This window comes from Spermophilus citellus, assembly GCF_964194105.1.
Source record: "Spermophilus citellus genome assembly, chromosome: 7".
Classification (NCBI taxonomy): Eukaryota; Metazoa; Chordata; class Mammalia; order Rodentia; family Sciuridae; genus Spermophilus; species Spermophilus citellus.
Window position 1 is genome coordinate 151,190,026 of NC_138188.1, and position 72,089 is coordinate 151,262,114.

Here is a 72,089-nt window from a genome sequence, read left to right on the forward strand (position 1 = left end):
ATCTTGCACCACCATCCAATTTCACTCATGTCATCTTCTCATGTATTTTGGACATAAGTCAAATGTCCCTGAGTCCCACAACTTCTGCACTGCACAGATGCAGTCTCACTAGTGATAATATCTGAATTTATTATCTTGGAAGCCTTTTTTTTTTTTTTTTTTCCTTTGGCCCAGGGAGTTCCAGGGCTGTCTTCTTGTGTACAAGGAGAACACACTCTCTGGGGCTGCTGGTGTTCAGCCAATTTTTTTCTCCATCTCTCTCTCTACTTAAACTCAATAGCCAACAACAAAATACCTTCATACAAATCTTTCCATGGCTGCAGGCTTCAAAGGCAGTGCCACTTTCCCCAGAAGGTTGGCTAGCATAGTCGGCCCTCAAGATTGCCACACGTGCACCTTACTTGGCAAACAGTCAATGCTTTGAACTCCAGAGCTGTTAAATGGCTTGCGAACGTAATTTAAAAACTGACGAATTGGATAAACATCCAGAGGATGAAAATGTAACCAGGGCTTGAGATGAGCCAGGTGACACCACTAGACACTGAACCTGGTTCCAAGTTTCCTGGCAGCCACAGCATTAGGGGAACATCTGTTACAGGATGCCTTTGTTTTCATTGTCAGCAAAAGTAGGGCTGCCAGAAGATGCTTTCTAATGTATCACCCAACACAATGGGCCCGACTCTTAGTAAGTGTAAAGCCAATAAGCACAACCGGAGAGAAGAGTGAAGAAAGAATACTTGTGCAAGCATGGAGAGCCCCGTGTATAGCTCCCAAAGCAGAGTCTTCTGAACACTGAAGCAAAGGGATTTTATCAGGAAAACATATAATAATGAGACTATAATGAGAAAAGTTACACTCTTGGTGTTTTTTTTCCCCCCTCTGGAAGGTCTTATATGAAACAAACAACTTGAAGGAATGTTAGACAAGCTTTATTTTGGGTGGTGAGGTGGGTATGGGGATTGAACTCAGCGGCACTCGACCACTGAGCCACATCCCCAGCCCTATTTTGTATTTTTTTAAGAGACGGGGTCTCACTGAGTTGCTTTGCACCTCCTCGTTGCTGAGGCTGGCTTTGAACTTCTGATCCTCCTGTCTCAGCCTCCCCAGCTGCGTGAGCCATCGCGCCCGGCTAGACAAGCTTTTGAGGGTGGAGGCTCTTGTCCCTAAAAGTTCCTGTCTGGCAGCCAACAAATGCACTTGATGCCTCCCTTTTCTCTTGGGTCCGCTCAAACTTTGAAACCTGGGTTCTTGGCTACCCCAAAATGAGCAGCCTGGAAACTCTGCGGAGGAGTTTTCCAGAAGCGACCCCATGGGGCTCTGCCGAGGGACTGGGTCCGGTGCCTCTTCTCTCTCTTGCCGTCGGTGGGCACCCTGGGCAGGCGGGCTGGCTTGATGTTATTCCAGTGTCCTGTCAAACTAGGGGCGCCAGCATCAGCAGGGTGAAAGGAGGTGGTCCTTGGGTGGCCTGCCAGTTCCACCGCGCGCAGAAGTAGGGGGCACAGGCAGCCTCCCTGGACCCTGGCGGCCAGAGCCCGGCTGCAGCCCCCGCCTCGCGGTTGGCGGGGCGGGGCCTCTGGGGGCGGGCCCTCGAGTGGGCGGGGTGTCGGCGCCGCGGGGTGCTGGCGGCCGCAGCGGCGGAGCGGAGGGTGCGCAGGGGAGGGAAGGGCCGGCGGCCGCGCCGAGGGAGTGAGTCACCTGACCGCTGCCCGCGCCGCCTGCCGCGCGCTCGCCGCCGTCAGTCGGGCCGCGCCGCGCTTCGGCTCTGGTGAGTGGCTGGGCCGCCCCGCCTGCCCGTCCTCCCCGGGGTGGGTCAGCGCGCGGGGTCGGGGCTGCAGGCCGAGGGGCGACCCGGGGGCGAGTCCGGGAGGCGTCGGGGGTCCACCGGAGGCGCTTCGTGGGCGAGGGTGGTGCGCAGCGTGGCTCGCAATCGGCCCCCATTCCTGGAGCGTCCGCGCCCGCGTCCGCGGAAGGGGCGACCCGAGGCTGCTGCTCGGCCAGCGCTGCTGTGTGACCGCCCAGCGGACTTTACCCGGGCCGGCGGGGCGGGGCGCGCCGGGCAGCCGAGTGTCGTCCCCGGCCCGACCCGCGCCCCGCCTGCCGGCGACACCTCCGCGCCGCCCTCGCGGCCCCTGCCCGGTATTGTCCTCCGCCCCTACCTCGGCGTCCAGCGAGCTGCTGCTCCCGTAGCCTGCGTGTGTGTCGCGCGTGCAACCACGTAAGGAAGGCCGAGTTCGTGGCCGAGCCAAGACACAACCTTGCTGTGCTAGGTTTAGCCAAGATTGATTTGGGGGACCCGAGATCCCGGAGCTCCCCTTGTAGGACTTTTGCCCACTCGTTGTAAATTAAGCCTCTTACAATATGGTGAGAGTGGGTGTAAATTCTGGAGACGCCAGCTTTGTGCTCGCGTAGTGTAACGCGAGTGCCATTGCCTCTTCATTCTTACCGGCAGCTCCTTGCCATTGAGTAGAAAGGTGCGGAATGCTTTTATGTAGAGCCTTCTGCATTCCACTTGGGCTGATTCAAGGTAGAGCGTAGTAGTAATTGTGAAAGAACGTGTGGGGGGAAAACAAGCTACAGCGTCATGCTTGGAAGAACAAAGACTGTTTCGTAGGGTGCTGATCTTTTTGGAGAATTATATCGGTGTCGGAACTGTTACCTGGAGGAGGCCACTCTTAGGTCTTTGTTCACTTGTTGGGACACTCGTTTCATCCCAGAGGGCTTGCATTTAAGGCATTTCGGAAAGATAAAGGGTGGAAATCTCAGAGATGTTAGCGGCAGAGCCCTTGAGCGCTTCACATGGTCAAGAAGAGAAATGGGAAGAGGTGTGGGCCTGCTTCTTCCTGGTGTTGGGGTAGTGGTGCAAGGGCTGGGCTGGGCTGGGCTTGAAAGCACTTGCCACTTCTGTCTTTGGACATCATAAAGAAACCTAGGGAAGAAAAAGGCCCCTGGTGAGTCGGTTGGGAGTAGAGTAGCCTTGGTGTGGTGATTGCTCATGTATTACTGTTGTTTAGTCTATGAATCTGTCAAGTGGCTTACCATTGTTCAGTACGTTGATTGGCTAACAAGGTAGGGTGACTCTTTAAAAAAAGTTGGGTTGCTGAGTCATTCGCCCCAGCCCAAGAGGTAATTAGGAACAGCTGGTGCGATACTCTCATCACATGCCTCCACTATAAAAGGCCAGGGAGCATGCTTGCCTCAGAAGGTCGAAGGGGACCAGGCCACAGTTGTCTGTGTTGATACAGGTAATGAGTGAGTGAAGTATAAGAGCATTCTTAGGAAGTGGCTAAGTAGCATTGAGTTGGTGTTTAAACAGAGTAGCCTTGTGACCTATTGCAGGAGAATGTGAGGCCGTAAAACTTGAAGGTAGTACTACCCAATCAACAGTGTTGTAACAAAAATTTTACCATTTGTACTTTACTTATTGTACTTTTTTGTAGTTTTGTTATTGAGTATTCTGTATGTTTCAGAAAGTGAACTTAATTTGTTCCTTATAAAAATTTATTTATTTATGGAATCATATAAGGGGTTTCCATATCATTTTTCATGGCCCCTGGATTTTCATGCATACATGAGTAGTGTGATACCATCAGGGAGTAGGTAAGAACAATAAGGGTGGATTGGCAGGTCTTATGGGACAAATCTAGAAAGAGCTGTTAAGAAGCAACAAATGTATCTGTCTCATGCTCTTGGTATATGTGTCTATATCTTGTGTCATTGCATTTTGCTTAAAAAATGAGTGGGTGAGCACATGGGAGGAGTCCTCAATGCAAGGTTTAGGAATGGAAAGTTTAGTTGGGGGGTTGGGGTGAGCAATCTGGCCCTTACCTTTGACTTGAAGAGTGATTAATCTTTTTTGGTGGTAGTTCATTTAAAACATTTTGTAATAGGAAACATGATCCTTTCATTGCTGTAAGTTTGGAACCAAAGATTAGCAATCATGACTTTTTTAGGTATTAGGGTTTCTAAGGTGGGGTACCAGATGGTTCATCTGAGAAGAAAATATTAAAACTTTGCCCCCCGACACACCTTTTTAAATTTTTTTTTGGCAGTGCTGGGGATTGAACCCAGGCCTTGCTTGCAAAGTAAACACTCTACCAACTGAGCTATATCCCTAGCCCTAAAACTTTGGTTTTTAAGAGTTTTACATAAAATAAGAAAGACATTAAGATGAAAGATACAGATTAACAGTAGTGCATGCATATTGTATAAGATATGTTGTTCATTCTTTTTCTGTTGGGGAATATAAAGAATTTAATTCTTTTAACACCTGGAATTTTTTTTTAAACTTGTGATTTCTTTTTAAGAGCTATAGTTATTTAAATTTATTCTTAGTGGTCTAATTAATTCTTATTTCATGTATAATTCTATTGTTTTTATATTACTTTGAAGGTTAGATGCTTGCATGTAAATTTCTTATTACATTGGAATTAGGTATGGGAATTTAAAAAAAATTCATAATTCTATTCATTACCATCCTATTTTAAATTTAGTTCAGAATAGTGGTTGGTTTGCTTAATGTGTGTATAATCTGAAGTGTATGATAGGTAAGAAGTTACAATGGGAACACTCGAAGATAACATATACATTGGAGTACAATATTTATATAAAAATTATTTTAAAAATTGCTTTGTTCTGTTGATGTTTGAAAGCCTGTTTATTGTTTGTTTTTTGCCAAGCTCTTTTTTGTTTGTTTGTTTGGACAAGCTCACATCCCTTTGATGAGGATTGCTGACTAGTGTTTAGCAAAATCTCTTGGAAAATGGCATTTATTTAGAAAAGTCAACCTTCTAGGAGTGCTGGGAGCCATTAGTATTTATCACTGAGTTAAATCTCATATACCATTCACCTCCTATATCCCTGTACTGTGAGATGTGATGCCCAGAAAAACAGTTGCAAAACCCGTTAAAATTACTAGGATTACTTATTACTAGATTATTTATTCTCTTCACTAATTTCTTTGAAGACTTACATTTTAGGAATTACCTCCTCCCTTCAGTTTTCTGACTGATGCTCTTAATGGGAAAATTGTTTAAACCCTAAAACCCACATCTCCTGACGGTCCTACAAAATGTTGTGGTCTAGATGATTTATGAGATTTTTTGACTTTAAAAAAATAAGGTAAAATACTGATGTCCAAGGTATGGGGAATTTGAGTGCTATTTGCAAAAATCCAGGCCCCTTGGAGAGAGTAAGGCAGGAAGGCAGATAAAATATTAACTTACATCACCATGAAGCCTGACCTTCTGGCTTACTTAATGCATAGCATGAATAGAACTGAAGTTGTGGTTGGTTCATTGTACAGGTGACAGAGAAACCATATACCAAGTGGTTGAAAGTAGGAGTTAGGGAACCACAGACTGCTGAGGAAGGTTGAGTTTCTGGCTGTGTTATCCCTTTTGAAGCCAGTTCTACCTGGTGACTAGTGCCTTGTCTCCTCAATGCAGTTGACAGTGACAGTAGAATCTAGATTGTTGTGAGGATTAAATGTGTTAATAGGGATTAAGTGGTTGGAACAGTGCTAGTTTATTTTAAACATCAATAAATGTTAGTTGTTACTTTCTATTGTCCAGAGTCAGGGAAGTGCTTGGTTACACAGCCACATTTTGTAGCTTCCGCAGCCACTGACCACAAGTGGGTCTGAGGAGCACAGCAGGTCATTGCTACTGGAAAAACAATTCAGTGTCCTCTGATGATGAGTTAGTAGCACCACTTCTCTCACACCCAGTTTCTGAGGGTAGGGAACCCAGGACACAGCTTTTTACTTAAAGAAATCTGACAATCTCAGCAGAGTACGCTAAAGCACATTGCTCAGTCAGTACCTGTTAATTGAAATTGGTGGGTTTTTTTTTTTTTTTTTTTTTGGTGTGTGTGTGTGTGGGGGGGTGGGTACTAGGGACTTAACTCAGGGGCACTCAACCACTGAGCCACATCCCCAAGCCCTTCTTTCTATTTTATTTAGAAACAGGGTCTCACTGAGTTGCTTAGCACCTCCTTTTGCTAAGGCTGGCTTTGAACTCTTGATCCTCCTGCCTCAGCCTCCTGAGCTGCTGGGATTACAGGTGTGCACCACTGTGCTTAACTTCTGAAATTGGCTTTTGAAGAAATAAAAACACTTGCCACTCTCTGCCTAGTTTTTTCTCTACCTTATAGTTGAGGACAATCTGGTTTGTCAGTATTAAGTCACCTGGTCACTGTCTCCCTGCTTATTAATTATAGGGCTAAACTCATTTCTCAGGTCTTATTTCTGAGCTCTATCAGGTTTATTTGGAACATTTATCTGCCAGTTACTTCTTTTGAGTACTGTTTTTTTTTTTAAGATGACATTACCATGTTAACTTGGAGAAATTATCCGTAATATTAATATGAGTAATACAGTGAATATGTTTGTCATGTAGCTTGTTATACCTGTTAATAATTCAGAAAGTGAGACCCCCTGTCTCTAAATAAAATAGAAAGAAGGGCTTGGGCATGTGGCTCAGTGGTTGAGTGCCCCTGAGTTCAATCCCCAGTACCAAAACAACAACAACAACAACAAAGCCAATTTCAAAAGCCAATTTTTTAAAAAAATTACACTCTATTGAAACAAAAATAGAGTGTCAGTTTTCTGCTAGTGAGGATCTATTTTCTCTCCTGTGTCATACTGAATGTCTTTTCTGTGTTTGTTTACAAGCTGTCCATTGGTTGCTGCACTGGATGGTCTAACTGGATTAATAATAATTCCATGAGTTTTGAATCTTGGAAGTTCTTAGAAGATTGAAGGAGAGAACATTATGTGTCACAACTCTTAAGTGTATACTGAGTTGAAAACTGTTGGATTTCTACTTTGTTGTCATCAATTGTGTGATGACTGAGGAAGCAGCTGGTTCGTCTCCTGAGATAGACAGAAAACTTACTTTGTGACTTGCTTTTACCTGTAATTGACTTAGAATGAATGAGCAATTCAAATTTGAGTTGTTTAGATGTTAAACATTTTATACATTAAAACTTTTCTTTTAGTGTCATTACTCCTCCAAAACATATCCTTAGTTTAGAATCGGAATGAGTTTGGAAAATATTAATATGGTAATAAAAGTCATGCTAATACAAACATAGGGAACAAAGAAGCAGTGGTTGTCAGGACCCTGGATGCTAATGACTGCTGCATGAGCACAAAGGGCATGCCATGGAGCTGGCTGGCTGCAGATTCCTTTCTGGGCATTGGTACAATGTAGAAAATATTACCATAATACAGCTGAAGCTGTGTGCAAATCATATTCTTTTAAAAATAAATCTTTTTTTTTCTTAATGCCATAGGAAACTTGTTCAAAAGAATATGTTTGTAATGATTATTCCCAGTATTTATTTGTTGAAGTGATTTTTACTCTTGTCACCTTTTAGATTGGATAAGTCCTAGTGGACAGCCACATTCCTCTTCTCATCCCTAGTTAAACTGGAGTTATACTAAAAGATGCTTCATGGAGTGGGGCCATGTTTTTCAATTTCTTTGAAATCTGAACTTAAGCAATAGCTTACTTCCTAGACTGTAGTTTAAGTAGTAGATTAAAGGCATCTGCCTGCTCTCCCCACTACCTTTTTTCCATTAGTCTCTTCTTTTTTATTGACTTATCTGTCCCTAGGAATCTGTGGGGAGGTGCTTTTGGCCTAAGGAGATGAAGTCTACAGGGTTCTGTTGAAGAAACGGGAGAGAGACACCCACCCAACTCCCTGATTACTGATACCTTCATGTACTTAATAATCAATTTATTAGGTTGTAATTTCAGAGTCAGTGGTTTTGGTAAGATCAGTAATTTTATTATCATATATCTTATATTCAAATATTATTTTAAAAATGTAAAGCTGTTATCAAATTTTGGCCCAGGCTTCTTCATTTCCAAAGTACCTGATATCTTTTTCTTTACTGTGTTTTTCTGAGGAGTGGTCTCAGCCTGGTTCAGGGTTCTTTCCTAGGTAGGAATTGTCACTTAAAATTAGAAGAAGTAAGAAAAAAAAGCTGTTGGCTCTTTTAATAATTTTTTTTTTTTTCACATTAGCAGAAGACTTTTGAAGTAGAAAAGCATTTTGCCCACTTAGTAGGGTCCTTTGCTGACATGCTTGGAGTTCCAGCTGTCATTTAGCAGAGGAAATGACAGTTGAGGTTGAGTGTTTGGCTCTGTCACCTTTCGCTACTTATTGTCTCTTTGCGGTAAAGGACTGTTACAAGCTCAGATCAAGCTCTAGGTATACTTTTGGACTTTTGAACATGTTTTGCCTCAAGGGCATGGCTCTGGCCCTTGGCCCAGTTGGTCTGTTCCAGACCCCAGCTCTCTAATACTGAGGAGTGAGGAATGATTCTTTCTCCTTCCTTTCTATGTTTGCTGTTCCTAAAACTCTCACAAACTCGCATTCGACTTTTGGCATGTGTAGATAGCAAAGTGGATTATTAATTCATTTCAACATTGTGGCATTCCTGTTTATTATGTATTAAGTTTACACTTACATACTAGAAACTTTTCTAGATATTAGCAGTATGGAACTTTTCAGAAGTGAGGATAATGGACAAGCAAGTCATTGTTACAGCTTGTGTTATTTGCTGTAAAGCAACATGTAAAATGTGTTGTGGAACCATCAACTTTGAGAAGCCTAAGTTTTGGGAAATCAGGAATACCTTAGGAATATAAAGATGAATGCATAGTTCAATGGAGGAAATGGCTTGCATTGATAACTCTTGAGAAGCTTAGCTGTGAAGAAGAGTACAGAGAAATAGATCTTAGTAGGAGGAGATTGGGGTCAGGAAAGGTGTGTGATTAAAAATTCAGTCAGTAGCTAGGCACAGTGGCACATGTCTGTAATCCTAGTGACTCAGGGGTGGAGGCAGGAGGCTTGCAAGACGAGTCTCAACAAATTGGACCATCTCTCAACATTAAAAAGGGTTGAGAACGTAGTTCTGTGGTAAAGTGCCGCTAGGTTCAATCCCCTGTAATCCCCCCCCCCAAAAAAAAAATTCAGAGGAAAAAGATTGAAGTTGAAGGCAGTGTCCTTGTTTTGTCCTTGGCTAGTTCCTTTTAGAATTGCAGGATGGCTGCCACAAATTCACGACTCAAGGAAATATATCTAAGTTTTCTGGGAGGAGAGAGACTATTTTTTGTTTTTGTTTTTTCTTCTTCTTCTTCTTTCCCCCAGAATGTCTGTTCACTGTATAGTGAAAGAACATATTTCTTTCAGTACTCTAAACAGTTCTGAAGTTCTCTGCTATTCCTAATACGCTGAGGGAAAGGAGAACTGGTAATGAAACCTGGTAGCTCCAGAGTGTGTCTGTGCCCAGAGGACTGCTGTCTCTTAATCTGTGGGGCGCAGGGTGGGCTTGGGTGGTCCTTATACCCGGGACATCTGCAGCTGTCACTGAGGTAGCCTAGCTCAAGCAGAAGTTCCCTTGGCCAGACAGTCCAGGACTCTTAGAACCCAGATCTTTGAATCAAAGATACAAACAGGTGTATCTCCCTCCTTTATTCCTCTCCTGGAAGGAAAGTTATCCTCGGCTGAACTCACTCCACATTCTTTTCAGGTATCAAAAATAATGCCACCTCAAGTTTATGTAGTGTTCTTGTAACACTCCTGTACTTGCATTCGAAACTCAAAGAGTTTTAAATTTGTGATTCATGTGACTCACTTATTACTCTGGTCTGACTGCTGCTTTGTTTAATTAAAATTTGTTACTTAAAATTCTTTTTATTCTTAATCTTTCCTATTTTTGGAGTCAAGTTCATTATGAGTTGGTGTGTAAGAAATGAGTGGAAATTTGAAGAGTGCTTTTTTTTTTTTTTTTTTTTTTCCCAAGTACCATTTGTACTGTGTGTATCCACTCTTAGACCTGCAGAGGTCATTCTGACCTTGAGCTAGTTTTAGGGCTCTCACCTCTTCTAGGCAGTTGAAAGTATTTTGGATCATAGCTGTAATTCTTACAGATTGGAAATGACATGACGTACGAAGAGTCTTTAATTAAATTTTGAATGTAGAACACAGACACTTAATACTCTGTATTGAGAGCAGTTTTTGGTAAATAACTCCTAACATCCTTTCCTTCTTGAGTTTTCCATGTGTAGTATAGTTATAGATGTTGAATGAAGTTCAGCATAGTTTAGTTTCAGAGTTCCTTAAATGATAGGAGGTTGGCTATGTAATCCAACAAGTGTTAATTACAAGTCAATTTGACTATTGAGTAATAATGGAAAAGTTGCTGTTCTGTAAAAACCAATTTAAGGCATTTGCCTACTCCTTGTTCTTCTGTCCCTCCTCAGTTTTATCTGCCCCTCCCCCACTGGCTGCTTGAGTCTTGTAACTGGAGTTGAAGTGTAATATTTGGATCTCCTCAGTCTTTAAGTTACTGACCCTCTCAGGGCCTCTTATCCTTATCTGTTCCTTATCTGTAACAGAAACAGGCCATCCTAGATGAATGTGCTCTTTTAGTTAGAAATTGTTTAGCTCTGTGAAATTAGTGATTATCTTAGGCAAGCTTGTATCATACTTTTTTTTTTTTTTTAACCTTGTTGAACTCCTTATTAGGTGTTCTAAATTTTTATTGTTAAAGGACCGGGAAACCTCATTTGGGTTTGTTTTTTTTTTTTTTTTTTTTTTTTGCATTTGGAATAATTCTTGGGTTAGTAGAATTATGTGTAGTTTTCTCCATCATGTGCATAATAATAGCAGCAATAATGATGGAATATTAGTGGTGTTGTACCATGCACCTTACTGTTAAATGCACTAATCAATCAGTCTGTAAAGTGTGGGGGGTGTTTTCCTGCTGGGGGAACCTGAGGCCATGACGTTGGGTAACTGATAGAAGACCCTATACTTGGTAGAATATGAATAGAACCCTAATTTTATCCCAGTACTGGTGGTGTTAACCTAAAACTTGATGTTTCCCTTTTTCTTTCATAATTCTATGTGTTTGTTTGACTCTTTACACTTTCCAAGGGCTTTGGGAGATAAGGAGAGCAGGAACTGCCTGCTTAAGCCACCTTTTCCTTTCACAGATGCACATGTGCCCTTGTTCACACGGCTGCACCTGACTTCAGGAGTCCTTTCCCCAGTCTTCCAGGAGCGGGATTTTTCTTCAGATAAAGCCATGTTTGTATTTTAGGTTCTTATAGAGTTTAATTCAGTCTTTGGTAATTACTGTGAAGATATCAGTGGAGACTGCTGAGTTTTAGAGTTGCCTCTGAGTTTTACACATGGTTTCAAACCAGTGTTCTCTCATGACTGACTGGAGAACATATCCATTATAAAGGCGGAAAAATAATTGGCATTCTTTGGGAGGCTTCAAGAGACAATTGTAATAAATGCAAAATGCATTTTTAACCAAGGCACATAAATTTTTTTAATTTTTAATTTTTTTATTAGTTGTTCAAAACATTACAAAGTTCTTGACATATCATATTTCATACATTTGATTCAAGCGGATTATGAAAAAGGAAGTCTTAAATACATGAATTCTACTGGTAGTTGGGAGTCTGAGATTCTAATATGTTGTTAAATTATATTTTTAGAAATGTGTGATTTCAAGGTAGAGCATAAGAGATGAACAATCGTAGTTATAGAACTTCAAATTTTCTGTGATTTATTTATTGCAAAACAGTACTCTCAACTATTTTCTCATATCCATTTTTGTTCATTTTGTAGTTAAGTTAGGTGGTGTGTGCCTTGGCCTGGGTGACCAGAGTCAGCCTTTTATGGTTCCAGTGAAGGCACATAATTTGTGTGTTTGTAGTTATTGTTTATTGTAACATTTGTAAAGTAATATGAAATTATGGTGAGAATTTGAGTGTAGAAATAAACAGAAAGATTACCTAAATGTAACCATTGTTAATATTTTGATATCCTAACAAGGCAGTTGTGTTGGGGTGGCAGCTAATATTTCTGGGCCTGTTAAATTTGAGATGGCATTTAGACATACCTGGAATAACCCGAGTGTACATTTGGGTACATGAATATGAAGTTTAAGAGAGAAGTCAGGAGTAGACCACACGTAAACACAGGACCATCTGTGCTGTGGGTCTGCACGAGTTCACCTAGGGAGTGTAGACCAAGAGGAGGAGACTGAGGACTAAGCACAGGGCTCTCCAGCTTCTAGAGGTTTGGAAGGGAAGATTCCCCCAAAGAAAGTTGAGAGCAGCTGCCAGTGAGGTAGGTGAGAAATCAGAGCATTGGCTTATTGTGGAAGCCAAGTGAAGAAAATAGGTTTCAGGGAGGAAATGATCAAAGTGTTGAGTACCACTGAGATACGCTGTGAAGAGAAGACTCAGAATTTGCCATTAGGTGATGTGGAGGCCCTGGAGCTTCATGAAGTGGGTTCTGTGGAGTGGAGGGAAGGTCTCAGTTTAATGGACTCACATGAAATTGAAAAGAGAAGGAAGTGAGGGGACAGTCCTTTGCGGGGGAGGAGGGTTCTGTACAGAAGAACAGAGATGTGTGGGGAGGAGTGTTGCATTTTAAGAGAGGAACTATTTGAGTTTGTTCTGTTTGATGGTGGCATTGCTGAGTTTTTACTCTTTTTTTTCTTGGTGAGACTTTGCTGAAGTTTGTCAGATTTATTAGTTTTCTCAAAGAATATGGTCTTGATTCAATTTATCTGTTCTACTAAAAAGCAAATGCAAAATTTTAGTATGTGCATGGTTTTCTTGGTGAGAATTCAGTAGATTTCATCAGATTCTGGAAAGCAGAGAACAGTGCTGTAGCATTTGGCAATTCAGCAGATCATTGCTCTAGGAGATACCTTTATATTTTTTAAAGAATCTGTTTGCATTGTGTTCACTAATATTAAATATTAAGCAGTATGTGCATAATAATTATTCCCAATAGAGAAGAATTTTTTGGGGGGGTTACTCAGGGGCACTGGACCACTGAGCCCTGTCTCCAGCCCTATTTTGTATTTTATTTAGAGACAGGGTCTCACTGAGTTGCTTAGGACCTCGCTAAATTGCTGAGGCTGGCTTTGAATTTACAATCTTCCTATCTCAGCCTCCCCAGCCACTGGGATTACAGGTGTGCACCACCACACCTCGCGAGAAGAGATCTTTTTATCTATCTATCTATTTATTTATTTTTGTAGATGGACACAGTACCTTTATTTTATTTATTTATTTTTATGTTGTGCTGAGGATTGAACCCAGGGCCTTACAATGTGCCTGGCAAGTGCTATATTACTGAGCCACAACCCCAGCCCGAGAAGAAATCTTAATGTGTACTTTGAAACCTTGCCATCTCCTGTGTTTGTCAAAATCTAATGTTGTAGTAGTTGAAGGTTGATTTTTCTCTTTCAAATGTCTTTTTTTATATGAAGAATCATTAAAAAAATTGGAATAAGATTCATAATCAAGTTATCAAATATTTAGGTTTAACCAAATTTTACTACTCTTTTGTTTAGTATTAGTATTTAGCACATTTAAATTTGTGCTTTTACTCAATAGAGTATGTTCTTGGTTTTTCAAAAAAAATGCAGAGAGCAGTCTTGTCTGCTGCACCTGCCCCGCCCCTAGTTTTCATATATGCAGTGTTTACTCATTTCTGCTATTTAAATTTCTTGGTGGTTACCTCTGTTTCTCTCAGATGTTTATGTCTCAGTTTGTTTATTAACCTAAGACTTCATCTGTTGATTTTCTGTTACTATGAATGATGATTTTATTTACTTCTACCATACTCTTGCCTGCATTTAGATTATATGTATTAATTTTCTTTTTATCCTTGGTCACATCTCCAACTGTAAACGTGGTTTTATTTTGATCTCATTAATAAAAGGCATTATCTTTTGTCTCTGCACATCATAAGTAATGTAGAAGTACTACTTTCCTTTCTCTAGTTCCATGTCCTAGCTTGTCACTTTTATTTTGATTCAAGGTTGATAATATTTACACTCTGTCCTATAATGGTAATTAAGCATTCCATCATTTTTCTTTGAAAACCAATTAACAGTGTTTGTCATTATACCTGTGTCAGTGTTGGGTACAGAGCTAAGTACTGTTCATACATTGCTGTCTGCAGTTTCATTGTCACGTGGTTCCACATCAGATTCAAGTAATGGCTAATGATTATTGACCACCTGTTGTACATCAGGTACTCTACTAAGAATAGCATAGCATTTCATTGGATCCTCCCAAGAAAAATTACTGTTCTTATGTTCCTGGTTTGCCAGGAGAAAACAAAAGAAAAAATCATCACAGATACAGGTGGAAAGTAACTTGTTTAGCTGGCAGGGGTATCACAAAGTGATAAAGTGCATTTTCATGCTGTCCACCTCCAGTGGTCCCTAGAGCAGCTAGCTGTTACTTGGTGAGTTGCTGACAGAGTCTTTAAGGCCTTACCTGTGCTCCTTGGTAACAGCCCTCCAACCTTCTCGTGTTCAGCCCCTGATGATGGAGTCCTGTGATGTCTGAGGTGTGAGTACTAGGACGGTGATAATAGGCATACCTTAGAGAAGGCCAAGTGTGTTGAAACTCACTCTTTAGGGGGATTTTTGAAAATTTCATTCTTTGCTTTTCTTTTTTCTCCCTTCTGAGTTTCTTGTGGGATCCTTAAGTTAACTGGGATAGTAACTGTTGAAGCTCCCTCTCTACCCATTAGTTATTCATCTTAGGAAACCTATAGTCACATCACATTAATGATGAAATATCAAACACTTTCCTTAAAGACAGATGGCAAGGACCCACTCTCGCCACTCAGTTTTCAGTCATTGTAATAAGGTAAGAAAACAAAATGAGTCATGTAGATGGGAAAGAAGTAAACTCTCTTTTTGCAGGTGACATGATTGTTCATGTACATAGACAATCCTAAGTTTACAATGCAGTTGTCAGAACAGTGAATTAAGATTGCAGAGTACATGGTAATATTTAAAAAATTATTATTTTTTGTTTATATAGGAGCAGCAAAAACTGAAAGTGAAGTTTAAAAACCCAAGTCTATTTACATTGCTACAAAAAAACCTCATTAAATACTCAGGGATAAATTAAATAAAAGATGCACAAACCTTTGCTAAAACATCATGATAGTGTTGAGAAACACGAAGACCCAGTTAAATGGAGAACAATGCCATATTCGTATACCAGAGGACTCAGTTTAACTCTTGGTTCTGCCCAGATACATAGTTTCAATTGCAACCCTAATCGGAATTCTACTAGTTCTTCTAACTCAATAAGAATTAAAAAGCTTACAAGAATTAAGTAGACATTTCCCAAAAGAAGATATAAAAATGTCCAATAAGCCCATAAAAAGATGCTCTATATCATGAGTCATCAGGAAGTGCAAGTCAAAACCTCAGTGAAATACCTCTTTACATTTATTAGGAGAGCTAAGATTAAAAAGATGACATTGCCCAGGGTTAATGAGAATGTAGAGCAACTAGAATTGTTACATGCTCTAGTAGCAATGTAAAATGACATAATCACTTGGGAAAACTATTCAGCAATTTCTAGGAAGTTAAATATACACCTACCATATATGACTCAGCTCTTCTAATCCTAGGTATTTATTTACCCAAGGAAAATAAGCATATTTCCATACGGATGTTCATTGAAGCTTTATTGGACTAACCCCCATACTGAGAACAGGGTAGTTGTCCAACTTTAGTACAATAGTTTATCAACTGTTAAATGGGCAGACTGCAGCATACTATATAGTGGATTGTTATTAAGCAATAAAAAGGAACAAACATCTGATACACACAACATGAATAAATATTGAAATCACTGAGTTGGGTGAAAGAAACCCCAAACAAGAGTATATAATGTGATGCCATTTACATAAAAATAAAAGAAAATGTACATTAATTTCTAGTGGCTTAAAGCAATCATTGGTTACTTGAAGTCAGGGGCATAGGGAAGGAGAGATCTTAAAGGGACGTGTAGAATTTTGAGAGTGATAGAAATTTTTGTATATTGACAGTGATGATGGTGGTTTAATATGCATATACAATTGTTAAAACTTATTGAATTATGTGCTTTAAATAGATTAAGTTCATTCTATGTAAATTATACATGAAAGTTGATTAAAAATACTGGCTGCAAATGCATAATAAAAGTATGTGTTCAATAAATAAGTTTTATTTATATGAACCAGTTCTGGTTGCTAGTTCATGTTTTTATACCAGAGAGATATACCAGTCCTTTTAAAAGTTAAGTGGTTGCCAAGTGTGTTAAGCAAATAAAAGACTTAATTATTTCCTAAGTTCTTTGTAGTAAGAAGGTACAGTGGACCTTTTAGTCTTGTTTTGGATCTGCAGCTTGGATTTTCTGTTTTTTACCACTTCTTTTTTCCTGAATTCTTTTCCAGTTTCTCTAAACTTATGAGCCAGAATTATCTAAGTTGGATTTGTTAATTTTGGAAGTGAAAAATCTTTTTTTCCCCCTGATGTCTGAGTAGGTGACTATGTAAAGACGACTTCATCAAACTTCTCTAACAGTACAAATTTCTCCCCCTAAGTTTAACCTTCATTTCAAAATTTAGATATGGAGTTAGTTCTAGTAAATGTAATAAAAGGTTCATGACTTAACTATATAATTTTTAATGTTAGGAAGGTAAATGGAAAAACTCTCAACTTGGTCTGTATGGGAATCATAGAGTCCACATGGTACTGTTGGGTCTTTGCCATCCCCTAGAAAAACTGGAGATAAGGTTTGCCTCATTTCAGAACACTCAATATGGGAAATAGTGGGCATATTACAACATTAAGTGATTTGGAGAATTTTAGAGCTTAGGTGAGAGCCAAGAAAGATGTCATGGAAAGATGTGGTGGTCAGGGGAAATGCCTGGGTTCTGAGCCATCTAAGACTGCCCTGGAATTGAGTGAGGCAGGAGTAATTGACAGGTGATAAAACTGATGCTAGGCTTCATCAAACCTGGCAGGGGAAGGCAGGTTTGATAAGTCCACCCAGCAGCATAGATCCAGCACATGACTGTTATAGAAAAGCAGAACAAATGCCCCTATGTGCTTTCTTCAATGTCAAATGTTCACCATTTATGGCCAGATACACACATATAGACCCTTGACTAGCACGATTATATAATTTTTTAAATTAATTGAATATTATGCTTAAATTAAAATTGATCAGAAGGATGTTTCTGTGTGAAGACTTACCACAGACATGCCTTTGTGAAGTCACTGCCTGTGTAAGTGGTTATGCAGATCATTCCTCTTCCCCCCAGAGGTGGCATTCTGCTTGATGTTAGGTTATTTATCATACCCCTCCATGTTGAGAATTAAAACAACATGGTCCTTTGATACTTCAGGTGAATAAAATTCTAGCTCTTTTGTAATCCTGGATTTTATCCTCAGACAGAGTTTTCTTCTAAACTTCTAGTGTATGAAGTGTTGTTGACCTAGATCCATAATCTCACATTTACCATAGAATTTTATTTTCTATAACATGATTAAGATATGGTCAAGTCATAGCATCTTCTCTTATTTTATGTATTATTTTGAAAGCAGAAATACCAAATGGTAACTGTATTAAAACTTAACTTGGCTTGTAAATGGTAACTGTATTAAAACTTAACTTGGCTTGTAAATAGTAACTGTATTAAAAGTTAACTTGGCAGTCTAGGGCCAAACCACCCTGAACGCGCCCGGTCTCCTTTAAAATTTATCTTGGCAGAAGTTGTTGCAAGTTGAGGTACAGGAAGCTTCAAATTGCTTATTCATCCTTTATCAACATTAGCCAGTGACCCAGCATTTTGCTAAGGTCAGTAAACCTTATTTTCACTTAAAATAATAGTATACATTTCCAAGAATATAAGAAAATTCAGGTGTACTATGAGACTCTAAATTTGTTTTTAATAATAATAAAAGTTTAGATGCGAAAGGCTTGAGTGTTATATTTTACTTTTCAGGTATGACAAATGCTAGTCTGATTGAAGTTGGAAGAAGTGAGGGCTGGGAATATAGCTCAGTTGGTAGAGTGCTTGCCTTGCACACACAAAGCCCTGGGTTCAATCCCCAGAGCCACAAAAAATACGTGAATAAGAGAAGTTGGAAGGAGTTGTGCTATTATTTGGTACAGTCAGTATATAGTTGAATTATTGGGGAAAAATGGATTACTGACCCCTTAGCTTTCAAAATTAGAAAGATTTAGTTTCCAGAGCGCCTTTATGTAGTGCCCACTGCTGCTGAGAGCAGTGAGCAAGGAGTCTTCATTCATGCAGGTCATTTGTATTGGCTGAGTTTATAGTTGCAACCTGGACTTTTCTTTGGCCAGTTGTCTGCAGGTATGTTTGTAGCTCCCAGAGTACTGAGCCTGGCTCTGTTTGCCTTTCGTGGTTCTGGAAAAGCCATCTAAGAACTTTGTGCATGCTTGGCTCAATGACATTTCCATTTATTTTGGAACAGCTGACTGGACTGTGTTTGGAAGGTGATCTAGATAATATGAGTTTTGGATTTGTATTAAAGATGCCAAATAACTCATTCAGAAGCAAGTACTGGTATTGGACCAGGTACTTTGTTACATGCTTGGGGTCTGGCAGAGAACAGTCAGACAAGATTTGTGACATTTAAGCTGAGACCTAAAAGATGAGGAGTCAGGCAGCTGAAGTTCATTTAGCAGGCATTTGTGCAGGTCCTGAGATTAGTTGGAGCTTGGAGCCAGTGTGGCAGGAAGGCAGGAACAGTGGGCCTGGAGGTGACAGCAGCTTGAGATGAGGCTGAATTAATAGATGGAAAACCTGACACAGAGGTCTGAAGCACATGTTAAGGATTTTGAAGATGTTGTAGGGGGTTTGTGGGAGGGAAGAAATCACTCTGATAGGGAGAAAGTGAATTGGAGGGGACCTAGAGGGTGTAAGGCTTTCGTTAATATCATCATGATAAACATCAGCTCATATTTATTATTTGCTTGCCACGGGTCAGGCATTGTGCTAAACTGTTTTCTTCATCACCTCATGGAAATGTCACCCCATCCCAGTGAGGTGGTATTATCATCCCTGTTTTAAAGCTGAGGGAACTAGGACTCAACAAGACTGAGCACTTTAGCCACGACCATTTAGCAAGTAAGTGGCAGAATTGGGATTTGAACTCATAAAATTCCAAGCCCTAAGCTGTTAGCCACTGGGCCTGTGTTTCAGTACGTGGAATGATGGTCCATTAGTTGGTCTTGAAATTGAGTAGATCATACGGTGACTTTTTTTGTTCCCATAGAGTAGAAAATAACACAGAGTACTTTGTGTGTGGCGAGGATAAAATATTGATATGTGAAACTTTTGTTTTATTTTTATATGACCTTATTTGTACATGCATGACCTTATGTACCATTGCCAAAAGTTAAACAGCACTGTCCAGGCGAGAGCTGATGATGGCTTAGGTTAGAATGGGCAGTGCCAAGGGGAAGAAATGGACCTCAGTGTTAAAAGGCAGAGGCAGCAGGACTTGGTGAGCATTTGGATCGCGAGCCTGACTGAGGGAGGTGTCAGGAGTGAGTCCCAGGTTTCTGGTGTAAACAGCATCTATCCTGGTATGTGCTGCACTCAGTCCACTTAAAGAAAGATGGCCCCTTCTTAGTGCGGGCATAGGACTTGGGGTTGGTACCCTGTCTGAGGCAGCCAGACTGTAAGTGGGCTGTGAACCCATGGGGTGATCTCTTATAAAATCTGCCTGAGCGGGGCATGATTCTGTTGGAGTCTAGGTAAATAGTGAGCCAGCTGGTGGCAGGATGAGGAGTTGGGGGCCACAGGTGCACAGGGCTGTGCAAACAGCAGCTCAAGAATGAAGGCACAGGAATTGCTTTTGCTGGAGTCACCTTGAAGTGGTGACTCTGGAGTCATCCAGAGAACCTTTAGGTTCTGGGTTTCAAGGCTCAGAGTTTTATCTTTCTAAAGCTCAGGTCTAGTTTATTTTGTGTCTGCCTTTCTGTAGGCTGGTTTCCTTATTCTCAAGCATAACCTTGCAGAAGTATCCAGCTCCCCATATGGCTGCAGTGTCTCCATACTGTGCATTTAGCAAATACTAACAGGAAATAGAAGAGTGAAGTAGGTAAAAATGCTTGGTGTGAATTCCCTTTCTCTTACTGGTCTTTTGATATTGGCCAAGATATTCCTATTCTTCTGTAAAATTGGGGTAGAAAAGTGTTATGTGGGGTAGTTGTGAGGAGTCAGTGAGATAAACAACATCTGGTATTTAGCTCAGGGCTGGGTGCAGAATTAGAGCATTAATAGTTGGTAGGATAGACTGGAGAGACAAACATTTTTATGAAAAACAAAAAACTGGGAAGAAGCCAACATAGAGGAAGAGATTGGGTATGTCTGGGAAAGGGTGTATGGGATTAGATCTCAGAGAAGCAGGTGTGGTAAGGGGCTAGGAGAAGACATTCATGATTGTCTTCAACAGAAGGAGGAACTAGGTGGAGGTGGTGGGACAGGTATTCTGAGTTTGGATTCCAGTTGTGGTGGTGCACTGAAAGAGAGACTGATGGAGGAATGGGATGGTAAGTTGGAAAGCTGTTACGGAGAACAGAGATGGGGACATGCAAAGTAAGTGAACAGGGCCGAGATTGAACACCCTTAATTCATAGTGACCCCGGTCTGTCTGATTTTACAGTTTTTCCTTGCTGTGCTGTGTGTGACAAACTATAAACATAAGATAGGATACCTTTAAAAGTTTACAAGTCAAGTGGCAGAAGAGAATAAGAAAGCTGGGAACTTGGATGCAAGGACCTAGTAGGGTAGTAGTCAGCTGAATCCAACTGGCCTGGAGAGGCCAGTGTGTGCTGGGCAAGGAGGAGGACAGTAGACCTTGTATCACCCACGAGAGGACACATCATTTCCTTGAGTGATGGTTCCTCCGTACTATTCCTAACACTAATTCCTTGTGTTGATACTGAAGTATGAAGAACAGTTACTGAAAGGAACTTTTACTCTTTACTAAGGGCAGAACCCAACAGTTGAGTCAGTTCTCCTGTTTAATTTTGAAGTTACCAAAGATTTCATGGGTTGTGCTGAATCAGTAAATGATAAGCCATGGTCCTTAACCTTAGGTGAAGTCTAACCACAAAAGGAAAGCTTTTATTTTCATAGAGTACCACTGCAGGAGACTGACGTTTCAGCCATAATGAGGACTTTAAAAATAAACACTCAGTACAAGAGAATTTATGGGTGTATTTCATGTGTTTGCAGCTAAAACAAGCTGTTTTTGAGATGGCATCCACCCATGATCGGGGACTGGTCTGTCTGAACTTCAGCAGAACTTCCTTCTATCTCCTTTCATTTTTGTTTACAGGACAGCAAATCTGAAAACAAAAACATTTTCTCATTCACTTCTCATTAGAGGGGCTTGTTTTCAGTGAGATGTCATCAGAAGAGAAAGGAGTGGTGCCTGTGAGGAGCTGTGGGCTTCCATCTGTCTGATTACCACAGAGGGGTCCACATACCTGGGTGCTCTCCACAAGTATGGGGACTGGAGGAATAGATCAGATATTCCCTTTAAATCTCTTTCAATTTTTATATGTTTAGAGTGTATATGTCACAATATTCATACATGTCTGAAATACACGGATAAGCATATATGTTTAGGAGTACCCCCTTTTGGGGCCAGTTTTGTGTATGTGATCAAAAAATATTTGGAGGCTACTACATGTTAGTATATATTTTTTAAAAATATACATTTTTACAAAATATTTATTTTTTAGTTGTAGTTGGACACGATATCTTTATTTTATTTATTTTCATATGGTGCTGAGGATCGAACCCGGGGCCTCGCATGTGCTAGACGAATGCTCTACCGCTGAGCCACAATCCCAGACCCCCAAAATATACATTTTTGATAATTTCTGCTAATATTTTAACATTTTGATGAGTTTCTACCTGTGATGCAGCATCTCCTTAGTGATGAAGGAATTTTCCTTGTTGCCTGTCTTTTCTAGTATAAAGTAAGACTTGCTGTATAAAAAGACGGTTTACCGAGATGCAGCCTGGCAAATGTGAGCCATTTTCTTCTGGTGTTGGAGAAACTTTTACGTTGGGTACCAAGGTGTCCCTTGATATAAAGCACTAAGCTCTCCTGTCATCTCTCAGGTGTAGCGGGGTGGGGCATGGGGAATGCCTGTTCCACCCAAGTGTTCCTAAAGTGTGACCCTCCCACTGCCTCCCTGCCACACCTACCAACTGTCCTAAAGCAACAGGGTTGGGATGCCACCCCCAAATTTCCCAGCCCCATCTATTTGCCCACAGTAATTCATTTTCAGAGAACCAAGGAATCCTTGGTTCAAAAAGTTCTCCCTCCCTGTCTCCAAGAACCTTTTCCCTTAAATTAGAAAAACTTACCATACCTAATTTGAGGTATATTAGATGAATCTTCTGTATGTTAATTGAGAAGACCCTTGGTTGTTCCCCAGAAAGTTCTAAACAAGATCTCACCAGGTGAACTCTGGCGTGTGCTTGCAGGTGGAGGAGTTAGAAGCATGCTCTCCCCTGCTGTGCAGGATGTCTCTGCGTGAGAACCCGGTGTTTGCCTACGAGTCTTCGGTGCACAGCACCAACGTCTTGCTCAGCCTCAACGACCAGCGGAAGAAGGACGTGCTGTGCGACGTCACTGTCCTGGTGGAGGGCCAACGGTTCCGCGCCCACCGGTCAGTGCTGGCGGCATGCAGCAGTTACTTCCACGCCAGAATCGTAGGACAGGCTGACGCGGAGCTTAACATTACTCTACCAGAAGAGGTGAGGGGCCACGTTTCTAGTGATTTTAATTTGATTTTCTTAAACTCATTGTGGTTCATAAAGCTAATAGTAAAGTGCAGCCTCCTGGTCAGGTGGCTGAGGAGCAGTCCCAGGTTCCTGCAGCAACCCATTCCTTTGGCTTTTTTCATAGACATTATTATTACATTTACATTATAAAATTATTAATTTGGGGTGTTAATGTTTATTGAGCAGTGGAGAAATTCACCCACTCTTGTTATTTTGACAAAGTGACTAACTCAGGGCACACCCAATGTTATAGACATTGTAAAGGTCCTGGCTTGGAGAGGCCAGACTGTGTGACTTCCTCTCCCTATAGACCTTTTCCATGATAGACACCTGTGTCTAGGTTTAGAGTTCTGTAAATCATCCCTTTTCCCAAAATATCCCCATGGACAGCAGGCACTCCACAAGTGTTCTTTCTCTCCCCTTTCTTCTTTCTGGGGACCAGCTGTGTTTTGCCTTGTTGAGACCTATTTTTACATAGATTCTTTGCCTCAGCCTGTTTTGGACTCAAGCTCAGAGATAACTTGGGACTTTGTCAGTGTCCTGGCTCCAAGAGACCTCTCTCTGGGGGAGCAAGTGCTGGTTACACTGATTCTTACTCAAAGGGGACTCAGATAGGCTGCTCTTTAGTTGGTAACTGTTACTAGCAGAGTGTCAAGTTTGTGGCATTCGGACACAAGTAGAGGTAGGTAAGGAATATAGAGAAGGTGTGTAGAATTTCCTGTGTGTGACGGATCTGGGTGGCAAGTTCCCTGTTGGATACGTGGGACAAACTGTAAACTAACTCTGCAGCATGGCTTGTTGCTGGCTGTGCATACTTCTATGAACTGTGGCTAATTTGTCAGCTGATAGGCTATCTTATCACTACAGTGGCAGAGGTTAAAGGGTTCAATGCTGAGAAGACAGAAAAGTCAACTACAGAATAGTTGATTTTTTTTTAAGAAGGAACAATACAAATCAGAATAGAGACAAACTTATTATGGTTCATATTTTCCAGTTATTTAATGAGACTTTCCAAGTGAGCAAATTTAACTTATGGGTTTAGGAGAAAAGACACAATCATGCATATGTGTATATTATAATTTACCTTCAAATTAGAATGAATGAATATATGTTTTCAAATATTTTCAATGTTTCATCATAGTGACAGATTGAAAACATCATTGTAGAAATTATTCTAGAGGCTTTGAGTTATTTTAACTTATTTTAAAAATATCAAAGAAAAATTTGGGGGGCATAATTGTAAATTCATGTAGAGGTGAAAGAAATAATGCAGAGTTCCTGTTTACACTTTTGCCTAATGTCCCCAGTGGTCACGTTTTGAAAAATTTAAGTATAATGGTACAGCTAGGGTATTGGTGTTGTTACCTCTCTCACGGTATTCAGATTGCTGCAGATCACTTGGGCTGATTTCTCTGTGTGTATTAAATTCTGTACAGTTTTCCCCCTGAGAATGTTTGTGATCCAACCACCACAGTTAAGACACTGAGCAGTCCCCACGCTGAGGACCTGAGCTGCTTTTCTGTAACCACACCCATTTCCTTCCTACTCTTGCTCACTTCTAAACACACTTCCATCCCTTGTCCCTAGCAACCAGTAATCTGTCCTCCTCTTTTAAAGTTTTGTCATCTCAAAAATGTTACATAAGTGGACTCAGCATGAAACTTTTTTTTCTTTTTAAAAATTTTTTTTTGGCTATTGGGGAGATCAGGCTGATTCCAATTTTTGACTACAAAGTTGTTGTGAACATTTGCACCGGTTTTTCTGTGAACATAAGTTTTCATTTCTTAGTGACAAAAGGCCAGGAGTGCAACAACTGGTCACGTGGTTGTTACATGGTTAGGTACTTAAGGAACTAATTGTTTTTCAGAGTGGCTGTACCATTTTACATTCTCACCTGCAATGTGTGAGTGATCCCAGTTTCTCTGCATTCTCACTAGCGTTTGGTAGTGTCTCTCTTTTTATTTTAGCCATTTAAATGTCAGGTTTTCAGAGATTAGCATGTTTTTAAAAAGGTCATAAATGTTAATAATATTTTGATCCCTCTTGTAGAAGTTCAGAGTTTGTAAATTCATTTTTTTTTTTTTAACCAAGGACAAAGCTTCCTCTTGCTTCAGCAGAGCCCTCTGCCCCTCACCTTGCAGGGGCAGGTTTAGTATAAATGTACAGTCTGCTTAAAGACTTTTTACCATGAATCTTTGCTGAAACACTGTTGAGGCATGGCTTTCGGAACTTCGCTTGGATCGCTTCTTAACATTGGAATCTCTTAAAATTTTATTAGTAGGAATTTGGGGCATGAGATAAAGACAGTAGGTACTATTTACTGTGCCTTTGCCATGAGTCAAGGCTTCGTTATAAGTGCTTTACATATATTGTTTTTTCACCCTTAAAACATCCACTTTTGTAGATTATGGTAGTTGGGTTTGGTTGGTTTTGTGGAGCTGGGCTAGTGACAGACACTTGTCAGTTCACTGTGGGAGCTGCAGGTGGTGTCTGTCTTGCTTTATTTCATAGATGATTTGTTTTAATTTTGCTTTATGAGAGAATCGTGGTAGTGTCTTAGGTCTTTTCCTCATGTGAGTAAATCATAATTGATGTGCAGATAAGAGTAGAATTTGTAAGTGCAGGTCCCAGTGAGTAGAGGGTGGGAAGCTTGCTTTTTCTACTTTTTCACCCTCCCTTAATTTTACATTTTCTAGAAGAATATTTTCTCTTACCAAATGAAAAATCTCTGTTTCATAATTGTCACAAATAAGTTATACATCTCTCTACTTCTTCTTCTTCTTTTTTTTTAATCTACTAGGTAGCTTTCAAATGATGTGTTTATTTTTATTTTGTACATTAACAGGTGACAGTTAAAGGATTTGAACCTTTAATTCAGTTTGCCTACACTGCTAAGCTAATTTTAAGCAAAGACAATGTGGATGAAGTGCGCAAGTGTGTGGAATTTCTAAGTGTACACAATATTGAGGAATCCTGTTTTCAGTTTCTCAAATTTAAGTTTTTGGACCCCACTGCAGACCAACAAGAATGCCTGAGAAAAAAATGCTTTTCATCACAGTGTCAGAAAACAAACCTTAAATATTCACTTTTGGACCAGAAGGACCTAGAAATTGATGAAGTAGAGGAGTTTCTGGAAAATAAAAATGTTCAGACTCCTCAGTGTAAACTCCAAAGATATCAAGGAAACGTAAAAACATCACCTCCCGTACAAGACAGTGCCAGTCAGACGTATGAATCCATGTGCTTGGAGAAGGGGGCTGCTCTGGCTCTGCCTTCTTTATGCCCCAAATACAGAAAATTCCAGAAAGCATTTGGAACTGACAGAGTCCGCACTGTGGAATCCAGTGTCAAAGAGGTTCATGCTGCTCCTGTTCAGCCAAACGAGACATGCGAAAATGAGTATCTCGGGGGAGTCCAGGACTCTGCAGATTTGCAGGTGATTTTAAGATGTGATGAGAACAAATTAGCAATGGAACATGAAGAAACGAAGAAAAAGGATCCCGCTTCTCAGTGCCCAGCAGAAAAAACAGAAGTGACTTCTTTCCCCCACAATTCTTCTACAGATTCTCATGGACTGTATTCTTTGTCTCTTTTACACACATATGACCAATACGGAGACTTGAATTTTGCTGGTGTGCAGACCACAGCAGTGAAAACAGAGAAACCCTTGTCAGGTACAGGTGTTCAAGAAGAGAAAACGTTTGGTGAAAGTCAAGATGTTCATTTGAAATCTGACTCGGGCTCCAAGGATGATGGTAGCATTGCATCTAGTGATCGCAGTAGTGTGGAGCGAGAGGTGGCGGAGCACCTAGCAAAAGGCTTTTGGAGTGATATCTGCAGCACTGACTCTCCTTGCCAGATGCAGTTATCACCTGCTGTAGCCAAGGATGGCCCAGAGCAAATCTACTCCCAGAAGCGGTCTGAGTGTCCTTGGTTAGGTATCAGGATCAGTGAGAGCCCAGAACCAGCTCAGAGGACTTTTACAACATTGAGTTCTGTCAACTGCCCTTTTATAAGTACTCTGAGTACCGAAGGCTGTTCAAGCAATTTGGAAATTGGAAACGATGGTTACATTTCAGAACCCCAGCAAGAACCTTGTCCTTATGCTTGCGTAATCAGCTTGGGTGACGATTCTGAGACTGACACAGAAGGCGACAGTGAATCCTGTTCAGCCAGAGAACAGGAGTGTGAGGTGAGCAGGAATATGTTCTTAATTCATTGTTTAGCAGCCAGTGATGGGGATTTACCCTGGGCTGGCCAGCATTGCACTACTAGGGGTATGAGTGGGCTCAGGGAGGGTAGAGGAGGGTCACACAGGTAACAATGAAACCATGGTCAACAGCAGAGGAACAAGATGAAGTTTGAAGGCCTACTGCATGCATGTATTTAAAGCAGGTTTATTTATCATGGATTGAGTCCTCACATTGGCTATATAATGTCATGTCTCAGGAGGAAAGAGAATGATGATTCTGTGATCATGACATGATAACTCCTGGAAAATGCATTGCATATTCAGTGATACTCATTGCCATAAGGACCTCTGGACTTGATACTGCTCTCTGAGCAGTGGTTTGGCAGTGACTAGTTCTAAGAATGTAGTTTCTAATGCAAAGTTTTCTTTGATCTAGTTTTTCATGGCCATCTTTTTTTGTTTCTTATTTTCCCTTTAGCCTTTTTGTCTATTAGTTTAATGAAAACTGTAATTACTTAGAATGAGTTACATATGGCTAGTCTGATATTAATCATATCAAGCTTGATTTGTGTACTCTGTATATAGAGAGTTGGACTTAATAGTTGCTTCTGATAAAGTATTAATATAACTACAGTAAGGGCCTATTTAAAAAAATATTTAAAATTGGATTTTGTTTAATTTTCAAAAGCTGGATTTTCTCTTTAAAGTTGTAATCTGGACTTATTTTACAGATTATTTTTAATCTTACTATATTTTTCTCTGTCGCTTTTTATCTTATAGTATGTGATGTGCTCATTACAAACTTAAGTGTACACAGTGTTGTTAACAGTGTTGTATGGAGGACCTCTAGAATTTACGCATGTGGTGTAACCGAGACTTTATCTGTGGACTTTATCTCTGGAACAGCAACTTACCCATTTCTGCTCTCAGCCACAGCAACCATCATGCTGCTATTTCTATGAGTTTGACTATTTTTGACACCTCATATAGATGGGATCCTGTGGGATCTGCTTTCTTCATTTGGCTTATTTTATCTAGCATATGTCCTCCAGGTTCATCCATATTGTAGCAAATGGCAGAATTTCCTTTTATATAAGGCTGAATAGTATCCCAGTATTCCCATCTGTGTGAGTAGTGTGTGCATTCATACTACAGTTTCTTTATAGGTTCATCTGTGCGTGAATAATCAAATTGTTTCTAACATCTTTTTTCTTTTTGGAGGTACAGTACTGAGGATTGAAATCAGGGTCACTCGACCACTGAGCCACATCCCCAGCCCTGTTTTATGTTTTATTTAGAGACAGGGTCTCACTCAGTTGCTTAGTGCCTAGCTTGCCTCAGCCTCCGGAGCCACTGGGATTACAGGCATATGCCACAGCGCCCGGCACTGACATCTTAATTATTGTGAATATTGCTACAATGAATATGGAATTGGAAATATCCCTTTAAGTCAAGTTCATTTGGGTAGCTATCTGGGAGTAAGCTAGTGTGGTAGTTGCATTTCAAATTTTGAGAAAATTTCATGTCATTTTCCATAGCAGCTACACTATTTTCTCACCAGCATTGTACAGTGTTTCAATTTCTCTACATCCCTTTATTTATCATTTTCTTTGGTTTTGTAGCATATATTACATGATATAAGTTTGAAAGTTACTTTATTGGCTTTGGAAGGAGGTAGATTTGGTGTTTTAAGAAGTACTGTATGTACATGGGTTATATTTGTAGATTTGGACATTTATAAATTCAGCATTTAGAACTACAGTTTAGTAGAATTTTACAAATTATATCTTTAAAAACTTTTTTTTTGTGTGTGTGTGTGTGTGTGTGTGTGTGTGTGTGTTTGTGTTTGTGTTACTGGAATTGAACCTAGAAGTTCTCTACCTCTGAGTGACATCTTCAGCCCTTTTTATTTTGAGACAGAGTCTTGCTAAGTGGCCCGGGCTGACCTCGAACCTGGTGATCCTCCTGCCTTAGCTTCCTGAGTAGCTAGGGTTACATGCATGCACCACTGGGCCTGGCTTAAGAATTTAAAACTTTTTGTATAATTACTATCTATAAGCTTGGAAGTAGGTTGCCATACTAACTGATTAATGTTCCATTTGTATTTTTGGTACTCTAACTAGATTCTCACAACTATATCATTTAAAAGAAAAAGTTTTTTTCTTTGGACAAATTTAAGTAAGTTGAAAATGACTTTAAAATATTCATAAAGTTTTTTTTCTAACTTTTTCTCATTGGCAAGTGAAATGTGTAGCTTTTAAAGTACATTATATGAAGGTACTGTTTTCTTGATAGACAAAAATTTTTTGAAATAGTTTATAGAAACTATTAGCATAATTATACCAATATTAAATAAGTGTTACATGGTAGTATTAAAAAATAGGGGCTGGGATTGTGGCTCAGCGGTAGAGCGCTCGCCTAGCACGGACGGGACCCGCATTTGATTCTCAGCACCACATAAAAATAAAGGCATTTTTGTGTCCATCTACAAAAAAGATTTTTTTTCTCTCTCTCTCTTAAAAAAATATATTTAATTTTGAGTTGAGAAATTTATTAAAAATATATTAGAGGCCAAGCGTGGTGGTGCATGCCTGTAATCCCAGCAGCTTGGGAGACTGAGGAGGCAGGAGGATCGCAAGTTCAAAACCAGCCTCAGCAACTGTGAGGCACTAAGCAACTCAATGAGACTCTGTTTCAAAATGAAATACAAAATAGGTCTGGGAATGTGGCTCAGTGGTTGAGTGCCCCTGAGTTCAATCCCCAGTACCTTCCCCATATACGTATGTGTGTATGTATATATGTGTGTGTGTGTGTATAATATACATATACATATATACACACATATATGTATATTATACACACACACACACACACACATATATATATATATATATATATAATATATATATACACGTGTGTGTATGTGTATATATGTGTATATAAGAAAGGGACTTACAGAAATCCATAGTACAATAAATTCTATTTTTCCATTTAAAGTATGGTAATATTTGTGTTAATATATCTGATTTGCTGAAAAAGTACTAACTTTTCTTTTTTTTAAATTTAATTTAATTTTTTTTTATTGGTTGTTCACAACATTACAAAGCTGTTGACATATCATATTTCATACATTAGATTGAAGTGGGTTATGAACTCCCAATTTTACCCCAAATGCAGATTGCAGAATCACATCGGTTACACATCCACATTTTTACATACTGCCGTATTAGTGACTGTTGTATTCTGCTACCTTTCCTATCCCCTACTATCCCCCCTCCCCTCCCCTCCCATCTTCTCTCTCTACCCCATCTACTGTAATTCATTTCTCTCCTTGTTTATTTTCCCATTCCCCTCACAACCTCTTATATGTAATTTTGTATAGCAATGAGGGTCTCCCTTCATTTCCATGCAATTTCCCTTTTCTCTCTCTTTCCCTCCCATCTCATGTCTCTGTTTAAAGTTAATCTTTTCTTCCTGCTCTTCCTCCCTGCTCTATTCGTAGTTGCTCTCATTATATCAAAGAAGACATTTGGTATTTGTTTTTTAGGGATTGGCTAGCTTCACTAAGCATAGTCTACTCTAGTGCCATCCATTTCCCTGGAAATTCTATGATTTTGTCATTTTTTATTGCTGCATAGTACTCCATGGTGTATAGATGCCACATTTTTTTTATCCATTCATCTATTGAAGGGCATCAGGGTTGGTTCCACAGTCCAGCTATTGTGAATTGTGCTGCTATGAACATTGATGGGGCAGTATCCCTGTAGCATGCTCTTTTAAGGTCTTCAGGGAATAGTCCAAGAAGGGCAATAGCAGGGTCAAATGGGGTTCCATTCCCAGCTTTCCCAGGAATCTCCATACTGCTTTCCAAATTGGCCACACCAATTTGCAGTCCCACCAGCAATGTACAAGTGTACCCTTTTCTCCACATCCTCGCCAGCACTTGTTGTTATTTGACTTCATAGTGGCTGCCAATCTTACTGGAGTGAGATGGTATCTTAGGGTGGTTTTGATTTGCATTTCTCTGACTGCTAGAGATGGAGAGCATTTTTTCATGTACTTGTTGATTGATTGTATATCCTCCTCTGAGAAGTGTCTGTTCAGGTCCTTGGCCCATTTGTTGATTGGGTTATTTGTTATCTTATTGTCTAATTTTTTGAGTTCTTTGTATACTCTGGATATTAGGGCTCTATCTGAAGTGTGAGGAGTAAAAATTTGTTCCCATGATGTAGGCTCCCTATTTACCTCTCTTATTGTTTCTCTTGCTGAGAAAAAATTTTTTAGTTTAAGTAAGTCCAATTTGTTGATTCTTGTTATTAACTCTTGTGCTATGGGTGTCCTATTAAGGAATTTGGAGCCCATCCCCACAATATGTAGATCGGAGCCAACTTTTTCTTCTATCAGACGCAAAGTCTCTGATTTGATATCAAGCTCCTTGATCCATTTTGAGTTAACTTTTGTGCATGGCGAGGGAAAGGGATTCAGTTTCATTTTGTTGCATATGGATTTCCAGTTTTCCCAACACCATTTGTTGAAGATGCTATCCTTCCTCCATTGCATGCTTTTAGCCCCTTTATCAAATATAAGATAGTTGTAACTTTGTGGATTAGTCTCTGTGTCCTCTATTCTATACCATTGGTCCACCCGCCTGTTTTGGTACCAGTACCATGCTGTTTTTGTCACTATTGCTCTGTAATATAGTTTGAAATCTGGTATCGCTATACACCTGATTCACACTTCCTGCTTAGAATTGCTTTTGCTATTCTGGGTCTTTTATTTTTCCATATGAATTTCATGATTGCTTTATCTATTTCTACAAGAAATGCCATTGGGATTTTGATTGGTATCGCATTAAACCTATAGAGAACTTTTGGTAATATCGCCATTTTGATAATGTTAGTTCTGCCTATCCATGAACAGGGTATATTTTTCCATCTTCTAAGATCTTCTTCTACTTCTCTCTTTAGGGTTCTGTAGTTTTCATTGTATAAATCTTTCACCTCTTTTGTTAGGTTGATTCCCAAGTATTTTATTTTTTTTTGAGGATATTGTGAATGGAGTGTTTTTCCTCATTTCCGTTTCAGAAGTTTTGTTGCTGATATACAGAAATGCCTTTGATTTATGCGTGTTGATTTTATATCCTGCCACTTTGCTGAATTCATTTATTAGTTCTAGTAGTTTCTTTGTAGACCCTTTTGGGTCTTCTAGGTATAGGATCATGTCGTCTGCAAATAGTGATAATTTAAGTTCTTCTTTTCCTATTTTTATGCCTTTAATTTCTTTTGTCTGTCTAATTGCTCTGGCTAGTATTTCAAGGACTAAATTAAATAGAAGTGGTGAGAGAGGGCATCCCTGTCTTGTTCCAGATTTTAGAGGGAATGCCTTCAACTTTTGTCCATTCAGAATGATGCTAGCCTGAGGCTTAGCATAGATAGTTTTTACAATGTCAAGGTAAGTTCCTGTTATCCCTAGTTTTTCTAATATTTTGAACATAAAGGGATGCTGTACTTTGTCGAATGCTTTCTCTGCGTCTATCGAGATGATCATATGGTTCTTATCTTTAAGTCTATTGATGTGGTGAATAACATTTATTGATTTCCGTATATTGAACCATCCTTGCATCCCAGGGATGCATCCTACTTGATCATGGTGCACAATTTTTTTGATGTGTTTTTGTATTCGATTCGCCAGAATTTTATTGAGGATTTTTGCATCTAGGTTCATTAGAGATATTGGTCTGTAGTTTTCTTTGGGTGTCTTTGTCTGGTTTCGGGATCAGGGTGATGTTGGCCTCATAGAATGAATTTGGAAGAGCTCCCTCTTTTTCTATTTCCTGAAATAACTTGAAAAGTATTGGTATTAATTCTTCTTTAAAGGTTTTGTAAAACTCCGCTGTATACCCATCCGGTCCTGGGCTTTTCTTGGTTGGTAGTCTTTTGATGGCTTCTTCAATTTCATCCACCGATATTGGTCTGTTCAAATTGTGTGTATCCTCCTGACTCAGTCTGGGCAAATCATATGACTTAAGAAATTTATCGATGTCTTCACTATCTTCTATTTTATTGGAATATAGGTTTTCAAAATAATTTCTAATTGTCTTCTGTATTTCTGTAGCATCTGTTGTGATATTGCCTTTTTCATCCCGTATGTTAGTAATTTGAGTTCTCTCTCTTCTTCTCTTCGTTAGCATGGCTAAAGGTCTATCGATCTTATTTATTTTTTCGAAGAACCAACTTTTAGTTTTGTTAATTTTTTCAGTAGTTTCTTTTGTTTCAATTTCATTGATTTCTGCTCTGATTTTAATTATTTCTTGCCTTCTGCTACATTTGCTGTTGTTTTGCTCTTCCTTTTCTAGGGCTTTGAGATGAAGTGTAAGCTCATTTATTTGTTGTTTTTTTCTTTTTTTGAGGAATGACCACCAGGCGATGAATTTCCCTCTTAAAACTGCTTTCATTGTGTCCCATAGATTCCTATATGTTCCGATATGTATTCCGATATGTCTGTATTTTCATTTATCTCTAAGAATTTTTTGATTTCCTCCTTTATGTCTTCTGTAACCCATTGATCATTCAGTAATATATTGTTCATTTTCCATGTGATGTAGGATTTTTCCTTCCTTCTTTTATCATTGATTTCCAGTTTCATTCCATTATGATCAGATAAAATGCATGGTATTATCTCCACCCCTTTATATTTACTGAGGGTTGCCCTATGGCATAATATATGGTCTATTTTTGAGAAGGATCCATGTGCTGCTGAGAAAAAAGTATATCCATTTGATGATGGTTGATATATTCTATATATGTCAGTTAAGTCTAGGTTATTGATTGTCGTATTGAGTTCTATAGTTTCTTTATTCAACTTTTGTTTGGAGGATCTGTCCAATGGTGAGAGAGGTGTGTTGAAGTCACCCATAATTATTGTGTTGTGGTCTATTTGATTCTTAAACTTGAGGAGAATTTGTTTTATGAATGTCGCAGCACCATTACTTGGTGCATAAATATTGATAATTGTTATGTCTTGTTGGTGAATGGTTCCTTTTAACAGTATATAATGTCCTTCTTTATCCCTTTTGATTAACTTAGTCTTGAAGTCGATTTTATTCGATATGAGGATGGCCCCCCCTGCTTGCTTACGAGGACTGTGTGCATGGTATATTTTTTCCCATCCTTTCACCTTCAGCCTGTATATGTCTTTTCCAATCAGTTGTGTCTCCTGGAGGCAGCATATTGTTGGATTTGTTTTTTTAATCCATGATACCAGCCTATGTCGCTTTATTGGGGAGTTTAAGCCATTAACATTAGGAGTTACTAATGATATATGGTTTGTACTTCCATCCATGTTTGATTATTTATCCTTTTTTAAAAAAATTTAGTTTGTTTCTCCATGATTATCTTTCCCCTCACCCTCTGTCTTTACCAAGGCACTTCCCACTGATGGTTTTGGTTATTGTTTTTCATTTCTTCCTCGTGTAGTGTTTTGCTCAAAATGCTTTGCAATGCTGGTTTTCTGGCTGCAAATTCTTTTAACTTTTGTTTATCATGAAAGATTTTTATTTCGTTGTCATACCTGAAGCTTAATTTTGCTGGATACAGAATTCTTGGTTGGCATCCATTGTCTTTCAGTGTTTGAAATACGTTGTTCCAAGATCATCTTGCTTTCAGCGTCTGTGATGAAAAATTCTTGTTAACCTTATTGGTTTACCCCTGAATGTAATCTGTCTCCTTTCTCTTGTAGCTTTTAATATTTTCTCTTTGTTCTGTATATTGGATATCTTCATAACAATGTGTCTTGGCGTTGGTCTACTGTGATTTTGTGTACTCGGTGTCCTGTATGCATCTTCAATTTGTATATCTGTTTCCTTTTTTATTTCTGGAAAGTTTTCTGTAATTATTTCATTCAGCAGGTTACTCATTCCCTTGGTTTGAATCTCTGTACCTTCTTCTATCCCGATGACTCGTAAGTTTGGTTTTTTTATGTTATCCCATAACTCTTGGATGTTTTTCTCATGATTTTTTACCAGCCTTTCTGAGTTGGCTAGACTCTTTTCAAGATGATATATTTTGTCTTCATTATCTGACGTTCTGGCTTCTACTTGCTCCACTCTGTTAGTGATACTCTCAATTGAGTTTTTAATTTGGTTTATTGTTTCCTTCATTTCTAGAATTATTGTTTGATTATTTTTATAATCTCTATCTCCTGATAAAGATGCTTAACTTCTTCTTTTATCTGTTTATGAAATTCATTCTCAATGTGTTCTGTCGCTGCTTGAATTTGCTGTCTCGTATCCTCTTTAAGGTTCCATTCCATCTGTCTAAGGTGTTCCTTGAGTTCTTTATATGACCATTTTTCTGATGACTCTAGGTCCTCCTGAATATTTAGGCTCTCTTGCATTGTTTGTACTCCTTTTCTTCCTTGCTTTTTCAAGTTGCTCATGTTACTTCTTGTTCTGTTTGACTGCTGAGTTACTGTTTACTCCTATAAATTAATTTGATGCTTGGGAGGAAAGGTATTAGAAGGGAAGGGAAGAAGTCACTAAAGAGAATGAGAGTAAGCAGTTAGAATTCAAGGAAGGGGGAATAAGAAAATTGAAAAGAAATGAAAAGATAAAAGAAGAAAAAATAATAGGAAATAACAAAAGAAAAAAAATTAAAAAAAATTAAAAAAAATAATAATAAAAATTAACATTAAAATTATAAGAAAAAAATTTAAGAAAATTGTAAAAAAAAAAATTAAAAAACAACAAGAAAGAAAAATGAAAATGAAAGAAAAAACCCAAATCAAAAAAAAGAGAAAAAAAACTAATAAATTCAGTCTTAGAGTTTGATTTACTTCTCTTCCAGTAGGTGGCGCTGTGCCCACCAGGCCAAGCTTCTCCTGTCAATACACGGGAACCAATCACTGTGCAGCAGCTCCTCCTCCCGGACTGGGCGAGTCTCCAATCCTTAGTGCCTAGGGCCTCCTCTTGTGTCTAGTCACTTCCCCACTTTTCCTCTAGCCAGGCCCCTCTCACGGGTGCCGCTCACCAGAATACTGGCTACACGCCAGGTCTGCTGCTCCCGGGAGCCCTGTTTTCATGGACGACTGGGCACACTCTCCCTGTTTGCCATTCCCTCAGACCCTGAGTTTGTAGAGCTTGGGGCTGAGAATCCTCAGCGAATTTTACTTGTCCTCAGGTAGCCACGCCCCCAGTAACTTGTACAAGAGACCTCAGTTGTCAGCACTGGTGAGAGCAGTAGCCGGGAGTTCCGCGCCACGGGTCCCGCACCACGTCTGATTCCCTTGGTCTGGCTATCGCGCTCACGGGAGAGCTGGGAGGGGCCCTTAAGATTTCCCTGATGTGTGGAGAGGGAAGGCTAGGGAATTACACACCTGTAGCCGCAGGTTTCAATGAAGTTATCTCCTCCGCCGCAGTCTGGTGACGTCAGTTCTCTGCCATGGTGGTATCTCTTGCAAATGGTGACAGTTCGTTTCTCTTTGCTGGGTGACCAATGCAACGGGTGGGTCCTTACTGTCTCTCCCAAACCCTGTTTCAAACCTATGAAGGCTCGGTTGGTATTTACCTCCATAGGATCAGAAGGGCTGACCAGTTGTTTCAGCCGGATGGATTAGTGCTGAGTCACAGCTGTTTGTCTGCGGGAAGCAGGCAAACGGGAGCTTGAATTCAGCCGATCTGGGCTCAGTGTGTGTTCTGAAAGGCCCAGACTGATCGCCCCAGATCCACATCAGTTCAGCATTGCCTAGTGATCCTGAGCAAACAGATTTAGGTTGTTTATGACTCCCTATGCCCGCACAGCTGAAGAGGTCAGAGACTTGATCTCTCTGCGCCTGCCACCATGTTACTAACTTTTCAATTTGTCTTTTGAGTCCTTGCTCAAGTCAGCTAAAAATACCAATTACAATTTTAGTTTTTATTATAATGGATTGTGTAGACATTGGGAACAGAGACCTATTGTTTTTAAACTCTAAAGTAAGCACTCTAGAAAAATGGACCTTCCTCTTCCCAGATACGATTTAAGTATTATAACAAAATACAGTAGGTCACTAATATTTATTTCACATTCTAGGTAAAACTGCCCTTTAATGCACAAAGAATAATTTCACTCTCTCGAAATGATTTTCAATCCTTGTTGAAAATGCATAAACTGACCCCAGAGCAGCTGGACTGTATCCACGACATCCGGAGAAGAAGTAAAAACAGAATCGCTGCACAGCGCTGTCGCAAGAGAAAACTTGACTGTATACAGAATCTTGAATCAGAAATTGAGAAGCTGGTAAGTATACATTTTTGTCATTATTAGTTAAACTCCAACTCTTTTTTTTTTTAATAGAGGAAATTGCTATTTAAATTTCCAGGTAAGACTTAATGCTCAATTCGTATTAAGTTTAAAATGTTCCAATTATTATTTTAAGAAAAATTATATGGCATTTCAGAAAGATTAGGAAATAAATATATGCAGTGAGGGTTTTCATTGACTATTTTACTTGTATAAGTAGTCCACATTTTTAGCATGCTATAATATGCTGTGTAAGTTCAAAACTATTTCTGGGTACTCTTTAAAAAAAGATTTTCAAGTTAAGAATGATTTCATTATCTTCCTAATTCTTAATGGTTAAGTAAAGATTAACGAAATTATTCAGCACTTTTATCTCTCTGTGATATATTTGGCATCTATTAAAGCTAATGTTCCAGTTGGGTGGTTTAAATGAACGGTAGACCTGAATTACTTGTTTTGGTTGCTACCAAACACAAGCAGACCAACCAGTCTCTTTCATTCAAAGGAAAAAATTCTTATATGTTAATATAAGACTAGAAAATTTTAAATCTAATGAGAGCCTAAGTGAGAAGAGTGCTTGCTTATTCAATCTTATTTTCTATTCCAGCATTAAGACACAATTTAACTGGAAAACATTAATTTTGCTCCTGGTTCTGTTTTCCCTAGTGGTTGGTAGAAGGGAGCGGTATGTGAGTGAATAGCTGTGTCAGTGTGCAGGCCAGCAGAGGGTGAAAGTGTGGGCACAGCTGCAGGGAAGCAGCCCAAACACAGTGGAAACATTCCTCGAATACTCTGTTTTGTGGTCTTTGTTAATTATTGGTGAACATTAGATGTTGTGATTGTAACAAGTCTTCAAGCATGAAGCTATGAATGACAATTAAATGGTACAGTTTAGGAAAAATACCTTTATATGCCTTCAAGAAAAGTCGAAAAATAAAAATCTATTTTATATATATTATGCATTTAATTTAATCAGGCAAAATGATGCATTATGCAAAAAGATGAAGAGGAGACCTACGTTTTACCAACATAGGCATGAAAGATATTTTAACAAACCCTATATGATATTGCTGAACAGTTAAAAGTGAGGACCAAAGAAGAAGTGTCACACATTCAGTAAAGCTTACTCAGTACTTCTGGAGTGTCTGTCATACCCTTAAGCATGAGTGTTTTTCCCTTTTGTCTAACTTTGAATTAAACACCTGCCTTTAGAGGAAGCATAGCACTTTCATAGTTATCATTCTGTACTGAACTATAGAGATGGTTTTTATATTGTTGGCTTATGGGGAGCTATTTGAAATTGACATAAAATTCTACTGCTAGAGTTCTTAGTTCTGCTTCTTATAGTTGTTTGTCTTTCCCTTCAACTAGTTTTATTTTGTAGATGTCCGTAGAGCTTATCCAGTTTTCTTACTCTCTTAAAAATAAACACAAAACAAGACTGATGAGTTTTTCTTCAATATTTTATACATGAATACTAACCAGGTATGTGCAAGGATAGCTGTTACCCTTTAGAACTACTCTATTTCTTGTCTCAAAGATCTCATTTTTATTTTTTGGTTGAAGGCAGACTTTGGATTGCTGGATAGTTGTTTTTTGAAGGGAGACTTTGGATTACTGGATAGTTGTTTTTTGAAGGCAGACTTTGGATTGCTGGATAGTTGTTTTTTTTTTTTTTTTTTTTTTTTAACAAATTCTAGCTGTGTAAGATAAAGAGGCATGCTATTTTCTTTGGGCTTTCCACCCACTCTGCCTTTGCTGCAGCAGAGAGAGACGGGAGGTGAAGTGGTTAGCAGTGTGGAGCTCTGCATCAGACACTAGTGACTTCGGTTAGGCCATTTGGTTTGTCTGTGGTCATGTTTCTCATCTGTAAATGGGATAATGTTACTTTCTACTTAATAGAGAAGGTGCTCATTTATGAAGAATAGATGAGTTTGATGTGAAGAACTTTTTATACATTTCTTATTATGGCCCTATTGTTATTCATCAGTGTTCAATTTTCTGTAATTGGCTTCCTTCCTAATACCTTTGCCTAAACTTTAAACTGGTTTGAACCTTACCTGCACACTAGTTATCATCCTAACAAGAGTTTTTGCATATGGTCAATAAAATAAGTACTGGTTATTGTCAATACAAAGTAATTTTTTCTCTGAAATTTTGACAGAATTAAAAATCTTTGCAGCCACTTCCCCTTTTGCCCTGAAAGTGGCTTGTGTGCTCCTCAGTGTGTGGGAAGAGTGGCTGCTGTACACCTCCTGAATGGCTTTGCTAACCTCCGGGGACCAGTACAGAGAGTACACTTTAGTCAGTTCTGAATTCCCAAGGAAGAGAGCAACTAATTGGCTTAATTAGGCACAGTGTCCTGTGACTGGAGAGCAGGGACAAAGCAGCAAAAGAGCCAAGAGCCCTTCTTTCTGGACTGGAGGAGTGACGGCCTGACAGGTCTGCTGCACCTGCAGCTTGGTGTGATCTTGGGCTGCTTCCAGAGGACCCCCAGAGTCATGCTGGTGTCTGTGTATGGAGTGACTTGCTGTGTGTTTCAGCTTTCCTGAACTCTATACTCAGTCCTTCACCACTACTCAGTTCTAGTGATTCTTACTGGCAAACTCCAGTTACATTTCTGTCCTGCTATAGGTGTTTTGCTCAGATGAAAACAAATCCCTGTTGCAGAGTGAATGCACAGTTGAAGAGAATGCATGAGGAAAAAACACTATAGGAGAAGAAACCCAGGGAAATCACAGTGAAGAGTTTAGCAGAAGCTTTTGCAGACCTCAACAAGTTCCTTTAAAAGTTTGAAAACATGGTACACAAGATGGTTCTCATTAATAGAGAGGAATGCTCATGATGCACTGTCTACTTGCAAGCAAATAAATTCATGAAGAAAACCAGAAACAAACCAAGCTAACCACCATGAACATGTTTCTGAAAAGAGTGAGACCTGATTCATAAGAGCCTCAGCAGGTCCTCTAGGAGGTGTTGCAGAAGAGGTATTGCTGTCACAGAGGACAGCCCCATATGTGCTATTGCCCCTGTAGACCTTCCAGTGGGGCAGAATGTGGAGGCAGAAGAGAGTAATACTGACAGTCCTTAACCCTGTGTAGCCCTGGGCTCATGTGTGTCTTAGTTTTGAACAAAAACATTTAAAAGATGCAAAAAAATAATAATAATAGAAAAGAGTTTCTAGAATAAGGACATTAAGAGAGAAAATACTTTTGTATGGCTTCCCAGTGTGTTTCTTTCTTAAGCTAAATGTTAGTACAAAAGATTAAAAAAAGCATATAAAAAACAAAAGTTACAATAAGCCAATGTTAATTTATTGAAGAAATAAAAATACATTTTATTAGCTTAGTATAGCCTAATTCTACAAATTCTGGAGTCATGTACAGTACTGTCCTAGGCCTTCATACCCCTGCTCACCTGCCCACCCATAACAGCTTCTAGTCCTGCAAGCTGCAGTCATGGTAATTGCCCTTCATGGGTAATTATTATTATTTTTATTATTTTTTATCTTTTATACACTATTTTTTATCTTTTATACAGTATTTTTGCTGTACCTTTTCTATGTTGGGTACATGTAGATATACAAATACCTACAGCATGTTACAGTTGTCAACAAGCAGTACACTGATGTGCCACATGGGTTTCCTAGCCTCAGAGCAACAGGCTGTGCCTTAGAGCTAAGTGTGGCATGGCCTGTGCCACCTGGGTTTGTTAGGTATGCTCCGTGATGTCAGCACAATGACACGATGGCCAACAGCATGTTTCTTAGTACACATCCCCATCATTAAGCAGCACATGGCTCTACTTACCATAAAAAGTTCACTTGGACCCTGTTAAGGGTTATGTTATGTCTCTTTTGTAAAAAGAGAGGAGAACCAGGAGGAATTACAGCCACAGTTTTGTCCTAGTCTTGAGAGTTGAGAAGATGGAGGAATGTGAACAGATATTTGTAGTATGGCATGTAGACTAATCAGTGTTTCCAGTATTCATGGTCTGGGTGGATTTTTAGCAAACTTATGTAAGGGAAATAGCTTGTTTCATAATTAAACATCCATTTGTATATATACAATGATTAATTGGATTTAACATAAATAAATTCACAGTATTTATTACCTTGTTCAGTCAGCCCCACATTGGTCCTGAGAGTAACAGCATGATAGACTGGATAGATAAGCACATGAAAAAATGTGTTTTGGTTACAAGAGAACAATCACTCAAAAATGTAAGTAAAATGCATCAGGCATAAAGGAAACTTTCCTAGAGTCTCATTTTGCTGAGAAAGTCAAAGGGAGTTATCAGTTTCCATTCAAAAAGTATGTTTATTTCTCAGCAAGATGTCCTGTCAGTTTCTAATGAATCTTTGAAGAAAAGACATGTACTTACGTGATAAGTAAATTGATGTTGAGTTGAACTTTTTTTTTTTAATAGGATGTTGAGGGTTAGACATCAATTAAGCATCATTTTACTGCAAGAGTTGAATATGCATAATACACAAACCAATAACATAACTTTTTAAACTGATAAATATAAGGTATTTGAACAGAGTTGAAGAAATTCAGCTTCTGTTAATGTGTTTGATTTATGAAGCCCTTGTCTATGTAGGATTCTTTACAAGGTCCAAGTTTATTCTTTTCTGGAAGATTAATTCAGAAGGTAGAATATAAACGTTTCTATAATCATTTTGGTATCAAACAAGAAGAGATAAGATGAAGAGGACCTTGCTTTCTAAAGAAAAGGACATTCATTCTGAGATGAAGAGGACCTTGCTTTTTTCAAGAAAAGGGAAATCTTAATTTGAGGCTAAGACAAAATGTATTTGTCTTAGCCTCAAATATTGTTGATTGGTGCCAACTTACAAGTGATCATAAATCAGAATAATCACAAAAGCTCAGGTTGAGGTTTTCAGACACCATTTTGTTTTTTCACCTTTGTCTGTTGTGACAAGCCAAGAGTATAGCACCCTCATCCATCCTTAGTGGTTCACATGTGTTGAAGATGGCATCTGATCAAAAATAAACCTGTTCTATTTATACCAGTCATATTTTATTGGCTGCTGTACCAAAACATACCCCTGAAGATCCTTCTGGAACATGCCCCATCACTCTGGTGCCTCTGAGTGATACTTCTTTTTTTGTTTGTTTCTTTTTTATTATATTAGTTGTTGATGGACCTTTATTTATTTATACGTGTTGCTGAGAATTGAACCAGTACCTAACACATGCTAGGCAAGCGCTCTACCATTGAGCTACAACCCAGCACCTGCTTTTTTTTTTTTTTTAATAATTCTAAATAGTTATACGTGACAGTAATGCATTTTGATACATCACTTCTCATTCTTCTGGTTATACATGTAGTATCATGAGTGGCACTTCTTGAATGCCATCTGTGTACCAAAGCATCGGAGTTAGCTGGGGGCACCCCTTAAAGAAATTCCTTAGCCCTGTTCCACACCTATGCGAGGGCCTGGGAACTCGTGTTTCACAGCAGTGTTCAAGGCATGGGCAGTGTGCTTTAACCTTTGTACTAGAGCACTGAGGCTTTGGAGTCAAAACACATAGAAAACTTGCCCTGCCTGGGAAATGGTTTCACCTCTAGGACCCACATTCCCCCAGGGGTAATAAGGGGACAAGAATAATATCTACCACAGGGTTCATGCATGGATCATATGAGATTGAGGATAGAAGGCTTTTTGTACTACTTAGCACATCTTCAGGGCCCAATAAATACTAGTGGTATTTTAAGTTCGAATAGTCCTAATTTTTTTTTTTTTTTTGTAAGTTATCTGTGTGTTAAATGTTGTGCTAAATTCCAAGAACTCAAAGATGAGTAAGACATGGGCAGTCCTCACAGTCTCATAGGACCCAAATTTATGTGTCCATTTTTTCTTAAGCTTCATCTCTAATTCTTCATCCCTGGCACCTCACCTAAAAATTTTAAGCTTACAAAAAAGTTAACGAATGGAACAATAAACAACCACATACTATCCATCTGGCTACTCAGACCTGGGTGTTTTGCCCCTCTGTCTTTGTTTATCTCTTTGGTACTGGGGATTGAACCCAGGGGCCCTTTACCATTGAGATACATTCCCAACCCTTTTTATTTTAGTTTTTGTTTTAAGATAGGGTCTCACTAAGTTGCTTATGATCTCAGCCTCCTAAATCCCTGGGATTACAGGTATGTGCCACCACACCCAGCTCATGATTTTACACACACATAAAATCATAAGAAGTAACACTCCAGCAGCCATTATGTTTTCCAAATTCTAAAACCTAAATCAAAAAGAAAAGCTAGGGTGTTTTGGAGAGATGAGTGATTCCAAAACTTGGGACAAGAGAAGTAGAAGGTTAAGCCTGTAGTATGTGCTAGATGGCACAGAAGCTCTAATGGGGTCATGTCAGAAGGACGACAGATGGCTTGAAGGGACCCTATGTACAGAGAGAACATAAAAATCCAACAACAGAAAGACTAATGATTACTATTAATTATAACAAACTGAGTTAGAAAAATATTAATCCACAAGTCCATGGTGATAGTACAGGGCCTTAGGAAAGGGAAAAGTTAAAGAAACTTCTATTTAAAAAGGAATGCCAACCAATAAATGTAAATGAAATGGAAGAGTCAGAAAAATCACTACTTTATAATCCCTGCTGGAGAGCCCATCAACACATGCTGAAAACCAAATGATGTAGGAGCGCTGGGAAAGACGAAGTTCACCGAGTGCCCAAGTGTCTCTTCACTTGTCGCTGGGAAATTACAAGGCAAAAAATGGAGCTTTGAAAATGAAGAAACCTGGCAATTCCCACCTGCTGGGGTGGGACACCCAGACAAAATGTGCCTCCCCAGGTGATGCACAGTATGATTGAAAGAACACCAGGAAATGTTCCATCTCAGTAACTCAAACACTTCCAGTATGCATAAAATGAAAGGATGGAAAAATGAGCTAAAGCTATGGAAAAACAATCAGATAAATGTCAAAAGTGAGACATTTTTATGAGAAATCTGACCTAGGTTTTCAAAAAAGTATTTTGTCTCATTATTTACAGGGAAAATCTTGGCTTCAGTTATATTAGTATAAAGATACATATAAAAGTCACAAATGACAACGAATTAAGTAAAATTTGAGATTTGGTTCCCTTTTGTGTTCTTAAATATATTCCAAAGCATGAAGGTTTAAAGTTATCTGAATTTTGTCTGTTGTCAATTTTTGATATGCCAATAATTTGTTTCTGTTTATATTAGTAGGATACTCTTTGCATTTTTTTAAGCTTAGTTTTGAATGTGTACATTTATATGGTTCGAAGTTAAAACTGTGTTTTAAAAAAGACATACTCCAGAGCCCTGATCTCCTCCTTTCCCTGTTCCCTATTTTCCTGTATACCTTCTTCCTGCAGGTGAATATCTTCATCTGTTTCTGGATCCCCACCTCCACCCCCACCCCTGTATGTCTTTTTCTAGAAACGTGAATATTTCATGTGTATTCTCATTACCCTTTCTGCACATTTTATACACACTGTTGTATATTTGCACTTAAGAAGTATTTCCAGGGAATATGTTTCTCAGTTCATAGAGGTCGTCACTCTTGTACAGCTCTGTCACACTCCCTGGTGGCTGCAGGACATGTGATTGACCCAGTCATTTGGGGTGCTGAGTAAATTTCTTCATAGGCTCCCTTTTCAGGTTTAGGGAAATGCAGTATTTAGGATAGATTCCTAGAAGTGGGTTGTTGGGTTGAGGGCAGGTGCACATGTAATACTGTCAGACATTAGCAAGCTCCCCTCCTCAGTGGTCCTGTTTTGCTTTCCTTAGCTTTTGATTCCACCCCACCCCCCACCCCCGACCCCGCCAAATCTGATGGTGAGAATTGGTGTCTCATGGTAGCCTTTTTTTTCTCTGTCTTATGAGTGGAATTGAGCATTTCTGTTCATGTTTTCAAGGGCCATTTTTCTTTTTCTTTTCTTTTTTGTCGTAAGGAACCACAAGTGACTGTTTTCTAGCTGTCAGTACTCTCTACCTTAAAATAAACTGTCATTGTTGTCTGGCTCTTCTGGTGCCAAATTCTTATGCTTCATATCTTTATTGGGGGAGTTAAATTTAGAATTTTAACAAACCCTTCTTATAGTTGAATGAAATTTTACACTAGGGACTTTAGATATAAAGTTGTTTTTTTGGCTTAAGGCATAGACTGGCACCAAAGTACCAGTTTTATTCTTTTTTTCTTTCTTTCTTTCTTTTTTTTTTTTTTTTTTGTAGATCTGTGATGAAAGGCATAGTATCACAACCTGATTTATATAATTGCTTTATAAGAAAATTTAAATGTGTTTTAGAAATAGGTACAAGACACTGATAGTACGATTGGGAGGTGTCTTTTGTAATGATGTCATGACATGATTAAACTGGATTATTTTTATTCATTTAACTCAGTTATTAAAACGACTATCATAGTAAATTTGTACTTAACAAATGATGTCATCCCTTATTTAGTGATATAGGAGAGGTGAGAATATTTAAAGAGCATATGGATATTTACATGAAGATGCAGAAATTGTAAAATATTCATAATCCTCGTAGCATCTGAAGGTGCTTGTAGGAAGAAGCTCAGGTAATTCATTTTGTTTAACCAGTTAAGTTGAAATTTTTTTCTGTTGCCATTTAAACCAGGTTCATCTTTGGCTATGACTAGAGAAAGGTATTTCTTACTTTCTTATTGGAGCTTTGCTTCCATCCTCATTGGGATTAGCTTCTGAGAAGCCATAAAAAGCAAGAGTACAAATTGCATCAAATGTTTCCTTCTCAGGACAAATAGTAGTAGGGACTGTTCTTGCCTTCTCAGCACCTGCAGAGGATCTGACAGATTGATTTTATAACTGACAAACACTGCGTAAGAAAAAAGTGTACTAGCTAAGCGTGATCTTGGTTACACACAGGCACAACACAGGCACACTCTGACTCATTCTTGACCTCTACCTATTTTTGTTTTGAAACAAAGCTATTTTATATAAATCCAACCAATTTGGAAAATACTTTGCAATATAAAAATTTAGTTTTTGTATGCATTTCATGTCTTTTCAAAATATTAGATGACCTTAAAATATTTTTTAAAAACTATCAAAAATTGGGTTCTCACATAATTTTGTAGGATTTTTTTTTTAATACAAAACTTTGATCATCATCTTTTTGGTGGTATTGGAGATTGAACCCAGGGCTGTACACATGTTAGGCGAGCATTCTACCACTGAGCTACGTCCTCAGCCCCTAAATGTCTTAACAGTACTTTTGTGTTAAGCAAAAGTTCCTAATACCATTTTAGTTATATTTTTGTGCCAGCAGAGACTCTGAAGGACAGCAGTTACAGATTAGCACTATAAAATAACCCATCTCCATGATAATAGGCAGCACCAGCTCTGTTTCAGCAAGCAGAAAGAAGCAAAACATGTCCTGGTTTTCCAAGAAAGTTTTCCTAAATATCATAAGGGAAACCTTTGACCTTTTATCAACATTTATTTACTCTAACTTTATAAACAGCTTATTAGGTCTCCTAGCTCACATTAGATTGGCAGCAATAAAATGGTAGACTATGAAGGATGAGGTGGGATGAGTAGTGAGTGACATGGACAGAAAGGCAGGAACCAGGAAAACTTTTGGAAAAATCCTGTGATAGATTTTTGTAGGGGTAAGATTTGTAAAAATTATAATAATAAAAATAACAAACAGAATTACTCTTCCACTGTCATTTTTTAAAAAAATCAATAAAAAAATAAAGAAAATGTAAAAGAGAAAAAAAAGGACATCCAAATAGTCTATTAACATATTTGTATTGTGTTGTATTAATGTATTTGTTCATCAGTTGCAACAAATGTGCCATACTAGTGTAATGTTTATGATAGGGGGAACTAGATATAGGTATATGATAATGATATTCTCTTCTCTGTAAATCTAAACCTGTTATAAAAAATAAAATCTACTTAATAAGAAATTAAAAAAAAAAAAAGAATTACTCTTCCCAGGTTCTTAACACTTTGGAATTTATCCCCTCGCTTTCTGTCTTTTGACACGCTAAACTATTAGTTCTGTCTATTAAATGGGTTTAAAGCAGCAATCAATGTGTGGATTATTTACTGAAATTGTGTATTTTAAAACATTTTGTATAATATTTGGCACAAATCAACTACTCAAAAAAGCAGTCTTTACTTGAATCTTACAATGGTGTCTCCTTAGTGAAGCACTATAGACTGTACTTATGGTGTTTTGTTCTTTATTATAGTCTGTCTGTCTGCAGATGTGCAATGTTCAAATACAAAAAACTCTGAAAACTGCAAGTTTGTTACAAACTCTTGGTCCTAAACTCACCTAAATTGATAACACAGAGTTTTTCCCCTACTTTATGCTTTATTTGGTATTTTGCTGTTTTGCTTAAAAATATAGAGGTTTGACAGTGGGGTACTGCCCCAGACCAGCTGAAGGAATTATACGTATACCCACTTTTTCTAAATCTGAAAAATTCCGAATTCTAAGATGTCTGACTCAAGAGATTCAGTACTCTTGGCATTTAACATATGCTTTGAAAAGGAAAATTCCCTGTCTTCTTATTTAATAAGGAGACATTGCATGTTCATTGCCATAGAAATGTTGCTTGAGCTAAGAAATCTCAGTCACGGTTTTCTCTTTCCCCCCTCACAGCAAAATGAGAAGGCGAGCCTGTTGAAGGAGAGAGACCACATTTTGTCCACTCTGGGTGAGACAAAGCAGAACCTGACTGGGCTTTGCCAGAAAGTCTGTAAAGAAGCAGCTCTGAGTCAAGAGCAAATACAGATCCTCGCCAAGTACTCTGCTTCCGATTGCCCACTTTCGTTTTTAATTTCTGAAAAAGGAAAAAGTACTCCTGATGGGGAACCCTCGGTACCATCAGTTTTCAGTCTCTCTGATGGGCCTCCAGCTGTGCTGCCTCCCAATGGGAGAGGAAGCAGTGAGGCCGGCTACATCCGAGGGCAGGAGTCCATTTCCAGTGCAGCCTCCGATCCAGAGGGGCAGGTGGAGCAGAGGCAGAGTGGTGGGATCTCCGACTTCTGTCAGCAGATGACTGATAAATGTACTACTGATGAGTAAACTTGGACTCCCTTCCTCCAGCCCAGCAGATTTTCTACTGAAGTTCGGCATTGTCTTGAAAGCCTAGTAAGGCCATCCCTTACTTATCAATATTGTGTTTTCCCCTCCTAGCTTTCTGTTCAGGAAATTTCTCTCCAGTCAACCCTGATTTTGCCTTGATTTCCACAAGACACAGAAATGATTTGTTTTCCAGATACTGAAAAATCACATGTGGAAATCTGATTTTTTTGTGTGTGTGGTGGTGCTGGGGATTGACCCCAGGGCCTTGTGCTTGTGAGGCAAGCACTCTACCAACTGAGCTACATCCCCAGCCCTAATACTTGTATTTTAAAGAATAAAATAATTTCCCAGTATTCAAAATGACCATGAGAATGAAAACGGCAGAATGTCAAACAGTCTTACAGCTTGAAACATTTCCAGATAGCTCCTACTGAAGAAGCAGCCTGCAGAAGTTTAAAAATTGACCTTTTTGCAATGTACTGGTTTAAAGAAAATATCTCCCCAAGCATTGCTAATAAGAGTTCCAGTCTACACAGCAGGAGGGTGTCAGCGTGGGGAATGTTTGTGCAGAGCTGCAGTGTGAAAAGTTAAGTCTCCTTGCTGAATCCCAGAGCTTTCCCCTGCAGCCTCTGCCAGAACCAGGAGACTCCTAGGGAGGATCTAGGAGCAGGCAAGGGTTGACCCAAGGCGGAGGCTTCTGCTCCTCTTTGTTATTATTGACTATAGAATTTCTGGCTGCACTGCAGTAGTAGATAAGTATCATTTTCCCTCTTTTCCCCTCTTCAGTATCTTCTCCATCTGAGCTCATTATGAAATTTCTGTTTCCTGATGTTCTTCCCCCGTGCCAGGAGAGTCAGGACTCAGGATGTCATCACCTGAGTGTGTGCACTGGCAGCCTGATCTGGGATCCAGGGGAGCTTGCCAAAATAGATGACTGTTCACTTTTCTGCCCTAAGTCACGTATGCCAGGAAAGCAGGCATGGTGGTAGGTTGGGGATTACCTACACTTACCAGGAGTGCAATTCATTTTTCATGCTATTTTTAAAGTCCTATGGTATACTTCTAAAAAGCATTATTTTAGTTAACAGTGTATCTATAAATCTGCAGGTTTGTGAAAAAGGATGAAACTTAATTTTGTTTGTTTATGGGTTTGCATTTGGGAACCAGATTTATTTCTATTTTCTTTCCCTATTTTGATGCTGCATAAAGGGACACAGATCATTTGTCTTTAAAAATCAGTCTTTGTCTTTATTTTATCCTATCATAAAATGTATTTATAATCTGAGTAATTATCCCATATATTTTGCAGTAATGCTTAAACCATTCTGGGATTGCAGATTTGAAAGTCAGATGCAAGGTATAGACCTCAACAATTAAAAAAGAAAATATACAGGGTTAGCATCCTTAATTGAGAATACAAAATGCTCCCAAATCTGAAACTTTCTGAATGTTGACATGATACCATAGCAAAAAATTCCATACCTGATCTCATGTACAGGTAGTGCTCAAACATGAGCACACACAACAAAATTTGAAGTAACTGTAGGCTATGGTGTATATGAAACAAATCAATTTTGTGTTTAGATTCAGATCCTGTCCCTAGGATATCTCATTTTTTACATATATAAATTTTTTTCAAAAACATAAATTTTTTTTCCAAAAAAAATATCTGAAATCTGACACAATCTGGTCCCAGGCATTTCAGATAATGTATTCACATTTGCAGAAATATGAGGCTGCCGAAGACAAATGGAACCCAGTTTCCAAGGGTACAAAGTAGTTTATTTGGAATAGAAAGTACTTTATTTCATCTAGTCAGATGTCTTGAAAGTGACACTTCTCTAGACTGCACCTTCAGTGTAGGGCCCGGGTAGCTTACAGGGGAGATGACCACCCACTGTGTGTGCATGATTTGGAAGCAAGTAGGGTATTGCCTTGAGAGAATATGGGGACCAGTCTCAGTATTTCAGAGTAATTTGTTGAACATTACTTTTGTCCATGGGGTTGCGGGGGGAGGGGGCCTTGGAGCAGATATCACTAGTCTCTCTTCAGTGTTGTTATGTTCTCTCTGTTATTGACTTGAAAGAGAAAATCAGTTGGGATTGTTTTCTGGAGGCTTTCAGAAGTACACTCAACTTGTCAGGGAGAATGGCCGTTCTATGATAATGCATCCTGTCCCATGAAAGAATTGTGCGTGTGTGTATATATATATACATACCTCCCCATGTAGCTATTTCTTTGATATCTGTAATTTTAAATTTCAACTTCACATATAAAATAATATAAAAACTTTTCTGGTTTACAAAGTGTAAAGTCTTATACAAGCCAATGGAATCCTTGATTTCCTACCTCATTGTACACTCAGCTGTCTGTCCCTCAGTTTTTGCAAATGTTAAATAATCTTTTGCTTTAATTGCAACTGTATATATTTGCTTTGAAAAGTTACTGTTTTATGATAAAACCTAGTTGTCTTCACAGTTTAAATATAAATTTTAAGGCACTTGGTTTAAATTTCTCTCTACCTATGAAATTTAGCATTAAGGATTTATTTTAATGGTATCTGATAATTGGCCAAGTGTAATATTTCTTAAATTTAGCATAACTTTTAATAGCCAGCATGTAATACAATAACTACACTACCTCATACCTACATGATTTTCAAGTTGTATTATAGATGGACAGGAAAGATTTTAATCTTTGTCTTTTGGCCATAAGGTGGGGAAGTTTTCTATATATTGCATAGCATTACACATTTATGCCTACTCTGACGTTAAACTTCTAAAGAAGTTTTTGCTGAGAAAATTTGTTTCAAGGCAATTTTTTTGGGGGCTGCCGAAGACAAATGATAGGATTATGTGTATACAGTGTATGCCTTTCCTTCATGCAAAATTTTGAAAATGTCATTTTCAGTTTGTATATTGCATATTTACATGATCATTGTTCCTTATTTTATGAACCGGCCTTCTCCGTGCTTGATGATTTTTTTTTTTAAAGCTCAGTAAAATCATATTACCTTAAAATTTTTCTTATTTCAATAGCTATAATGAATAATTTGTTAAATTGTTATATTCTAAACAATTGTGGATATAAACTTGGTTCTCCATCTGTAAGTTTTATAACAGTTTCACTTAATGCTTAATCAGTTTTAAGTAAAGAATTAAAAGTATTTGATGCAGTAGACAATATAGATTGCATGTGGACATTCAGCCACGTTAACAACTTGGAAAAACAAATGGCAATGTTATAAAGAATTCTCAGGTGAACTTTTTTCAGTTACGAAGCATCTATTTTGAACTTGTAAATATTTTAAATGTTTTATTAAGGCATGTAATAAACTATTCTTTGAAACCGGTTGGATAGCATAAAAATTTAAAGCCATATGGTAAAAGATGGCATACTGATTGTAAAATAAACAGAAATAATAATATTGTTGATTTTTTTTGTATCTTTCATATTATAATTTTCTAACAATGCAATAAAACCACTAGACTTATATATCCATATCCTATTAAAACCATGTTTCATTAAGAGTACACTTTCATAGTATTTAATTTACATTTTCTTCTTAAGGTGTTTATCTAAATGTAGTAAAACTATAAATAATGTTCATGAAAAATTAACCATAAAATAAAATTCTCTAAAATCACTTTTAGTTGAATAGAGTTGTACATTCCATTCCGTTTTCTCACCTTTCCTGTCATTTTACTAATTTGAATCAGAAGTTAAGCAAGACTGGCATTGATAGGAGTGAAATTTTCATTAGTTGATTATTACACCTGAAAAAGATATTCCCAGGACTCAGGTGTTTTAGGAAGTCCAGATTTGAGTCTTGCATCAGATTAACTGGATTTCTGTCTTTGAGTGATGGGCCTTTAGAGGGTTTTATCTCCACCGCTCATTGATTTTTAAACACAACCCACTGAGTCAGTAATCCTGTTAGATTCAGTTTCTAACAGGGCCCAGTGTTTTGTCATGGTCTTCTGGTCTAGTAATAGCAGCTCTGAAGGGGGAAAATTTGCCATCAGAGGTCTGGGTGCTACCAAACATCCCACGATCCACTGGGGGTGCTGATGTTGAGCAACCCTGACATATTGATGGAATCAGGATGGCATGTCAGTAAACAGTCAAGTGAGGCCGTGTGATGGCTACAAGAATTTGGAGAGGAGGGAATAAGACACATGGGATTTCACCAAGCTTTGAAAGGGAGTTCAGTCTGCATAGAGAGAAGGATGGTCTCTGGACAAAGGCGGGCTTGACACAAACCTGGAGTGTACCTGGGCCATGAGAGGCTCAATCTAGACGAAGACTTTGATGGCAGCCGTCCTTAACCAGTGTGCATCTTGCATGTTGCCTTGCACCCTGGAATTGAGTTACCAGCAGCCTGAGGTCAGACTGGAAGGGTGTTAACAACAACAGAAGTGCTAAGTTGTAGGTGTTAAGATTTTTGAGGAAGGCCAATAAATAGCATTCTTTTCCCAGTTAGGGTTTTAAACTTTTGCAGATTCAGGACAGAATGGAACCATGGCTTTCTAGCTTTTAGCTCAGTGATTTTCCAGGAGAGAATTCTGGAGTTAGGCAGATCTACCCATCTACCAGTCACCCCAGCCCATCCTCAGGTGCAGCGCCCTGTGGCAGCAATAACATGTTCTCTCTACAGGAAGGCAATGGAGACCAGGATGCGTGGAGCTGAGTAGGCTTAGAGCCTCTGAGGAAGGGATACAGAGGTCTGGAGGGTGTTCAAGGGAATGCTTTTTCTGAAGACCTGGCTTAGGGAAGTGTGTTCCTGTTAACACTCTCCAGTTTTCTGGTAGCATTGGACTTAACCATTGCTCAACAGGCCATTTAGCCTTTCGAGGATGCTTCCCAAGACCAGCCTTGGCTACCACTTCCTGGGGTTGTGGTGGATGGTAGATAGTTAGTCTCTCAGAATGCTCTGGAACAAACACTGCACAGAAAATCATGAGTGTCCATCATTAATGCTGAGTTACTTTGAGTCTTTGCGATCCAGAAGGCTCTGGAACAAATTTAAAACTTATTTACTTACTAAGTAAATAAGTTCAAAGACCACTATATACCAGTGGGTGAGAATTAACTCCCTCCTACATTTCCCATCCCTAGTTCCCTGCGTCACTGTCCATTGTCACATATCAGAGAGGTATTATGCATTGAGATTAAATCCCAATGCAGAAAGATTTCCATAAGAAAGTGCATGAAAGGTTGTCTGATAATAGTGATATACCAAATTTGAAATGCAATCTCCTTCTTTTATTCAACTTTTTTCTTTTTTAAACCCAGGGGTGCTTAACCAGTGAGCCATATGTCCAGCCCTTTAATTTTTTATTTGGAGACAGGGTCTCACTAGGTTGCTTACAACCTTGATAAGTTGCTGAGGCTGGCTTCGAACCTGTGATTCTTCTGCCTCAGCTCCTTGAGCCACTGGAATTACAGGAGTATACCACCAAACACTGGTTCCCTTTTATTCAACTTTTAGGGGTGGAAAAATATAGAAGAAGCTCAAAAATTTTTAAGATCTGAAGACATTAAAGGAATTAAATAACTAAATTATCTTGCCCACATGAGTTCAAAGTTCAAACACTTCATGAAAAACATATGTAAAAACTACTAAATGTCTCATTTGGTTAGTCTCAGCCAGGGAGTTCTGATGCCTAGGTGAGGTTGAGGCTCTTTTGCAAGCGGGAGGTGCAGTTGTCTCTGGCAGGTGCTTCCTGCAGGGCTCCAGGAGGACAATATTCAAGGCTGTCTGATGAGTTCACCTTTCAGAGTAGGAAGAGTTATCATAAATTATCACAGTCTTGGCCTCACAACCACACTTGTTTTGAAATAAGCCAGTTTTTAGGCTTTATATCTGTTATCGCAGACATATGAAATATATTCCTCTGACTTAGAGCTACCAGGAGGCTCTGAAATGGATCCAACCAAATTCTGATAAGTAAATTTAAGGGCTACTCTGTATCAAAAACCGAAAATTAGTTCTGTCTTAAATTTCCCATCCGTAATTCAAAGGATAGAAACTCAGTGGTATACAGGGAAACAACTGAAGATCTTGTTTTCTGAGAGATCCTCGTGTCCTGGGACTCACAACCTCTCCTTAGTCTGCATTGGGACAACTCTCAGGACTTCATTCTGGTCTCACACATTGGTGATTTCTGGGGGAAAGACACCATTGCATGATGCCTTAATTGACATTTCTTCTGCCAACGAGGTACTTCTGGCCCCCTAACTAACTGAGGTCTCCCTCAGGAGCTTCAAGCCCACCTTCCCATGTGTGGGCACTGTCAGACCTGTTGGGTTTTGTAGGCCTAAGAGAATTGCCTTCTGGGGATGGCTTCTCCTCTGTGGATTTAAGTGATCCAAAGTCAACTATGGATGAGCCCCATGGAGCCAGTGCTGATGCTTTACCCTTCCCTCTTTGAGTCTGAATGCTCATTGGGATTTGGGGCTCACTGGTGGGGTGCCGCTAGTTGAAAGCTTGAACCCTCCAAGCACTCTGTAGTACATTGGAACCCAGCCACCCTGAAGGCAGTCGAAAAGCAGCACGTTTTACTTAATACAACCCCACCCCCAACTGTAGCAGTGGCACCTTGAGCTCCTTCCCCTACCTAGGGTCACTGCCAGTGGGTTCATTGTCCCTTGTAGAGCCATTGAACTGATGGTGTTAGGACACCCACAGGCCACTGTCCATAATTTATACCACATTATATTCACTTTTAAAGGCCTCTTGCTCCATTGGCGTGGGGGAGGGGGAAATATCTGTCAATTGGTCTCAAAGATCATAGGTAGTAGATTCCAAAAAGAAAGTACTGACTGACAGGCCTCAGGGAAGCCCATACAAGGATATTCTCCATGTATTTTCCTTCCCTCAGATAGCCACAGAGTGTCTTCCATGGCTCTGTCTGGGATAACTGCTCTCATGGCTGGGGATTGGCTTGTTTTGAAAGCAGTTGGCACACATACTGCACAGAGTAATCGTGTGTGTCCATCATTAATGCTGAGTCACTTTGAGTTCTTGGGATCCAATGGTACACTGAGTACCCAAGGGAATCACACCATTCCTGTGAGAGGTGACCTGCTTCTCTGGTGGGGGTTGGGTACCTTTTGCTTAGACATGTCCAGTTGGCTTTTCTGAGGTCCATGGAGAACAGTTGGAACTCCACAGAAAGTTGCCTTCTGAAGGTAAAGCGTCATCCTCCACAATGACCCTCCAGATGGAAAATGTGGACAGGTTGGTCTATGACCTCTCACCCAGACCAATTTCACTGTTGTGAAGACCCACTGCTCACTACAAGTCTCCATGACACACACACCATGGCTGACAATCCATGGATGTGCTACCTCCCAAGTTCTATTCTGATTTAAGTCTCTGAACAATGCCCTCAAGTGTTGGGTTTCCAAAAGCTTCATTCATATTCCTAGATGAGCATTCCATATTCCATAGATGAACAACTAGAGAAATACAGGAAATTGGTGGAAAACCAAAATAAAACCTCAGTTGTTAATGAGGAATAGCTTAGAGTAACAGCCTAGGGGCAAACTCCAGAATTAAGCAAGTTGACCTTATCAGTTTGCTTCCTACTTTTGGAAGGAAGTAAGCTTTTTCCCACCCCTGCTTTCCACGAAGAGAAATTTTCCTCTAAGCTGCACAGCACTGCTTATACTGACTGCACCTACCCTCAACAATGGGGCGTGGAGGTATGCAGGAGCAGAGAGCAGCTGGTGCTATTTGGAGATAGTCATATACCAAGAGAAAGAATGTGCTGGGCAGAAAACCATCAGTTATTCTCCCCAGATTTATCAGTAAGCCAGGGAACTGCACCTCTTCAGGGAAGGAGTGAAAAGAAGTTAAGGGATGCTGTCCTTCCACAGCACAAGGGGAAATGTGAGGAGGAATCCGGTGGAGGAAGTGAGTTTGGGGACTTTGAAACGTTTTCAAGAAGAGACTCAGCAGGATAACCCCAAAGAAAGTCTTGCCCTTCCATCTTCTCACTCCATCTCTCGAAGGAACAGAGGTTCAGGTCTAAAAGCAAAGCATTGCCTTGTGCAAACACTTTGCCTCCTGTCCCTATCTCTGTTATCTGTATTGTCTATCAAGTGTAAATGAAAAAATCATGAACAAGATTTTAGAAACTGAAATTCCTCTTTAATTTAAACATAGCCATGATTTCTGCAGTTACTGTTTTCCTTCTCAGCTTTTATTTTACATTTATCACCATCCCCCAAATTATTTCCTAAACAGTTAATTTCCCTCTTTCAGGAGACGGGACCTAAATAATACTCTAAGTACATTTTTGATTTGCAAGTTTCTGATATGACATTCTTCTCATGCAAAGAAATCCTGTTAATCATACCCACAGTAATATTAAATATTAAAATATCTAGTAGAATTTAATCTTTCTAAAGAAATGCCCCTTTGGTCCACTTAAGAAACTCACAGAATTTTTCTTTGGACTGATTTGCTCTCAAAGAATCTTCTAAAATAAGCATATTTATTTTTTGCTTGTTTTTATTTAAATAATGGCCTTAAATGCTTAGCACGGGACTATTAGAAACTTCATCATAATTTTTTTCTGCAGAAAGAATTAAAAAACAAGAAAAACATGTTTTGACCTCATCTGAGCTTTTGTTCTGGTTTTTAGAAGACTTTAACATTTGAGGGCTCCAATTTGGGGGTCTGTGGGAAATGTCATCTACTGAGGATCCTTCTACTGAGGAATCTTCTTGGACCTGTTCTGTTTTTGCTAAACTGATGAGAATAATGTGGGAGGACAGCTAAATGTGGAGTGAAGGATGGAGTTTGAAATTTATAGGAGCGAGGAGTGGAACACATAGATAAAGTGGGAGAAGTTGGCTGGTCCAAGCACTTAATAGAGTCGACTTGTGTTCACTAGGGTCTGGAGAGCAGACTACTGCCAGCACACTTAGAATAGAATGAGTACAAAGTATGCACTTAAGGAAAAAAGCAAGTGCACAAACTTAGGCAATGACTCAGGCACAAATCCAAGCCCTTCAGTCAGGGGAATGTGGGCAGGAATAAAAAGTGCATGGAACTGGAGTTAAGACAGACCTAGGCTGATGCCTTGCTGCGATGCTTAATGTCTGCACAGCTAAAGAAAATTGCTTCATTTCCCTTAGATAAAGTTTTCTTACAAATATGTCTTCCATCTTGTTTTTTCTGGTCATTGAGGTCAAGGTAAGACTGACTCCAACCTCCATTCCCACCCCGTGAAAATCCAAATCAGTGCAACACATACTCATTGAAAGTGCTTTGTGGTGGTGGCCGGGTTGGGGATTTCCAGGGTGCAAGTGTCCCAGTGACTGGCTGAGGGGCTCCTGGTCACCCTGTCTGAGGCACTTCCTTCTGCAGACCTGTCCAGCTTATTAGTAGCCTTGTTCTGTGTTTAACACATTGCTGACAGAGGCATTCGACTCAATGACTTCCTTTAGTTCCACAATTTAAGTAAGCAAATACACAACTCCTATAAACTGGCATTAAGTTTTGTGCATAGGCTAGGCTTTGGTGAAAAATTGGGAAATATTTTATTTACACTGTAGCAACACAGATTAATTCAGAGCTGTTCTATAGACCTTTCTGAAGGTCTCTCCCTTCATCTTGAAATTTTCACAGGCTGCCCAGCCTCCTGATGTTCCAGCTGTGTTCCATCCCTAGGTTCCTCTCTCTTCCTTCCTGCTTGGATTGGCCCTAGGGCCCCTGCTTTCTTCTCTCTGGAATATGCAGAGCAGTTCAGTCCTCCCATCTCAGCCTCTGAGGTTAGCTTTTGACCACTTTCACTCTCAGGGACTGGGCAGAACAGAGGCTCCTTCCATGGAGCAAGATCTGCCCTCTCTGGAAGACAGCTCATTCACCCATTCACAGAACTCTATCACACCCCAGGAGGAACTACACACTGTCCTGCATGATTTACAAGTGCAGTATATTCTTTTGACCAGACTATTTCTGGATTCCAGCCTACAAAAAGCTGATGATTCCTTGAGAGGCTAGATTCGTTTTAGTGAATTCATGAGTAGAAAGTGCTGTGGAATGGGAGTTTCTGTACCTGCAAGTCAAGTGACAGGAGCCCCCAGGGGAACCCCCCATAGAGATGAGTTGCCTGGGGGAAGAAGAGGCGGAAACCTCACTCCTGACCGGATGTGTCCAAGCTGCAAAAACTTGTGTGCTCCCCTCTGTTGCTCTAAGAGGCAAGCAGGAAAGGATTCCAGGGTAAAGTTGATGTAGGTTCCTAAGAATTTGGGAGGTGGTTCTGTGCAACGTGAGAGGTCATGCTTCTCCTGGGAGAAATCTAATGGTGGAGAGACTGGTGGGGCTCCCCAGGAAAACATACAGAGGAGAGAGCATGGCAGGGGATAGAGCCTGCCCTGTTACTTGTAGCCACCCCACAGGGGCCAGCATTGGTGCCAAAGACATGCCACAGGGGTTAGGTAGGCTAAAGCCATATAAGCACATAAGCTGTCTTGAGTTTCTGAATTCATGACAAGGAACAGAAAAGTCCGTGTTTGTATAGTGAAGAGCAACAGTCTGGGTGGAATGGTCAGTCTCAGATGTCAGTGGGAAGATGCTTCACCCATGGCCCTGGGGAGGACCTTAAGGGGCTCACAAATATGCGTCCCAAGTGAAAGATGACATCAACAGCGAGGAGAAAACTATAAATAGGGGCTCACAGGCAGGAAGAATTCAGGGTCAGGACAGGGAAAGAAGAGAGCATGTGTCCATTCACTGGGGCTGGGCCCAGAGTCTGGAGACGAAACAGAAGAATTTAGTGCACTTCAGAAAACAGGAGGACGGGTCGGCTGTGGGCCAGAGTGCACTGGCCTCATCCCAGAGGGGGCAGGTACTGCCCGGCTCCTGCCAGTTGCTGCAAAGCAAGTCCAGCTTTGTCAGAATTTCAAGAATTCAAAAGAATCCAGGGTGCTGAGTTTTCCTCTGAAACTATCCAATCTTCAAAAAAGTGTATGTATTTTAAACAGATTTTTTTTCTGGGTTATTGAATATTTGAAAATAAAACCATTCTTGCAGTCAAAAACACTGGTGATGTTTTGAAGTTTACCCAAGCGACTACCAACAAAGGGTAGGGAAGGGACACCCACAGAATGTCAGAAGGAGGCGTGAAAGAGAATCCAAGCCATAACTGCATTGTATTCTCTGGGTTTGGCTCATCTAATAAATCTGGTACATACAAAATTAGAAGGTTTAGTTTTTATGTCAACCTCCAGGATATATTGATACAGTTGATAGTAAACCTGTACATTTTTAAATTTTTTTGGTGCTGGTACTGGGGATTGAACACAGGGATTCCTTTTTAATTTTTTTAAATATTTATTTTTTGTTGAGAGCCACAGCCAAAGGGGCCCCAGCAAACTTCTAGCTGCCAGCAAACTTCCAGCTGCCGGCTGATGATTGGTTCACAGTGGCCCCAGCAACATCTAGCTGATTGGCTCCTCTGCAGTGATGTTCATTGGGCTGTTTCCCCACCCTTCAGACTGCAAAGCTGATGATTGGCTCACAGCGGCCCCAGCAACATCTAGCTGATTGGCTCCTCTGCGATGATGTTCATTGGGCTATTTCCCTGCCCTTTCAGACCACGGAGCTGCTCATTGGGGGACTTCTTTGGCTCCGCCCATGCGACCCAGCCAATTGGCCTCAAGAGCAGGAGGATTGTGGGAGGTGGTGAGGCTTGTGTGGGTGAGAGGCTTGGGGAAGCCGGTGGTGGCAGTTGGGCTCTGAGGGTTTTTTCCTGAGGAGCTGTTTTGTTTGGCGTTTGTAGTTCTAAAAATAAAGTTAGTTTCTTTTGACAAGTGGCTCCTGAATTGTGCCCAGCCAGACTGCGGCAATTTTTAGCTATAGGTGGATCTTGATTTTTATGTGGTGCTGAGGATCGAACATGGTAGGCATGGTAGGTGAGCGCTCTACCTCGGAGCCACAACCCCAGCCCCTTTTTAATTTTTATCCCATCTCTACTCCTTTTTATTTTTCATTTTGAGATACTGTCTTGCAAAATTGTCGAGACTGGTCTCAAAATTGCAATCCTCCTGCCTCAGCCTCCTGAGTAGCTGGGATTCCAGGTGTGCATCACCACATCTGCCTATTTTCTGTCTCTGACTTTTATCGCCATCTCCCTCTCAAGAAGCTGGTTTCTAACATTCACTTTGCAATGACCCACCCTTCCATTCTTTTCTTTTAGGTCTCTGCCATCTGGCAGGGAATATGGGGGCTATTTAGGTTTTGGGGATTAGTCCTCCTGAAAGGTGGTATCAAAAAAAAAGGAAAAAGAAAAAAGAAAGGTGGTATCATAGACCCCTCTTCTTGAGTCTGGGTGGGCTGTGTGTGACTACTTTTACCAGCAAGTTTCAACACTGTGGAAGTGATGAGATGTGACTTCTGAGGTTGGTCACAAAGGCGATGCTGCCACCTGCTTCCACCTTCAGAACTTTTGCTCTTGGAACCCTGAATTATCATGAACAAGCCTGGCTGCACCAACTTTATCAGGTTGTGAGAAAGCCAGCTCATGGGCAAAGGCCATGTGTGGGCACCCCCACCCATACCCGCTGATCCCAGCCTTCCGGACAGCCCAGCTCAGTGCCAGACATGGGTAAAGAACCCCGTCACTCAAGACAAGCCCAGCATCTCCCAGAGGCCTCAGATATGTGAAACAGAACCAAGGGCCCGTGCCACTGAGTCTGTGAACATTAAAAAACAAACAGAATTTATCTTGTGGTTATGTTGCTAAGTTTTAGGGGTGATTTATTACAGAGCAGTAACCAGAACACTAGAACATCAAAACTCTAGACTTAAGTTGCCTTCTTTTTTTGTACCAGGGATTAAACCCAAGGAGTCTTAACCCCTGAGGCACATCCTCAGCCCTTTTTAAGAAATATTTTATTTAGAGACAGGGTCTCACTGAGTTGCATAGGGCCTCACTGAGTTGCTGAGTCTGGCTTTGAACTCGTGATCTTCCTGCCTTAGCCTCCTGAGCCACTGGGATTACAAGCATGCACCACCGAGCCCGGCTCTCCAGTTGCCTTCTTGGTTTAATCATTTTGTTGCCTAACAATCATCTCACTCTTAATATAACCAAAACAGATTTTTTAAATAATTCCCTGAGCTGAATCTTTCCACTCCCCTTCTAGTCATTTTCATCTCAGTAAATCTCACCACTCTTCACTCCATAGTGGCGTCAAAATCCTTGGAATTATCCTTTGTTTCTCCCTTTACTCCATTTCTCATGTCCAGTATGCCAGCAATGCCCATTGATTATAGCACCGCATAGGATGGAGTGGTCTCCTTATCCGATGCCAGTACTCCCTTCTGAGCCACTAAGATGCCCTCCATCTGGTCTCCCGCTCTCCTCCTGTCCCTTACATTTCTTTCCCCACAAAGAAAGGATAACCTTTTTATGACCTGCAAGCAGGTCATGTCTTCTGTCCAACACCTGTCAGTGATTTCCCTTGGGTTTATTATTATTATTATTATTTGTTCTTTTTAGTAATACATGACACTAGAAAGTATTTTAACATTTTATACATACATGGATACAACTTCCTGTTCTGGTTATACACAATGTGGAGTTACACTGGTTGTGTATTCATATAGGAAAGCAATGTCCGATGCATTCTACTATCTCTCCTGTTCCTATTCCCCCTCCTTTCCCTTCATTCTCCTTTGTCTTATCCAAAGTGCTTCTATTTTGCCCCCAACCCCTTATTGTGAGTCAACATCCATATATAAGAGAAAACATTCGACCTTTGGTTTTGGGGGATTGGCTTATTTCGCTTAGCATGATTGTCTTCAGTTCTATCCATTCATCAGCAAATGCCATAATTTCATTTGTCTTTATGGCTGTGTATATATATCACATTTTCTTTATTCATTCATCTGTTGAAGGGTACCTAGGCTCCATAGTTTAGATGTTTTAGCAGGAGTTATTTGGTGTAATGCTGTATATTGTTTGCATTGTTTGCTGTTGCTGTTATTATTTATCTCCCCCTTAACAGCAAGGTACTGAAAATCTTCAGAGACACTGTAAGTCTACAGGATAGTACAGTTTCTACCCTGTACCACTGCAGATCCCTTAGGTTTTAAAATGAAACAAACTATTTACCATGGCCTTTCTCTCTGTCATGCCTGAACATTGTGTTCCTGACACTGCAAATTCATAATGTTGAATCCTTAAGTCCTAGGGTAATATGTTTTGGGAGGTGAAGCTTTGGGGAGGTAATTTGATTTAGATGAGGTCTTGAGGCTGTGCCCTCATGATAGGATTAGTGTCCTTGTAAGAAAAGAAGGAGATGTGAAATGTCTTTATCTGCTATATGGGGACACATACAGAGGGAAGCTATCTACATGTAAGGAAAGAAAACCTTGCCAGAAACTGAATTTCCAAGCACCTTAATCTTGACTTTCCAGCCTCTGGAAATGAGAGAAGTAAATGTTTGCTGTTTAAGCCACCCAGTCCCTGGTATTTTGTTATAGCATTCTGAGCTGACTAATACTATGCTATCAGGTACATTTCACATCACTGCCTCCTTTTCTTATCACCATTTAGTCAGAGGTCTCCTCTATGTTCTCCAACTTCTCAACATTCACCCCTATCTCCTATGCAGCATTCAAAAAGGAGCTGGCCAAGAACTGTCTTTGGAATCTCTTATGGTTACATGTGAGGTGTCCCCCAGAATCTCATGAGTGAGAGACAATGTAGGAAAGTTTAGAGGTTAAATGACTGGGTTATGACAGCTTTAACCCAACCAGCGCACTAATTCCCTGATAGGGAATAACTGAAGTTAAGTACGGTGTGGCAGGTAAGGTGAGACTCTCATGAGTGGAGTCTCTCTCTCTGTGCTTCCTAGTGTCACGTTCCCAGATGCTTTTCTCTGTCACACACTTCTGCCATGATGTTCTGCCTCATTCTAGGCCCCAAGGAATGGAGCCAGCTGTCTATAGATTGAGACCTCTGAAAGCATGAGTCCCCAAATAAACTTTTCCTCAAGATTGTTCTTGTTGCTGGGTGTGGTGGCACATGCCTGTAATCCCAGTGGCTTGGAAGGCTGAGGCAGGAGGATCGAGAGTTCAAAGCCAGCATCAGCAACAAGCAAGGCTCTATGCAACTCAGAAAGACCCTGTCTCTAAATAAAATACAAAATAGGGTTGGGGATGTGGCTCAGTGGTTGAGTACCCCTGGGTTCCATCCCTGATACCACAAACAAACAAACAAACAAAAAGATTGTTCTTGCAGGTCTTTTGGTTACAGCAGCAAAAAAGCTGACTAAAACAGAATCCTTAGCTGAGCGCCCACCTCCATCCCACAAAGGTGGCTGATGAGACTAAAGGAATTTGTTCTAAAGAGAATAATAGAAAAATTTGTAGTAGTACTAGGCTCTGGCCTTGTACTTAGTGAGAGGGGTTATGAGAAGTCCAATAAGAAAGTTTTGGCCCGAGTCTGCTACAGTTGGAAGGATGCAAAGGACTGGAACCACACTCATGGGGTTGTAGGTGGATAAAACAAGTGCCACAATAGAATGGAGGATAAGTGGGATGGGCACTGGTGGAGGTTGGAGTTGTAGGATTCCAGCCACCAGAAATGGAAGCCAAGTGCAGACTATTTGGGGTCATTTCTAAAGCTGTCATGTACAAGAGGGTTTCTGCAGGGAGAGAAGCATCTTTGAAAGAAAGAGGCTGAGATTTGCTCTGTGGTTCAGAAATGGAGAAGACATTGCAAGTAGCCAACCAATGGAAAGCTGAAAGGCACATAGGAAGTGAGTGAGAGTTTTCTGAGCCTAGAAATGCTGTATAGTGTAATGCTGTCTATGGTTTACATTAGCTGCTGTTATTATTTGCAGATGTTGAGGGATGAGAGCGTCTGGCTTACGTGTTGAGACGAAAGATGTTTAGTGTGGTCGGATGCTGTGTTTGTGGGGTGGGGACCACCAGCTTCAGGTTGGAGGAGTGGCATGTGTGATGACCTGGGAGAGGGATGAGAAGGGTCTGAATCTTCTTAGATATACAATGGAGTCTGGAATCTATTTTAGAGACAATGGGAAGCTTGAAAAGTGTTATACGACCAACCTTGTGTTTCAGAGAATTTTCTTTGGCTGTAGAGTGGATTGTAATGTTCAAGAGTGGAATTGGGAGTTTAAAGAGTCAAAAAGGTTGTGTTGGGCTGGACTAGGGATGTGTTTGTAGGAAAACAAAAGTGGCTAGGTTCCTAAAACATGTAGAAAGTGACTGATTTGAGGTGGAGAGAAGAGCTACTTAAAAAAAAAAAAAAGCAAGAAAGAAAGAAAAAAGAGAAAAGAAGAATCATGGACAATTCTCAAATTTCTTGAAGAACAGAGTGGAAGACGTTACAATTCAATGAGACGGTGAACCACAAATTCAAAGCAGGTTTTAAGAGCCAGTTGCTGAATCAGTGATGATTGTGCAACAGTTGAAGCAGGACGTGCAACTTCTAGGTGGAGATGTCTATGTGGTCACAGATACATAAGACGTATGCTCAAGAGGAAGATTTGGCCAACATTTTGAAAAACACTGTTAATATATGGCTCATTTTTGAAGCCGTGTAAGTGGAACAGCTTTTCTAAGAATGTGACCGTGAGCAGAGAAAGCCCAGGACAGACTCCAAAGGAATACTGATGTCAAAAAAAAAAAAAAAAAAAAAAGGAAGAAGAAGAAGAATCCACAAAGGAGTAAGGAGCACCAAAGGAGACAGGAGTAACATGGATGGGAGGGGTCAGGAAAGAGTGTATAAAGCAAGCCCTTAGCAAGCCCTCCATCCATGATGAGGTGGTCACAGTGAGTTGTGTGTGGGGTGGCAGAAACAATATGTGGAGATCACACTGTAGCCAACAGACACGTGGAAAGACCTTCAAGTTCAACCCATAACCAATACAGTGAAATACAACCAAGTTTCACAGGCAGAGATTCTATGAGGTTGCCAGAACTTAATGTCAACACGTGTGTGAAGATAGGAACACTGTTGGCTGAGTGGTAAACTGCCACAAACTCTCTGGAGGTGGTGTGATGACATCTAAATATTATTATGTACAAAGTTGCTCAAGATCTTATGGTCTGGTTAAAGGAGTATGAGTAGAACTGTATTTCATGGTGGCTTTAGGATATCAAAGGGTTTAGGGTCATGAGTTCCCTTTATTGTAATGAAGATATTTTAAAAATTTATTATATTTTTATGGTGCTAAAATATGCATAAAACCATTTTAACCATTTTTAGGCACAATTCAGTTTCATTAAGTATGTTATAATGTTTTGCAAACATCGCTACTATCCATTTCCAAAACTATTTTATCATTCATTCAAACTGAAACTCTGTCCACTTAATAGTAAGTCCTTATTACCTCATCCTTCAAGGCCCTGGTAACTGCTATTGTATTTTCTGTTTCTATCCATTCGACTATTCAGATATATCTTGTATAAAGGTGATCCTATAATATTTGACTCTCAGTGCTCAGCTTACATGATTTAGCATGTTTTCCAGGTTCATCTAAGTCCTAGCATGTATTGGAACTTCATTCCTTTTTAAAACTGAAGAATATTCCATTATACTGTAATTTACTTATCCATCCATATATTTCACTGGGGTTTTAAATAATTATGGCTATCATATTAATTACTTGACTGTCAAAAGTATACAGAGTAAACAAAAACTATAGTATGTCTTTCATTGAAAATTACAGAGAAAATACTAATCAATTAGGTTTTAGGAGGGGGCTTCAGAGGAGTAGATTTATTGAAGATATGAAGTGGGTAATTGACTTAAAAATGAGAAAAAATTTATGCATACTTCTTCATTGACTTCTTTGTTGCCTTTTTTTGGGAATGACAAATAAAAATTGTATATATTTATGGTATACAACATGATGTTTTGATATATGTATATGTTATGGTTTGGATGTGAGGTGAATCTGTGAATGAATCCCCTGATAGGGATCAACCGAGTTTAACTGAAGTGGTAGGGTATGGCCAGAGGAGGTGGGCACTAGGGGCATGGCTTTGGGGGATATATTTGTATCTGGCAAGTGGAGTCGCTCTCTCTGCTTCCTGATCACCATGTGAGCTGATTCCTTCTGCCCCCGAGGAATGGAGCCGGCTACCTATGGATTGAGACCTCTGAAACCATGAGCCCCTAAATAAGCCTTTCCTCTTCTACATTTGTTCCCATTGAGTCTTTAGTCACAGCAGCGAAAAAGCTGGCTAAAACAGTATACATTGTAGAATAGTTAGATCTAGTTAATTAGGATACGCACTGTCTCAAATACTTACCCCCCCCCCTTTATTTTTCAGGTGGTGAGAATACTTATAATCTTATTCTCTTAATAATGTTCCAGTATATAATGTTATTAACTATAGTCACTATGATGTGCAACCGATCTTGCTGTGTATTTTATTCATCACCTTCTGCACTTTTTTCAGGAGAGGGATTTCTGTCCACTTTGAGATAGCACAACTGGTGCAAACCTAGAGGTCTCTTTAGGAAGATCGCTGTATCCTTGCTGCTTCCCCATCTCCATGGAAATACCTCCTCCTCCTAAAATAGCAAAGTTGGAAGGAGGATGCCTGCTGAATGATTCCAGGCAATGACCATGATGTGTACAGGGATGGGCGTTCCATTTTGGGGAAATGAGAGAGCATGCGTGTAGTTTTAGGGAATTGATGGAATGGTCATCAGTTGCATGACTGCAGGAGAAAGCAACTGAGATTGCTTTAGTCCAGTATAGTAATTAGCCAGAATTTCTAGAAACTTCCTTCTCTAGGGGCTGAATAAGTTGAATATTTGTGAGCCTAAGGTGCAGAAAATCCTGTTATTGCAGAAAAACTGTGATGTGTGAGTGTCCAGCAAGCCTTCTCTAAGATTCTGAGTTGAGCTTTTTGCCTGAAACTCCAAGATTTGAAAATGAATACTGCAGTGCTTTTGTTCGAAGGGGGTCCACATGTTTAAGTCATGGCCTATTAAAGAACACAATAGCCTCTTTTGTGAGGGATCTTTGTCCCCTTTATGAGACTTGTAGGAGAAAAACTGCTTTTCAGCAGTCGAAAGACCTTAGAAATAAGAAGACTGAATAACTGCAGCCATTGATTACAGTAACCTCCAACTGACAGTTTCCTCCTTTGACTTTTTTTCTTGGAAGAACAGAGATTTGAGGCCCATTTCTAACTACATGGAACTTTATAGAGTAATGTGTTTTGGTGTTGTTTCTGGCTTTATTTTACTTTTCAATTCTTTATCTTTTGCATTGATTTATCACACACAATAGTTTTAAAAAGTGGCTGGAAGTATATAAAAATGAGCGGTTATCTTTTTATCAGAAATACTTAGAGAATTTCCTGTTTTTTTTTTTTTTTAAAAAAAACCCCTATGTTATGATTAAAAAAAGATTCCAGCGGTTACTGGAAAAAGTTCTATTGAGAAATGTCTGGAACTTACTGAAATTGAAAAGCTATTATTGAGAGACATTAAAAAAAAACTTAAATAAATGGACAACTATACCACATTTCTGAGTAAAAGGGTATATTATCATTCCAGGATGATGTAACACAATACCATATCAGTGTGTAGTGGTTTGAATGTTTGTGTCTGCCCTCCACGTTCATATATTAAAACACTCAACCCCAAGGTGATAATATTGGGAAGAGGGGTTTTGGGGAGTGATTAGCTCATGAGGGCAGAGCCCCTAACAAATGGGATCAGTGTCCTTAGAAAAGAGAACCAGGGGCTGGGGATGTGGCTCAAACAGTAACACGGTCGCCTGGCATGCGCGGGGCACTGGGTTCAATCCTCAGCACCACATGAAAATAAAATAAAGATGTTGTGTCCACCAAAAACTAAAAAATAAATATTAAAAAATTCTCTCTCTCTTGAAAAAAAAAGAGACCCCAGAATGCTGCAATGCCTATTCCACCAGATGAAGATGCATACAGAAGGTGCCATCTGTGAACCAGGAAATGGGCCGTCACCAGACACGAGGTCTGCAGATGACCTGATCTTATACTTCCCAGTCTCAGAACTATCAGAAATAAATTTCTGTTGTTTATGAATCAGCCAGCCAATTTTGTTACAGCAGCCTGAACTGACTAAGACAGAATAACTTAAACAACAGAAATTAATTTTCCCACAGTTCTGGAGGTTGGAAGTCCAAGATCAAGGGCACAGCAGATCTAGTTTCTGGTGAGGGCTCTTCCTGGTGTGCAGACCCACTCCTTCTCATTGTGTGCCACAGAGTGAGAGATATGTCTGTAATCTGTTCCTCTTCTGGATGCCAGTGCTACTGAATCAGGGTCCCACCCTTGTGACCTCATTTAACCTTAATTACTTCCCTAAAAGGCTCTTTTTCCAAATACAATCACATTGGAATTAGAGCCTCAACATATGAATCGTGGGGCATACAACTCAACCTACCATGAAGATATTTGGCTCCAGTCAAATAAATGAATTTTCAATTAAAACACTATTAGTCAACTTTTTTGAGACTGTGACTAAAAGACCTACAAGAACAATTTTAAGGAGGGAAAGTTTACTTTGGGGCTCATGGTTTCAGAGAGCTCAATCTGTAGACAACTGACTCCATGCCTGGGGGTCTGAGGTCAGGCAGAACGTCATGGAAGCCTGTGGTAGAGGAAAACAACTGGGGATAAGGCATCAGGAAGCAGATGGAGAGCTCCACTTGCCAAGAACAAAATATAAACCCCAAGGTCACACCCCCATTGACTGACCTCCTCCAGCCACACCCTAACTGCCTCCAGTTACCACCCAGTTAATCCCTATCAGGGGATGAATGCACAGATTATGTTAAACTCTCATAACTCAATCATTAAACCTCTAAATTTTTTGCATTGTCTCACACATGAGATTTTGGGGGACACCTCATACCTAAATCATGACAAATACTAAGAACTTTAATTGTTTTACTTTCCACATATAGATCAGAACATTCAGTGTTTGTTTTTCTGGGTTTGGCCTATTTCACTTAGTATAATGGCTTCCAATTCCATTCATGTTTTTGCAGTTGACTCTATTTGAATAGTATTCTATTGTTAATTATTTTAATTTAATCATCCTACATTTTACTATAAATCATAATACCACTTTGGACTTCATAAATGTATTCATTTACAGCTTGCTAATATATGATAAGAATTAATATTATTTTTTGGTTGGGGGACCCAGACTAGACAGTTGGGAAACTATAAAAAATGACTCCCCCCTTCATCTTAAAGGATAAATACATAGTAAAGGATATTCTGAATGATAAAGGTTAATGGGGATGAGGGTAGGTTGGAAAGATTATTCATGCCATGTATTGAACAATAGCATAAACTTTTAAATAAGGTGGCATAAAACTGGACTGTGGTTAGATGTGTCAATAGAACAGAATAGCTCTCCAAGAATATTCACTTTTAAATATCTAACTTCGTTTTCAACATAGAATAAAAGACATACAAATCCTTAGGAAAGGAGAAGTTTATATTTATTTTTGTGAAAAATGATGCTAGAACAAATAGGAATCAGGAAAAAAAATTTCTTACTTCAAGTCACAACATTGTCAAAAAGAAGTTCCAGAAATATTACAGAAAAATGAAAAGCAATCAAATCATAGAAAGAACATACAAGTGAATCTGTGTCTAACCTTTGAAGAAGCCAGAACTCTTTAGACATAGACATAAGGGGAGTAAGATATGCTTTAGTAGATAAAAGTAAAAACTTCTGCATATTAAAAAGGAGAAATTAAAAATAATAAATTTGCTGTCCATACAAAAGGTGCCATGGTGGTGGATGAGGATACAGGTTGGTTGATGGGGATACAGGTTGGTTGATGGTGAGGGTGCCTTTTCCACAGGCATGATAGAGTGCAATTGCTTTATCTCTTTCTGCCTGAATTATGTAAAATATACACAGATACAATTCTAAAGGTATATGTCAGTGTGTTTAAGTGTGTGTGTATGTGTGTGTGTGTATGTGTGTGTGTGTGTGTGTGTGTGTTGGGGGATAGTATCTGGTGCATCTGTGTGAATGTGTGCTTAAAAGACAGTCTGTTAGTAAGTTTCGTTTGCTGGTTAAACAATCTAATCATATCTATTATTGTATCCTCAAACTGTTTTGAGGACCATCCATATTTTGGGTGGACGGTGTATTGTCAGGCAAGGGACAGAGGAACCTGGGGTGGAATGTGTTTTCGTTGATTCTGGTTTAAAAAAAAAAAAAGGCCACAGATGGGGTGGCTGATACAGCACATACTGATTTCTTACTGTTCTGAACACTGGAACGTCCTAGATGGAGGCACCAGCAGATTTGATGCTTGGTGAGGTCCTGTTCCCTGGTTCAGAGATGGTCTTCCCACTGTGCCCGTACACGTGTGTCTCTTTGGGGTCTCTTTTGCAAAGGCTCTAATTCCATCCGCGAAGGCTCCATCCGCATAACCTTGCCACTTCCCAAAGTCCCTGCCCTCTAATAATATCATCTTAGGGGTTAGCGTTCCAACACACAAATTTGGGAGATAGAGACATTCAGACCACAGCAGGCACGAGACCAGTTCCAGAGATCACTCCTGTTTCCTCCTTTTAGATTTGGTGGTGACAGTAGAATCCTCTTCCTCCTCCTACTTCCATAGTCCCCAGAGGCCCTTAGAACTGGTCCTGTGGCCCGCCATCTGTCTGGGAAAGCGCTTCTGCTCTTTCCTTATGCTTTTCTGTTGGTCCAGGGAGATGAGCTGATGCTCTATGCGGGACCCAGGGGAGGAGAGCCCTCTAACCCCCATCACGTCACTCCCTCTGCCCTTTCCTTCATGGATGGGGACAGGAAGGGTATTTTGGATGATGGCAGTTAAAGGTAAAAGGGACAACTAATTTCACATCAAGATTAAAAATAGCCATCCAGACAACAGTGAGGGTGCTGTTGTCTTTGCTATATAAACAGCTGACAAAACTTGATCAAGGGGACATCAAATTACAAAAGACAAAGGAGTGACAGACACAGAGCAGCAGAGTACAAAAGAGAAAACAGGAGCCTTCAGCAAGCATGAGCTCCAAGACGCGCGGGAGGGAGTCTGCACCAGGAAATGCTCTTCCTCTGTCTTTGGGCAAGTTATTTTATCCTTCCACATCTGTTTCCTCATCTGTAAGATGGGGATTACAAGTCAGTCATGATAGCACCTGACTGAGCTGGTTGTTTTACCTAACAAGTGAGTTGGTAAATGTGAAGTGCTACTTAGGTGACCCATGAATGTTATTATCATCTCATTAGAAATGCAAAAAGTACCAATAAAAAAAATAAATAAAATAAAAAAATTTAAGGGCTGGGGATGTGGCTCAAGCGGTAGGGCGCTCGCCTGGTGTGTGTGCGGCCCGGGTTCGATCCTCAGCACCACATACCAACAAAGATGTTGTGTCCGCCAAGAACTAAGAATAAATAAATAAATATTACAATTCTCTCTCTCTCTCTCTCTCTCTCTCTCTCTCTCTGTCCCCCTCTCTCTCACTCTCTCTTTAAAAAAAATAATAAAAAAAAGAAATGCAAAAAGTGCTAAGTAGAAAAACAGAAAATAGGTAATACTAGAAAACATGGAAAAAACGAGAGGTAGTGAAATTTGCATTCTCACACAGGGAGAATAATTTAAAACAGCTTTTGTCCTTTGGTAAAAGGTGAAAGATTTGTATGATCTGAAGAGAAACCAGAATATGGGCTTTCACGCTTTAGGAAAGCAATTTGTTGTTTGATTTAAAACATCTTAAACTACCATCACCTTTGACCCAGTAGTTGTATTCTTAGAAGTCTGTCCTGAGGAATAATCAT

The 72,089-nt window shown here is 39.7% G+C and overlaps 1 protein-coding gene across 3 annotated transcripts; it reads left to right on the top strand.

Annotated features, from left to right (window-relative positions):
• Window positions 1–1,632: 1,632 nt before the first annotated feature.
• Window positions 1,633–49,930, top strand: BACH1 (BTB domain and CNC homolog 1). Of its 3 annotated transcripts, none has more exons than XM_081301785.1 (5): window positions 1,633–1,765; window positions 22,390–22,662; window positions 25,535–26,881; window positions 36,949–37,155; window positions 47,836–49,930. In XM_081301785.1, exons 2-5 carry the CDS (start codon window positions 22,429–22,431, stop codon window positions 48,259–48,261), a joined length of 2,214 nt encoding a protein of 737 aa, XP_081157911.1. In that variant the 5' UTR covers window positions 1,633–1,765; window positions 22,390–22,428; the 3' UTR covers window positions 48,262–49,930. The 3 variants fall into 3 exon arrangements, with proteins under 3 accessions (XP_081157911.1, XP_081157910.1, XP_081157912.1); XM_081301784.1 differs by lacking the exon at window positions 1,633–1,765 and adding an exon at window positions 2,092–2,215; XM_081301786.1 differs by lacking the exon at window positions 1,633–1,765 and adding an exon at window positions 3,219–3,242.
• The last annotated feature ends 22,159 nt before the right edge of the window (window positions 49,931–72,089 follow it).

Bases quoted from the DNA above. Each gene is read 5' to 3' on its own strand.
- BACH1 (XM_081301785.1), top strand. From the start codon at position 22,429: ATGTCTCTGCGTGAGAACCCGGTGTTTGCCTACGAGTCTTCGGTGCAC. The intron at 22,663-25,534 runs GTGAGGGGCCAC...GTACATTAACAG, and splicing joins ACATTACTCTACCAGAAGAG to GTGACAGTTAAAGGATTTGA. The intron at 26,882-36,948 runs GTGAGCAGGAAT...TTCACATTCTAG, and splicing joins CCAGAGAACAGGAGTGTGAG to GTAAAACTGCCCTTTAATGC.